Source organism: Homalodisca vitripennis, unplaced genomic scaffold (assembly GCF_021130785.1).
Source record: "Homalodisca vitripennis isolate AUS2020 unplaced genomic scaffold, UT_GWSS_2.1 ScUCBcl_1574;HRSCAF=5367, whole genome shotgun sequence".
Classification (NCBI taxonomy): Eukaryota; Metazoa; Arthropoda; class Insecta; order Hemiptera; family Cicadellidae; genus Homalodisca; species Homalodisca vitripennis.
Window position 1 is genome coordinate 12,341 of NW_025777697.1, and position 72,089 is coordinate 84,429.

Here is a 72,089-nt window from a genome sequence, read left to right on the forward strand (position 1 = left end):
ATTACACATTACATTAGAAACTGCGTTTAAATATTCTACAAATTAAGTATTTTGTCATAGCAGATAGGATTAAAATCTGCGTATAAATATCCATTATTTGATTTGGTAACGGGATATATAGAAAAAATACGTGAATTTGAATAATGGTTTTATAACTGTAATAAATTATAATACTAAAATATATTTCGTAATCAAGTTCGCTTTCAAAATGCAGGATCTCTTGGGGAATTGTAATATAGTGCATTACTAAGTATAGATGATCATTTTACACAATGGCTCGCAATTATCCAACAGAAATTTAGGTAATGGAATTTTTATTTATTCTGTTTAAAAGATTATTTAGCTTTGCCTCAAATAAGTAGGGACCTTCTCTGTCCCACTTGTACGACAAACCCTTCTTTTTGTACTTTTCTTCTGCTCTCGGCTCCCAGAACTTCCCCCTCTACGTTTTTACTTTGAACTTCGGCCTTGAAAAATGATCCTCCAAATTCCACAGAAACATTAAGGTGCACGCGGTAATCTCCTTCTTAGTTCAGATCTTCCATGTCTGACTTACTAGCTACAGCATGGATAAGTGCAGTAAGGAGAATACGGTACTCATATTTACAGTGTTACATATCTTGCCGAATGTTACGCATGGGAGACTGCTGAGACAGATGTGTTACAAAATCCTTTGACTGTATTAGTTACACAACAGATAACTCATCCAATGCTATAAATGAGGCACGGCAAAAGTAAACGCTCGGACTGCCATCTGAGAGGTGCCAGGTCAGGCAGGAGAATTTGAATGATGGCAATCAAAATTACCTCGTCCGTATGAATTATTTATCTATTACATGTTAACGTAAGTGGAACGAGTTTATCACCAATGATAGTCACAGCGGTTCCATCGCTCCTTTTCTCTCTTATTTCTATTCTTTTCCATGTTGCTTTAAATTTTGTATGGGAGATTAAATAACTGAGCCAAAGTTCATAAAAAATCGTTAAAAGAATCTTTATTTAAAATCAACATACTTTGAAGGCTATTCTTTTAAAGTATCTAAAAATACTTGTTAACTTGAGACTAATTTTTAACAGAATACTACACCGGATTCAGCTAACAGAACAGCTCTCGTAGATTGATGAATAATTTACGGGAATATTTAGACCTGTTGTACTGCATAGCACAGGTGCAGCCGCCGCTAAACCGGATTATAATAATGGGTTCACGAGGGAACTCTCAAGTGCGGCTCTAATTTAGTCATGCACTGAACTTCATTACCTCGTTGGTGAATATTGGCGGTGATATTAGTTGCTAAGAGAGAGAACTCTAACTAAGTTCACTAGTTACGTTTTCTCCTATTTTACTATCTTCAATTGAAAACAAGGATTCTACTTTTATCTATATTACCCGCCCTAACTCCGCCTCTTTAATAAAGGGGGTTTCATTCATTCATTTAACCAACAATATTCAACAATATTTTTGAACCCAAATACAAGTTAGCTGGTCTACTCCATTAAGCCGATTTTCTTAATTAATTTAAGGACAAATATTTATTTACAGTAGATCGGGAATAAATTGAGCTACCCCACTTTCAAAGCCAAAGGCCGAAAAACGAGCAATTGGAGCATTTTTTTAAACGGAAGACGGGGGTACGGGCGTACCTATCGAGTTTAAGTCTAAAAAATCATCTTGTGAAAATAAGTAGACACCATCACTAATGCGTTTGTTTATCAAAATTAAAAAATCAAAGTACTGTAAGTATGAATATAGTACATTGATTAGTATTCGTGGATACCGACCTTTAAAATTATCGTTCAAGCAGTTCTTGTAACTGTTGTTCGAAATTTAGAGAAATATAGCAGAATTTCATAAATCATTTATTTTAGTCCAAACAGATAAAATATTGCATAGTAGTACTTTAAATTACAATTCATATAGAGGAACATAAATTATCGATATATTTATGTAATGTAAATCGATTTTTTAACTGCAAGGGGTTTGACTGATGACAGAGTTGTGCTATAACTCTGTTATATAAATGAACTGAGTGTATTACCATGAATATAATGTACTGCTTCCATAATAAAGTAACTCTTTCATCGCCTTGTCTTCGGGCCTTGACTCTCCGTCAAATACAATTTGAATTTGGCCCATTTTTATAAATGAATTATATCACATGATTCCATCTAGGGCCTAGCTCAATTGTGATTAATTAAACCTAATTTCAGGTAAACTCTTGTGTTATATTTATGTCATTGCATCCCACAATTTTAAATATTTTATTACATAATGAGGCCACAGTACATTTTTTTGGAAACTGGTGCAATAATTGCTTCACAAATTTACCGATAGATTAAAATCTAATTTGCGCAACTATGTCCCTTCTGTTTCTCGAACTCCCCGAATTCTATAAGTACAAAATATGTTTTTTATTATGAGAAGGTATACTTGAATCATTTATGTCCAATTATTACCAATCGAATAAAAATTCAAATTCGTGACAAGTTCAAATTAACTTTCAATTAAACCGATTTTCTTTCCGAGTTTTGGTTATTTATATTTTGCCTAAGTTATGTTTCGTCTATAAAACCCCGAATGAATTACTCGGGAACTACGTATTACTCTCAATAATAAAATTACTTACAATCTTAATACTATTACATTTTACCTCTGACTGTATTGATTACACAGGAAAAATCATTCATACGAACGTGGTGTGCTAATGTCCGGGGGATTATTGGTTAGCTCTGAGGTCCGTCGCTGGGCTAACTGACCTCTCTCCACAGATGGTTGACAGAGCGTTCACTTTTGCCCTGCCTCAATTTATTGGATGAGTTCTCTCGTGTACCTAACACAATCAAACCTGCATCTGTGAATTAATGTCACTATCAGTGCACATAATTCTTTAATTGTATAATACTTGTTTGTTAATACTTCTGGTTGTTATTTAAAGCTCTTCCATAATGCTGCTGCTCAATAAGGATGGTGCTGTTTTCATGTTATTCGATCTCGAAAATAAAACTCAACGGAAAGTAAAAGAGTAAATTATTAATTAATTATCTATATTCACAGTTAATATATTCATAACATTTATTATACCCTTAAATTTTCCTGTCCAAAGGCATCTTACAAGGTTAAAATAAAAAGGAATCAAGTTCAGCTCAACCGCATCCTTGGCCACAACGTCCTGAGACTAGCAGTGGTCACACGACGCGAGGTTGTCCCATCACGTTCGGCTCAACCGCATCCTTAGCCACAGGTCCTGAGACTGGCAATGGTCACACCGACACGATTGTCCTATCACGTTCAGCTCAACCGCGTCCTTAGCCTCATATTAAAACTACGAGTATAATCAAACAATTCTAGAAATTATATTGCTCAGAATGAATCAATCAATCAACTGCCTCTTTAATTGAGAATTCGATTCAATTAACCCTGGAGATGCTTCGATCGCTAAAGAATTATCCTCTGCTAATTGAAAGAGAAGTTTTCCGCTGTCTCAAATTAAATTCTCATTTCTTTTACATAAAACTGCCTTTATTAAATTTTAACTGTGAGATTCCTTTTTCCTATTAATTCAGTACGATTTATAAATCTAAATAAGACAAATATACATTTTGGCCAAATAAGACATGCTGTCGTTATATTTCTTGTGTGCCTTTTACTCTTCGATTACAATTTATGTTTCAAGAGGTGTATTGTATGATCAAATTATGTTATTTCCTTAATCAAATATAGTCATCACAAACACTTCAACAATGTCTTGATAAATTACATATTGTAAAAACTATTTATTCTTTTAAAATATCAATTTACACACGATTTTTAAATTCAACCTTAATATCATATATTCAATATATGAATTTTGTAGAGCTGTACAAAATAAAATTAAGAGCATTAATTTTTTACTCAGTAGAAAGATTCTTCATTGTTGAAAATAAATGTCTTGTTCAGGACAATGACAATTAGAGATGTTTAAATCCATGTAAAGCTATTTTTCAAAGTGCGGTAGTGCAAACATGTACTTACGAAACTTATATTCGGTCATGATACATGTATATAAGAACACTAACTTTAGAATACATAAGATCTAATTTTACATCCGTGACGTCATTGTTATATAGTTAACATTAACAATTGCTTTAACTTGGTATTTGCGTTAAATTCAAAAGTTCAAAAACCACTTAAGCCTTACTTATTTGGGTCTTTGTATTTTAAGGTAATATTTTAAGACAAGCGTTAATTGAATAAATTCTTACACAGTTTGGACATATGAAGGCGGAAAAAATTTAGTGCTATGAGCTCATGTGGACAGCGAAGCCAACAGGGAGGTATCTTCACGTTCCACTTCGACTTTATTTTAAGATTGAGTTAAATCCAGGGGCGGATTTAGCATAAAGTTCTAAGAGGGGTCAGTATGGGGAGAGGCTAGAAAGCATGGATTACTCACCATAAAACGGTAGGATCCATGGTTCCTTCCGTGGAAATTGATAATGCTCCTTTTAAAACTTATATTTACTCATTTTAGAGTCAAAACTTACTGACTCTAAAAGTCGGGATCATGACCTCTTTGACTCCTCCCTTTAAATCCCTGCCCGATTAAAATTAAATTTCCTCCATTAATTGGATTTGAGGACTCATTAATTATTGATGAGTGAAGTTATTAATTTACTTTAAGTGATCAAACAATAGATTATATAATCATTCTACCTACATGCGAGTCTTATATAACGTGGATGGCAATATAAGCAAGTAATTATAAATTGCAGCAAAAAATGGGTCGTATTTATGAAGCGAGCATCCACGCTAATAATTAGTTAAACAATTCAGCCACATACAATTACATTTTACCATATTATGTTGTGTTGTATGAACACACGTATATGGTACAGCTCTCCAACATCGCACCGCCAAGCTTCTGCTGATGACAGCTCGTTTTCTGCTCACTGCGCTCGTTATTTGGTGTAGGTGTCACAAACTACTCGTTGTTTTTTGGGGCATGAAATTAAACCGATAATTTCTATCAACTGTCTAGTTTAGTTCGTACATGCCCATATCTGAAAATAAATAATATGTTATCTTACGTAGTGTAGTTAGTTAAATTCCTAGTTTTAATTCCGGTTCATTGTTGACATGATACTGAAATATCGTTCTTCAGTTCAATACCTTGCGTTTATTGAACAGCCCTGACACTTTAGGAAATAAAAACCTTTTAAAGGGAGTCCGGAAGTCCGCCTTAATCACACAATACTAAGCTTGTGGTTCATAAACTAAAACAGGTGGAGTTGAATGACAGTTAAACTAAACTGTCGAATTAATGCACGGATCTAATTCATTATTTCCAAAGCAAATAATAATAATAATCAATAAATACTGTTAAGATTTTGCACAGACGTCTTCTTTATACATTACTACCTGTTTCCCGCGGCTTTGCACGCTTTTCGTAAGTTTTTCCCGTGTATGTGAACATCTGGTTTAATTGAATTATATTTACAACGCCGATATAGAGTTTTCCTTGTTGCCACGATCAAGAAAATATGTTTATGTTTATAGCCATTGTGCACGTACATGTAATTTATTATAAAGTGGTCTAACACTCAAACTTTAAGTTCAATCAGAAATGTATCTTACCTCTTCATGCATGAACTATTAAATAATAAAAATAAAAATTTGTTTACTTGTTTTTCTTGTTAAATAGGCTTGTTTAATAACAAAAATAATTTTTTCAAATTTTTTTGAGTCTTAGTTAAAAAATGGCGGACCTGACGTCATATGACACCACCATGCAATAAGGAAACAAAAAATGAATGTTACCTTTTTTATAATTTGTTATATTTTCTGGTATATGTGCATTAAATAAGCACTATGTTTAAGTTATAAATGTATAAAAATGTATTTAATCTCTTAACATTAAATATTGTCACATTTTGTAAAATAAAAAAATGTTTATTTAAAAAAAAAATTAAATTTCAAAACTAAATTAAATTTATTTATTGAAATATCCATATAAGAACATCCTATTTACTATGGAAAGCTTCCATAAAGTGTGGACATACATGTAAACCACAAATGTTTTACAATGGAATCTGGTTTTTTTCTTGCAGTGTTCAAAACGGCATCGCTGCTTCCTGGCGTTTTCGACTTTCGATGGCCAGTGGTCAACTTTGTCGTATCTCAGTTCCGGAATTATGTTTACTGGTTACTTTTTTTTAATAGTTGGAATGTTGTTAGGAGACATTGATGAGGGCCTTCCTCTCTTCTTCGTGTCACATAACCCTTTCGCAATGAGGGTGTTGGCTACAGATGATTTGAAAGACAACAAGTCCAATTTTCCATCAACCGATTTCCTGTAGCACAACCAGGCATACACTAGGGACACATTTAAGAGGTGAAAGAATACTCTAAGGTACCACTTCTTAGACTTGATGCCATGAGGGTAATGTGCTATCATTCTGTCCACCATGTCAACTCCTCCCATGAAGGTGTACTCAGATATAGCATGAGGCCGAGTGATCGTTATAATTTCTTGGGTTTTCCTGTATTGACTGAAAATTTTGAAAATCTGTGCAAATTTCAGGAAGATCTTCTGGTATTTCAATACCTTCTGAAATATTCTGTTGGGCAACATCAACTTCAAATAGTTCATCACCTGAGAAACTACACTCCTCATCCTCTGACCCACATGGAATAATATTCTCATTATGTAATTCCAAGTATTCGGCAATATCACTATCATCCAAGACAGAAGTAGCCCTCTTTTCTTACACCTATGAAGAAGAAAAAATAAAATAAGTGAAACTATACCAATCAGTAATGGGCATCGGGATAGTTTCACTTATTGCATGGTGGCGTCATTTGCCACTCATCAATAATTTGTGGCTAATTTTTATTATATTAGCAATTTCAAAAATATATTTAGTAAATATATTAGTATATAATACCTAAAAACAGAACATAATTTTTCTTAACTGATCAAAATTCCTCATTAATCAGGAAAAAATTATGAAACTGTCAAAATAACCTCTCACTAATAACAACAATGCTGGACTGAATAAAAATGGATGGAAAATGAACTATTGCTTCCAATGTGCTGTAGGGTGGCTTTTGCTAGTACCTATGAACCCTTGAGTGAACTACATGAGATAGAGACAGTTTGGAGTACATCTTACATTATATATATATATATATATATATATATATATATATATATATATATATATATATATATATATATATTTATTTATTTATTTATTTAGTAGTGTCAAATGACATCGTCATGCAAGAAGAGGTTAAAGACAAATATACATAATAACTTAGCGCCTTCAAATAGTGTTTGGCTATGTAATATACGTAACTGTCTTGTAATTGCAGTTTGTAGTGTGCAGGCGCTTTGAAACCTTTTATCTTTTGCAGCGCCGCTTGGTGGTGAGTTACATCAATGGGCATAGCTTATAAACCTTCTCCGTGGAAAAATACATACAAATTTTCATAATTGTCTGTCTAATATTTTGCGATTCCATGAAGGACAAACACACAAACATTCATTTATATATATATATAGATAAGACAGTGTAATTCGTGATTTACACATCGTTCTGACACGTTCAGGTGGAGATGGCAATTGGGTCGCAGCGCAGTGTCTAACAGCCGGTGTTTGTGAATTATAACGACCTTAATAGTCCAGGAGAAATAGCAGTTAAAAATGGTCAAATAAATAAATGTTTTCTTACAGCAAACTAATGGCACAATTTAGTCAAATACATCATAAATAAATAAAAAAAACCATTCCGAACCAAAATCGTCTATTAGGGGGTATAGGAGGGGTGGTTTTTAGGGGTGAAAATGGTTTTTTGCAATTTGTGAGTAAACAATGCATCCTATTGAAAAAAGTCAAATGTAAAAGTTGTTGGAAATAAAAAAATCTACAACTTATGTAATAATTATTTGTATGCCCTAACCTCAAAAATTTCCCCAAAAAATTCAAAAAAACCGTTTTTTTTTTTGGTTTTTAATTTTTTTCTTTTACAAAAATGGTTCGATTGAGCTGAAAGTTTAATCAAATATACTTTGTGCTATTCTCAAAATACTGTATTTTTTTCATTAAGAAATATTCAGCCGTTATAATAAAATTTCACTTTAAAAAAATATTTTGATAATTTTCATTCACCATTTTGAAACATTTTTTTTTATCAAAAAAGGTTCTTTGACGGCTCATTACTTTCTTTTTTTTGTCTATTTTGAAGAAATGAAATAAAAAATACGTAGTTTAATTGAAAAAACTGCAGAAAAATTGAAAATAAACAAAATATTGACATTTTTCATTATACATTGTATTATTTACGTGGAAAAATTGTTATTATTTATTAAAATTATAATTTTTTTTAATGTTGAAGAATTTTCGAATATTTTGAAAAGTTTAGAAACATTGTTGAATGTGAAAGTTGGATTACAGGTATATATAGTACAGGTATATAATAGTGTCCTTGAAGTAAAAGCGCGGGGTCAATCCTATTGTTCTATTATACGGGTCTCAGTATGTTTCTAAGCATTCAATAAGCAGCTGCTTTGTCGTCAGTCAAGTTATATTGGAGTAGAGTCGTGAAATAAGCCTCGTGATTAGCAATTTACAAGATTTTTGTCCATATAAAATACAAATCGTAAGTAAAACTTTTGCGAAACAAAATTCTATTCAAATTATTCAATAAAAATTATTAAAAATAATACAGATCATAAATCTTTGTCTCTGTGCATACAATTTTACGCATGCTATTTATCTAGTAATTTTTACGTATTGTCAGTATACTAATTGTGTCGTGCTTTCTGTATTTTATAGATTCATGTAAATGGTGGAAAAGGTACCATCTTGTATCATTTGTAAAAGCCGCGATGGAGATTTGGTGAAAATAAAAAGTCGAGGGATAGATACTCTTATTTCGTCAAGTAAACAAAGCAATGATCAGCGGTACAAAACATTTCAGAAATTGACTGAAGCACACATTCATGATGGTTGTCGATCGGCATACAATAGACCTCGATCAATTGTTACAGCTTCCAAAGAACAAACAAGAAAAAAAATCTATTTGGAAGAAGATTATGAAAGAAGCATGTGATTTTGATTTTGAGCATCATTGTATTTTTTGTGAAGAACCTTATAACCAAAATAGAGCATTTCGCGGCATGCAGAAGGTTGAGACTAATGAAAAATTTTATCATCTTTAAAGGGAAGAGATGTTTCAGAATCATTTAATAAAATGTTAGTTAGTCTGTTAGTTAGACTGCATTTTCTCACAGGATCAGATGAAGTTCAAGCTTATTATCATAATAGGTGCATGTCATCTTTTTATGATGGGACAAGCTCAACATCTTGTAGACATACATCGAGTGTAGATTCTAAAGATTTCATAAGTTACTGCGTTGTATTACTTTAAAAAAATTAATCCGAGTGCCAACTTTCCCTTAACGAAATTAAAGAAGATTTTGATGCTGATTCCCAACATTAAATACATTTTTAAAAAAACATGAGTGATAGTTTTGATAACGATCTTGTGTTTCCTTCAATGAAAGGAGATACAATCACTACATTTAAAAAAAGCAGGGAAAGAATTGAGTAGAATACGGTATGAATCACGATCAGATGACGTAGAATATGAAAAAAATATATTTATATTTTTAAGTTCACTGAAAAAAACATAAATATTAAAAAAAAAACTTTTGGAAAGAGATAATGGTTTCTTGATTCACTTTCAATAAGAATTGTAAAAAATATTTTAAAGAAATAAAAAATATATTATGAAAAATACAAATTAAAAAAAAATTACTGACTCGTTTCTGTTTTTGATTTATTTAAAAATTTCCACGTAATTGTTAAATATGCATGATTCATTATTATTTTGCCTAATGCTTACAAATAGCACTGGTATAAAAAAAATTATAATTTAAAATAATAATAACAATTTTTCCACGTAAATAATACAATGTATAATGAAAAATGTCAATATTTTGTTTATTTTCAATTTTTCTGCAGTTTTTTCAATTAAACTACATATTTTTTATTTCATTTCTTCAAAATAGACAAAAAAAAGAAAATAATGAGCCGTCAAAGAACCTTTTTTGATTAAAAAAAATGTTTCAAAATGGTGAATGAAAATTATCAAAATATTTTTTTAAAGTGAAATTTTATTATAACGGCTGAATATTTCTTAATGAAAAAAATACAGTATTTTGAGAATAGCACAAAGTATATTTGATTAAACTTTCAGCTCAATCGAACCATTTTTGTAAAAGAAAAAAATTAAAAACCAAAAAAACGGTTTTTTGAATTTTTTGGGGAAATTTTTGAGGTTAGGGCAAAAATAATTATTACATAAGTTGTAGATTTTTTTATTTCCAACAACTTTTACATTTGACTTTTTTCAATAGGATGCATTGTTTACTCACAAATTGCAAAAAACCATTTACACCCCTAAAAACCACCCCTCCTATACCCCCTAATAGACGATTTTGGTTCGGAATGGTTTTTTTTATTTATTTATGATGTATTTAACTAAATTGTGCCATTAGTTTGCTGTAAGAAAACATTTATTTTTTCAATCAGGTAATACGACTGGACTATAAGTATTTTCCTATAAGAACAATGTTAAACTTCAAACATATAAACTCTTATGTTTGGTCGTAAAATAATGTTAAATGTTTCATTTTATACATGTGACTAATACAAATTCTACGATTTACTTGTAAAGTGTATATATTTAAACCTTCAAGAACAAACAATTTTAACGTTTTCTGAACAACAAATGAAAAATATGGAGAAAAAACTAAGAAGGTTTTGGATACGTACTAATCATACATACCATTATTCTTCGCCCTTATTTGTGGTCGGGCAGTTCTGGGAGATATCCCATTTTAAAGATATATACTTAATGGGCTTAATCTGTTTTTATTTATTGACTATAATTTTTTACATTTTAGTGGATTTTATTAATCCCATCAGGGCGAAACTAGTAGTGAACTGGAATAGGAATTAAAATTAACAGTGCTGAAATTTAATTTAGAATCCGATGAGCTTTAAATGCTGCTATTAAATGATGTAGTAAGTTAATCAATTTTACGTTGGATTCATTAACTAATAAATTAGTAATTCGTAGATTTATTCCAACCAGTATTTATTTAAAATATGTCACTTTGCAATGATTGTTTGGCGTTGGAATATTTTGTAGTGTGTTAAAGTCAACATACCTACTAATAGCAGAATGTAAATTTATTTTTTACATCTTGAAAGCTTTTAAATTGGAGCTTAAGTAACATAAACTGAAGAATCCCATAACCAAGGAAAATTTGCAGACGCAGGGGTAGATTCAGACGATGGGATATTTCGGACGCTCAATAATAATAGTCTAATATACTATACAGCCGCATGTGTAACTGACTCACTGACTGATATATAGATACAAATTCTAACATAGTTGTAGAAGTGCTAGAAACTTGAAATTTGGCATGCATGTACCTTTTGTAATATGACTCACAGGAAAAGTCTGAAAACCGGACATTTTTACTTTTAAACCCCTCAAAAAAATTATCAAAAAAACGTGCATTTTTTACTCTTGCAGGCCTTTCTTGTAAGCCCGATAGCGGGCGAACCGTTGGAGCTAGCTCGGATCTGACGAAAAATCGTTAGTCAGGAATGAAGTGAACTACAAAAAAGGTCAAGTGACTTTTTGCTCTATCTTCCATGGTTAAGCGACAAAACGCTCGAACATTTGAAATTCCAGAGATTTTTTCGATAAAAATAATGTTTCGAGCCCGATAGCGGCCGAACCGTTGGTCGTAGCTCAAATCTGATTGACCCATCAAATTAGCAAATTGCGCGATCTACAGAAAAGGTCCAGTGACCTTTTGCCCTATCTCCATTGGTTTGGCCGAAAAACGTGATTATGTGCAATTTTTTTGTAATATTTACGTGAAAAGTTTGTTTTTGAGGTCGATAGCGGCGAAACCATTGGTCGGAGGTCAAAATAAATCAAAGGTTGGATTTAGGAAATAATGTGATCTACAAAAAAGGTCAAGTGACATTTTACTCTATCTCTATTGGTTTGTCCACAAAACGCTAGTAAGTGAAAATATTTGGAAATTTTCGCCTACAAATTTACATTCCGGGCTTGATAGCGGCTAAACGGTTGGTCGTAGCTCAAAACATGTCATTTAATAAGTTTTAGTAAACGACGTGTTCTACAAAAAACGTCCAGTAACTTTTGGCCCTATCCTAAATGGTCTGGCCAAAAAACCTGTTTAAAAGGAAATATTTTATACTTTTTAGGTGAAAACTTTGTTTCTGGAGGCGGTAGCAACCGAACCATTGGTCATAACTTAAATCCATAACTAGACAATCTAGAGATCTAAAAAAAGGTTCAGTAGCATTCTGTCGTTTATCTATCCGTAAGCCTGATAAATGCACTAAATGACAAATTCTTTGTCATCATTTTTAGGTGTTTTAGATGTATGCAACTATAATTAGTGCGATTCATGTTGGTTAGAGATTGACCTTGTATTTCTACGTTAACGAGTGACTAAAACCCCCTTCCACATCGGCAGTTGGCTGAGCGTTAGTGAAGCTTCAATAATAGATAGGGACAGAGTGTTTTTTATTATGTTCACATACACAACACTCTCTAAAATAGGCCCACGTGTGTCATTAACCCCTTGTAACATTAACCCCCCCCCCGGGAATTTATTCATATGACCAGAAAATATCCTGACTAAATTAAACCCCCTGATATCTTAACCCCCTTTAACATTAATCTCCCCCCCCCCCGGGAATTTCCTGGCATGACAAGATAAACCTCTGAGCAAATTAAACCCCCTAAACAACTTAAAAATAATGACTCAGGGTTGGGTTTTTGTTATATTTACACTAAACAATTCACAAAAGCCCACCAGTGCAGTCCTTTCTCCACAACTCCGTACTGGCTAAACCAGACGTCGTAGCTAAAATCGGACACCAGAATCGAAAGATAAAATTAAATTTCCGACAAGAAAGGTCCAGTCACTTTTTCTCGTATCTCTAACGGTTAAGCCGCAAAACGCCCTCAAAGTCAAAAGTTTGGGTAAATCCGGAAAATTAAACTATGGTATACATACGTCCTCTGACTTTGGTTAAAACCAAATTCTTCTTGTCTCCAAATTTCACGAACACATAACTTAACTCTTCCACCACATCAATTGATTAATATCATACACCACACATCTTTTGGCTGAGCGTTAGCGAAGCATTACGACCCGTAAGATTCTCGAGAACGGATACATAAAATTTGGAAACTTCACGTCTGAATTTAACCAATCACCGAACTACGCTTATCCCCGAATTTGGCCAACACCCAAATGGGGGCCTGGGGGCGTAGCCCCCAGCGAGCCGAAGGCGAGTCAATAATAATACGATCGAACAGTTAGAAATCAACTCATTGTAAAACACTACTAGATTAGAGAAACATTTTGTTATTTTCTTCATACTATATACTGTTGTTTATGTAACAGTTTATTTATGTTTCGGTAAAGCTGTTATTCTACTTTGAAAGCATATATAAAACATAAACATGCGTGATGTTCCGTGACGCAAAACAAAAGGTTTTCCCCTTGCAAAACATACATCCATAGCCCGCCACAAGAAGTAGTCACTTCAAAAATTCAAACTTTTTTAATACTCAAACTTTGTAAACTTTAGATGGAAGAGTAAAATGCATTTATATCTTCAAAAGGAGACATCACACACAATTCTATGTTTTAAAATAAGGATGAAAACGTGTTTTACGTGTTATCATTGTTCTTATGCGATATCATGGTACGCCGATGACACCACTCTCCTTTTAATGCCTCCATCAACTGATTTTTTAGAGAAGCTGACGTTCATAAAATGTTGCATCCAACATTTTAATGAATTAAATCTTAAAATTTAAAAAAATTCCCCATGTTGAGTGGCGCATTCTATACAACATACGTGGTGTCACATTAATAAGAATCTTTGACTTTGGTTGTCTCACCACAATTGACGTGGCATGCAATATTTCTAACCGTGGAGGTCAATAAAAATTATTAAATTGATTTGAATATTTTCTCTTAACAATACACTTTCTACTTAACAAAGTTTTAATATAATTAATCAAAATCACATGGTGAGCTAAAATCCAGGCGAAATCTTTCACCAGCCATATCTCGCTAAAAAGTATTTCGGACTCATGTTTATAAATTTATAAACTTTTTCATTATTTTTACATGTAGAATGAGCTCCCAAATTTTCTTCATATCTTCGTGAATCACCCTTTATATTCAACAAGAATTTCATTTAATTATCAAGCTTTCTGATGGCTGATCAAAATCTGAATATAAAGGGATTTTAACTTTTTATTTCACATTATTTGACTCTGAAACACAAAGGAAAATATAGTTATCAACATTAATAGCATAGTTAGAACGGATGAAAATATGGATTTGTATTTTTAGTTGAGGAGTATAAAGTACAGTGACTATCCTTGTCGGATCAAACCCCAGTGGAGTTTTTTAAACTGCCATTCAGCCATAATGTTTTCATTATTGCCGGACATGGAACAGGTCGTGTAAGTGCAAATGAGAGCTTGGCAATCCATCACGTCCACCTCAATGTTATGTTTTTTACAATAACAAGGTAAACTACTTCTTTTAATTGGTAAATTGTAAATTTTTTATTTAGATTTTTTATATAATAATTGGTTTTTAAAATGTTAATATAATTGACATCATGAGAGGAATAATAGCAATTTTCATCACTAGGAGTGAAACTTTTTTGCAGTGTGAAATCGTGTTACGAGCGAGATGAAGTCGACTTTTCACATATGACTAACCATCTAGACACTTTTGCTTCATGTGGTGAATAACGATTTTTATAATAAAAAATCAAAATTAAAACTTAAATGTTTAATTTGATTTTTATTACATGAAAAATCAACATAGTAATACTGCCAAGTTTACATATCAAAAACAGCTGTTTTGTGCATTTAACTCTTTTGTAACAATAACAAAGTTTCACTGAAAAAAGTGAGTTGTGCGCCACCTTATTTCCAGATCTCTGTTATAATATAACAAATCACTTTATAAAAAAACTAAGTATAAAACTACTGTTACTTGTGCAATATGATAAAAAAGTCTACATTTATTCCTATATTATGCATAGTCTTCTAAATTTTGTTTGTGTATCGCTGTTGTTTTTTCTAATATCTTCTATTCCGTAGACCCACATTAGTTGTAATAGAACTCAAGAGCCACACACAGGATTCGTCCCATGTGACTACTAAATTCATTTATTATAATCAGTGATTTCAATATAAACAAATCGATACTATGGAGTATCGAAGGACCCGAACGAACTTAACGAAACTCTTACCAATCAGTTATAATTTGTTACCATGTCACATGGTTGTTTTTGGTTTGTTTCCAAATTTCTTTATTCTGCTATTTTCTCGTTATCATATAACTTTGGTTTTGACCCCATAATCAGTACAGAGCTTCCTAGGACCAAGAGGAATCTTTTTACCAATTTTCATTTTCTAGGACCTTTTAATCAACACTTATCACACAGACGGTTGGACAGACAAACAAGAACACAGTTTTAAAAAGGCCTTGTCAAGTTTTAAAATGTTTCTGATTTCTTTAACTCACAGATTTGACTCTTATAAGCTCACTTCAAAATATGAAAGAATTATACCGTTTAAAATATACATGTATTCTTTTTGCATTGGTCTACCAGCAAAATCATCGTTCTATTATTGTAATGCTTTGGAATTTAAGTACATTTATTGATAATGGATACTTTAAAGGAGATTTGTTACGCAAATTTGGCATTGCATCATAAGCCATTACTTAGAAAACCTAACAATAATGAAGTTCCGTGATTGGCTCAGCGTTACCGAAGCCTATCACTCAGGGTTCTGGACAAATTTATATTTGGTCTGTATGCCCGCAGAGCACCTCGAAAACCCATTGAGATATAGATTTGAAATTTAGCATTAAACTTCATACTTACATACCAATACAGTACACAATATCCAGTTTGATAACGATATATGTCACTCTAAGTATTTAGACAATGTGTCATCACTCAAGGGGGGTGGCAAAATGTCTCTTCTGTCTCGAGAACAAATTTAGCTGGACTAACTAAACACAACACTAACTATTAAAACTGAACTACAGAATACTTTGTTTTTTTATTAAGTGTGTTTTTTAGAGTTAGTGAAGTTGACACACAACATTGTGGTTGTGATTTTGACTTATGCGTGTCAGAACGCTCTGGTATGATTTGTTTATTTTAGCCTAGTTTGTAATTATGTGTTAGGTTAGTTATTTACCTGAAGAAGATATCAAATTGGAGATCATGAAACGTAGTGTTACTGAATTTTTGTTTCACTGAACAATGGAAAATGTCCGGAAAAATCCTGTTTCCTTCAGGACTCAGATATTAGTGTCTTCTGCACTAGTTAACATCACAATTACTTACATGCCATTCAGTGTAGAGCTTTATTGGATAGTAGTTGTCTTCATTCATTGCCAAGCCTCCAAAAGCAGAAAAGTCTGTTTCCGGTACTGGTTTAACCGGAAATCAAGTAAATACTCATAGTTTATTACAAGCAAGTATTAGGTCCTCAACCGCTCCACCTATTTGAAATTTCCCAAGTAGCCTCAAAAATAACTATCTTCACTACAATAGACACAGTTCACATCCAAATTTTAAAAGGTGTAATAACATCAGTTTGATAGATCCTACATACAATATACTTAGACAAATAGATATGTTGATTGGTCAATAAATAATCTGGACAACCTAATAATAAAATTTAAATCAGATTTTGTGTACATAGCATGAAGGAAAATTAAATTCAATGTGTATTAAGAAGTGCCACAACCAAAGACAAATTCAAACCTTGACGCCTTGCTGTGTTTAGTACTGAAACCAGTATACAGAATTCACTACAGTATGTGAGACATATCATTGCAAGCCTGTACGTTTGGCTTGATTGTATAATTATTAATAATATAAAGTGATCTCAATAATTTTACTTCTAGTGTTATTACAAGAAAATAATCTTCTGTACTTGCATGAAGATTGAACAATGTACCTCAGGTCTAAGTGCATTAAACAACATTTTTTGCCACAACTGAGGCAACTATATATTTTGTACTATAGTATTGTGATAAATGAAAAAAAATTGTACGCCTGGAAGTAGTATGATACTGTGAACTATGTCCAAAAGTTTTTTTTATTTCGTGTTTTTTGTTGCCACAATTCATAACTGCCTACATCAAATGGTGACATCAACTTGTTGTTAAAACTGACAACAATGTCTCTTTAATATCTGAACTTGCCCACTATCAGCTATTGACTTATTTACATTCAAACACATAAACCAATATTTAAAACTTTTATTTTTGTGAGGCCTTTCGATAGCACAATTTTGAGACGTGTCTGACGAAGATAGCCTTGCTATCGAAAGGCCTCACAAAAATAAAAGTTTTAAATATTGATTTATGTGTTTGAGTGTAAATAAGTTAACAAGAAGCCAATACAAGCTCCATCTTCAACAATCAGCTATTGGTTCTGTTACTGAGTCAGCTGAAGTCAACAGCATGTGTCTGTAAATGAAGAAAATGTGATAATCTTAAACCCAAAACTTAATTATGGGTTGTTTTTATGGAATTTGTAGTAGTAGGATCGAGCAAAAGTCAGCTACGCATTGATGATCCATTGATTCCAGGTCCATATTTTCTGAATACCATTAGTATTGTTTTGAAAGATAAGAGAAATATAGGTCTTGTTATGTATAATACCTAATTTTACAAGAATAAAGATTCTTGTCTGATATTTTAGAGCTACCTTGTCTAAATAAAATATACCACTGTTGTCTAGATTATGAATAGGGTTTACATAGATATGGCAATCCAAGTTGGGGAGAAGAAACGCCTTTCATGGAAACGCCAATCTAGCTGGATGGGGTGGATGTGTGAATGGTGCTTCACCTTGTAATTGTGAGAGACTATGAAATAACAAGCACAATATTTCAACACAAAATATAGGTCTAAGAGCTCAAGGGTATAGCTTTTGAATGAGAGACCCTGTCATTTCTCTGTATTATGGAGTATGTGATCTAGTAATTAGATGTAATGGCTTTGCAAACACATTTACAGAAAACGAAAATCATGTGAGATATGCCTATGTAACTTATTCCAACCTTCGTGTTTTAAATAAGCTTCACTGTTCTTAAACATTGCATGCTTGAATGTTAGAACTGATTTGAAAACTTGGTTATTCTAAATTTCTACTGGTTGAGTATTGGCAAGTGGGCCAATATTGGAAGTACTGATGTTGTGATGGGGAGGGGGGCTATGTGGGAATCTCTCCAAACAATAGTGAGACATATTTCCTTACAATTCGTAAACTTCTATGGATTAATAATTTTGATTGGGCTTTTATATTGTTTATATTATTATTAGTTGAGGTATCTCAATCATAGTTTATAGTTGTCTTCCTTCAATATATCTGTTCTAAATAATCTAACATATTAAAATGTGTATTTATGCAACAATTTTAAGTATTGTTTTAATACTGTTATATCAGTACATTTTCTAAAGTTGTAAATAACCTAGTGTCATGAGATTCGTTCTTAATTATGTTAATACATTTTAAGTTAAATTAACCAATAAATAACCTTGTTTCTTTTGTTATCGACATAATACGAATATCTCTGTATTAGCAAAATCGAATCTGGATGAAGAGACTAACTAAATAGAACAACATGTATTAGGCTGCCTGGTAATAAATAAGAGCTATATCTCTTGCAGTTAGAAGTTATCTTGTAAAAAGTAACAGCTGTTAATCCCAAAATGGCCTTACAGGATCCAACAGTGGGAAACTGCAAGGAAGTAATAAAACAAGAATAAGAATAAGAATAAGAAATATTTATTCCATTTGAAAATAAATACAGATATAAATCATAATTAAAAACTCGGAATTCTAGCCATCTAGACAGGTGGCGATGGCTAGCACAGTTTATCAAACAACTAAATTGGCATACAACAGTCTATATTTGACACTTAAACTGGCGGTCCACTGCAGCGCCTACTATATACATACAAAGTATCTACACAAAACTATTAAGTCAAAACTAAGAATTATAGATTATTTCTTGTTAAAATTAATACCCCAGTAAGTACATATTTTCAAATTTTACGAAACAGAAATAAAATATTATATATTCTAAACTTAATGCTACCATTTTCAATGTTTCATCCACAACATAAAATTTAATGGAAATTAAAATTACTCCCAAGATGAAGTATTACATCATTGTATAATACAATTTTAATTTACATCGAGTTTGTAATATATCACTGAATGATGCCTGTTAATTCAGTAATTTCATCCTTTTCCAGCAACCAAATTCTAATTTTTTTTTAAATAAATGTTTTTTACAAATAATTTTGATTTGGTTTGGTAGCAGGTTAAACAATTTTGGACCTAAAAATACAAATGACTTTCTAAAGAATGACTTATACACTTTTGGTCTTTTGAAAAGACCTTCTGAAGCAGCTCACGTATAATATTTAAACTGTTTATTATTGTCATCACCACTTCGCATATAAAACGTTTTTAATACTTTAAATACAAATAGATATTTTAATGGTAATGGTAGTATTTTCAACTGTCTGAACAGAGGAAGGGACGGCTCACGTTTACATTTAAATGTTATTATTCTAATAAAGTGCTTCTGTATTATCTCCAGTGGGTTTAAAGCTTTATTACTAGCTACCCCCCAAATTTCTATCCCATACATAAATCTGGAGTGAATTAGTGCAAAGTAAAGGGTGCGCATTACAGCCTCAGGTAGCAAGTTCCTCAAAAAGTAAAATTTTCTGACGTTTCTTCTTAATTGTGACTGCAGATTGTCTGTATGTGGTTTCCAGGATAATGATTCATCGATTATTATGCCAAGGTATTTGATTTGATTCACTTGCTCTATAACTGGACATTTACATTTATTGTCATTCTCGCAGTTAATATTTACGTGAAATTTCAAGTTGTTGTCGAAAGAAAAACGTTTAAGACCAAAATTTATAAATTTAGTTTTTTCGGCGTTTACTATCATGTTATTATTTTCACACCACGCTTTTAATGACCGAATGTCGAATTTCATTTCCTCTAAAATTTTAGTCCAGTGTGTATTATTATATTGAAGAGCAATGTCGTCAGCAAAAGCTGTGGCTCTTCCCTTGAAGGGAACGCATAGTAAATCATTCACGAATATTAAAAACATAGTTGCACTAAGCACAGAGCCTTGAGGGACGCCCCGGGATACAGGTTTTGAGTTACTGGTAATATTAGCTATATTCACTTTTTGAGTTCTGTTCGTTAAATAACTTTCAAACCAGTCCAGCGCAACTCCCCTTACTCCAGTAGCCTTAAGTTTTTCTAAAAGTATTCCGTGATCTACTAAATCGAAAGCCTTTGAAAAGTCTATGAAAATACCGGAAGATTTATTATTGTTATTAATACTGTGTAAAACATTTTCCATAAGAGTTGTAATTGCGGTCTCAGTACTCTTTCCTTCAGTAAATCCGAATTGATAGGGCGAGAAAAATTTTACTTTATTTAAAAAAGACAACAACCTTGCTTTCATACATCTCTCAAAACCTTAGAGAATACACATAATAGAGCGATTGGTCTGTGGTTCTGTAAAAGTTCCCTATCACCTTTCTTAAATATTGGAACCACAGTTGCTTGCTTGAATTTAGTAGGGAACTTTCCACTTAAGAAACTTAAATTCACAATAAATGCTAAAACTTTGGAGATTTCAGGTTCAATGAATTTTATTAAATGAGTAGATATATTATCACAGCCGGTTGATTTCTTATTTTTTAGGCTTTAAATGATGGAAGAGATTTCTTGATGAGTGACAGGGTTAAGGAACAGCGAGCGCGGCTGGTGCTGGCAGTACCTGAGTGTGTCGGGACGCGGGCCGGGAGGGCTGGTTATCAGCTGTTGCGCAACAGACACAAAGTAATCATTAAACAGGTTCGCTATCGCCTGCGGATTCTGTTCTATCCGTCCGTCTTCTAATCTTATCTTAGTTATTTGCACTCTATCTTTCTGGTCAGTTAAATTGTTTACAATTCTCCACTGCTCAGAAGTGTTACCAGCGTGTTTTTGGAATAATTTATGATAAAAAGCTTTTTTCGCGTTGTCAATTTCAAGGCAGAGATTTGCTTTAAATCTGTTAACATAATTTTGGAAATCTAGATCAAATGGTCTATTTTTTTGTGTTTTTAACAGTTTATTTCTTTTCTCAATTTTTTTAAGTATTGTTTCAGTAATCCACGGACTTTTTGTTTTAGCTTTGTGAAATTTGTTCGATATTGTTATATCTTCCGTATTTTGCTGAATGCAGTTATTTAAAATTGAATAAAAAGAGTGAACAGCATTGTCTACATCGTTCCAATTAAAAACACTACTCCAGTCTGTTGTCATCAACGCAGTTTTAACACCATCGTAATTTATTTTTTTAACAAAAGTTTTTTCTGTAGATCTATAGTTGGGCTTTTCATTTGATATGATAAGGGCTACTAAGCTATGATCAGTAATATTTATGTGAAAAATTCCGGGTTTGAAATTGCTTAAACATTTTGTGTCTTACAAAAATATGATCAATATTAGTAGAAGAATCCTTAGTTATTCTAGTATAATTATCAATTAAAGGAGTAAAACTATAGTTATACATGAGAGATAAATAGGCGTCTGTGTCTGTATTTGATTTGTTTATTTCAATATTTAAATCGCCCATAATTATTGAATTGGTTTTTAATCTACTAAAAATAGGTTCTAATTCAGTTAAGAAGTTGTTAACAGTAAACTCGTGTTTTCTATAAATTCCAATTAATGAAAAAGGTATATCGTTAAAACTAATTGTTAATAATAAAACATCTGCAGTTGTCATAACACAGTCTACTAAATTAGCTTTAATTCTGTTGCTAATATAAACTACTACTCCTCCTGATCTATTTAATATGTTACAATAAAAGAAAGAAGAATAGTTTGGGATTTCAAAGTAACATTTTTCTTCTTCGCAAATCCAAGTCTCGGTTAAGACTATCACATCTATGTCTCGTTTTAATGGTTGAATATAAGCTAAAAAGAAGTTAAAGTTTTTCCGGAGACTTCTAATATTTTGATGAATACATAAAACATTTTTATAATTATCGATTTCAAAAAAAGTTTTGTCTAGAGTATCAAAGACACTACATACATTTAAGCTCATAAGGGTTTGTTATAACAGCAGTAAAATAAAACAAAAAAATAATTGGCCTAGCAAATAAATAGAAAAATAGTCTAACATAACAGATAATAATTAAGTGTAAAGGTATTAGAGTTTAGCTGCTTGCAGATCTTAGCTTACTTGTAGTGTCTCTAGATCGGCTGCGCTATCACTATTACAAATAAGTAGTTTCAGTGGAAAAATAATTTTGAACATACACATAGTGTGTATAAATTTGTTTTATAATGGCATCTACTTAACACCAGCTTATTTTATGATCAAATAATTATTTAATACAGAAGGTAATTTTTTATCAAACTCAATTATTGACAATTAACATCTTTATTTATTTCATAAAACAATATACAGAACAAACAACAAAATAAGACAAATAAGATCAGTACCATTAATAAATGTAAATATACATAAAAATAATAATAATAATAATTAAACAGTGTCTCAAAAATGTACAATACCCCCTCAACAGAAAAATTCTGAATGTATTTAGAATGACACTTTGATATGTAATGTTTGTATAATGCCTAATCAAAAAATTTCTATAGTAAGTTTGATTCCTCGCAATACATATACTAATGGATGGGATTATTTTCTGATTTAGGGAGTCAATGTTGCATTTCTGAGACTTGATCAAACTTAACAATATATATATTGGAATGTTAATTTTATTAATTACTTAAATTACTTTTAGTCTATAAAAATATATCTTATAGAAACAGATTTAAACTACTTTGTACTAAATAAACAGATGAACAAATTGATAAAATTGGTTTCATTCATCATTTTAATTCTTTAAAAAGTGAATAAGTCAAGAAGCTTCATTAAGTTTGGGTTTTTTTTTTTTATTTAACACAATAGTTTGCCTTTACTAGAATCTGAAGTATTTTGGATCATACTTTGTTTGTTATTGTTTATATTTTTAATAACAAAAGTCCTACTAGTTTGAAGAAAAATACTAAAAGTAATAATTGAAGCTAAACTGATATAAAACCTGAAAAATCTTCCTAGAAAGTTTCCAGGTGTAAATTTGTATATATTCAAAATATCATACAGCAAACTTTTGTTTACATTTTTAAATGTACATTGTGCGCACACACACACATATACATATATAATTTTAGTATGTGGTAGCAATTACTGAAGAATATAAAAAAGACTTCTTATACAATTATATACATAAAGGCAAGATGTAAAAACTATGTGTATAATATAAATAGTAAACCCAACATATTTTATAAAATAGACGGTTTGAATAAAATACAAAAATATGTTATAACACATAGTACTCACATTATTTATAAAGCACTAAATTTAACTTCAGTTACAATATACAACTAGGTACCTGGAAGACACAGTTTTCACATGGAAAGACTTGAAAATAGAAACCAACAATGGAAAATGTCATGTAACAATCTTATACATTTTCGTTTAAAGGGATTGGTTATTTAGTTATTGGAAGACTACTGTATTTTTTGTACTACACACAAGTTCTATTTAAGCTTGAAGATTGTATTATTTGAGATTCACATTGCCTGCTATTTTTATATAGAACTCGATTTGGTAATATAAAATATTATAGTTTACGATCACAGATATACTGCCGATAGTTGTTCTAACCTTTCTTCAGATACTTTATTAAAGAACAAAATGAACAAATTCCTATAGTAATAATGTTTTATCAATTACACAACATTCATCTTTAAATATGAAATTCTGCTTTTTGCAGTTTATGACAGACAATGTTTATATGGATGTCAAAAAATCTCAATCATTATATTTTGTAGGTCTGTACACGTCAGAATGTACCAATATGAGAGTATTTCATCCATTATTTTCCTTCAGTAATAAAATTTGTTACTTGAAAAACATGTGACATCCATGCATATATTCATTATTTGTAATAAATACACTATCTGAAGGAGCTGGATAACTAAAAGACTAACTTCTAACTCAATACAATAATTAAGGCTGATCATAGATATTTGATATTTGAGCTATCATATTTCTAGGCACATTATATTACTTAACCACTTCAGTAACAACAAAAAATTAAGGCCAGTTGATACATTCCTAATAAAGTTGAGTACGAGAGACATATTAACATATTCATGCTGACAGAGGATTTCACAATTATTATTAAATTGGAAAGAATTTTGTAGGGATGTTTTCTTGAATCTGATTTTGTAAATAAATAATAATTTTTAAGTTGATCAAAACCATTACTATAATAATATTCAACCTATGTATAAACAATTGGTTCCATTATTTTTGTGACAATTCTACTTTCAAACAGCTCATTTTAACACAAAAATTAATTATTAAATAGTATTATGTTTCCTTATGGAAGAATGACTAATAGACTATGAAATGTCAGATAATCTCTTAAAAGATTTCATGTGCTTTTTTCCATCATTATGAAAAGTATCGTTCAATACTTGTCTCAATAGTTGTATTGCAGAGCTCGATGGCATTTTCCATGCTCGGCTTCGCCTCGAGCGTAAATGAAATTTCACCCCATAACAGATCACTTTTGAGACTATTAATGAAATGTACAATTACATAGGAATTAAATATGTTGGTAAGAATCCTATAAACCCTTCAATTTATCCATTGTAAAAATTAAACTTTAAGCAAAGTACTAAACATAGAAATAATATACATGACATCGTCTGTTTAATCTTCCTAATAAACTCATTTACCCATCATATTTCCCTACTCACACAACTGCCTTATCCATTATAATTGAAAAATATAAGCACCTTTCACTTAGAACCACTTAGTATGCCCATAAAATAAAAATATAAGGTTATAGTTAAACTTTGTACTATAGCTGCAAACGTAATGGTAAACCTAGCGAATATACTCTTATAATAAATATGGCACTAAACAACTGATCACAAACATAATCAGCTTATACGTTCTTCAGAAGTGATCTCTTAAATTATAACCTTCCATACCTTACATCAATATTAGCCATTTCATAGAACTAATATTGACCAATACATTTATTGTATTATGAATCTCTCCTTTCAGTCAAGTAGTCCTTTCAGTCAAGTAGAATACTCAATGGCCAGACCCAGTGTTGCCAACTACTGCATGACAGGCATGGCGACGGCTGCCTTACTGTGCGTCACGTCTGAGTCTCGCCACAACTGTGTTATCGTCTTTACTTGTGTGTAAAAGTGCACTCCCTGCAATCATATCAAACTTACAAAATCACTAATAGATATTTCACTTCTTCAATTATTTTGCTCCTTTTTAGCAATAGTTGCCTTTAAGGAATGAATTTTCATTCAAAAATTAGCTAAAAACTCATCTATCACTATTTAAGTATAAACATCTATTATGGATTCAGAAATTAGTTGATTGAACTGATCTCACATCTCATTTAATTAATGAATAAATGAGTATTTTATATTTAACCTAAATTAATTGTAGTTTCATAATTTTCTATTCAAACTATCCCAGTAGTAATAAAAAATCTTCAAAGTTACGCACCAATACTTATCAAGTGTTATTCTAAAGCTTTTGAAACATAAAAAAGCAACACTGTAGCCAACTTATAAAATAAACATTGAACATGGACCACAGTGAGAAAAAATTTCCTCCTTTTAATGTAACCTTTTGACAATTTTTTTGAGAAATGTTGATCATTCATAGTAAAAGTTGTTTTCCACTGAGAAACAACATTGAAGAATTATTAGTAAAACATAATTTATAATACAACACTTATTGGTCAGATATTCAACAATTCCTTTACCTGTTTTCCATAGAAATGAGCATCGCCTCTAAATGACTGCCTTGATCCGGTGAATGAGAACATTGGAAGAGGTACAGGAATTGGGACATTGACACCGACCTACAAAACAATGGGTATTGAAGTATGTAAGAAATATGATGATAATGACTGCAAAAATTAGAAACATTGGTTTCGTCTTAAAACACAATACTAATGGCTGATTTTAGTACACTATGATGCAATAAAGAGTACTAAAACAAAAGCTACAACAAAGACACTAAAACAAGCGAGGACAATGTTTTATACATGATGTTATTTTTATGATGTTTATTTTATGATGATTATTTCTTATGATATTTATTCTTTGTTCTCATTTCAAACTCTGTTCGGTAATGTAATAAAAATTTTTTAGAAGTTAATTGTAAAGTTTGGATTGTAATATTGTACATATATTTGGGAAATAAAATCAATTCATTCATTCATTCATTCATTCATAGCTTGCAATTTTAATCAGGTTCAACTACTTTCAGTCACAACTCTACAAATAGTTTGAACTACTTGTCTCAAAAGGTTTATGTTAATATACAATCTGAAAATTTGCTAAAGGTATCATTATTTCAGTTGGAGTATTGATGGAAACAGTGATTATACTGGCTATGTATACCAAATGCATCTACATTAAAAAAGTATCTTGCATGCAACTTTAACAATGGTTATCAAAATGATCTCCTGACCTAAATTTTTCCCAAACAGAGAACTGTTATATGGATATAATGATTTAAGTTGGCAAAGAATATCAAAAATAATTTAATGTTCTAAATTGAATGAATATATTTACCTGGCCACAATCAATCTCTTTGGTGAATTTGCGAGCAGTGGCTCCATTGTTGGTAAAGATGGCGGTTCCGTTGCCGTAAGGGTTGGAGTTGATGATGTTGATAGCTTCATCCAATGTGTCAACAGACAGACACACCAGCACCGGCCCGAATATCTCCTCCTTGTAACACCTCATTGTTGGCTAAAATAACAGGAAGTGAGACAAACCATCTCAGTGAAACAACAATTTCACTTTTCTTATTTATTAGGTTTTGTTTAAATGTTTTTGGAAATAATTGCTTTGCACAGTTTTATACTAATGTCATTTTGCTTAAATTGTGTAATATTACAACATCAACAGAGAGTTATGTGTGTCCAAGATGATTTTCCAGATTACCTTAACATTAGTGAGAATGGTGGGGCCAACGAAATTGCCCTTCTCGTAGCCCTTGACCACAAGAGCCCGGCCGTCCAACAGCAGGTCAGCTCCCTCGTCCACTCCTGACTGTATCAGTCCCAGGATCCTCTGCTTGGATTGGGGGGAGATCACAGGACCCAGGTCTGTGCCTGGCACATTGCCTGCAAACATACAGCTCATTAGTTTCAATGGAATTCATTTTTGAACCTGTACTGGACATTATTATTATTAAGGCTTATCTTACCAATGCAAATGTGTTATACCAGTGAATGATTTATTTGCCTTTAGGACATCCTCAGGCTGTATTCACTTATATTTTGTTATACATTTTAAGGTCTGCTTAAAACACTCATTAAGATCATACAACACACACAAATACATTTAACATATTGTTGTCATGCAATACTGGCGCAACATGCAGATGACAAAAATAGCAGACATCTGCTCGCTTGATCGCCATTGCCTCAGTGTGAGCCTAGCAGTTATCGTGGAACGTTGTACCATTTGCCGCGTGTTGTGCCTGTTTCATACGTTGTTTATTCACAAGCCATATGTGGTTCGCAATTTTCGTTCGCTGGCTGTGCTGTACTGTTTATTGTGTGTAGTGTATGGTGTAAGGTGACTGTGTATGTGTGTTTATTATTGTATTTAGGCAATATGGAGGACGACAATGAACTAGTTGAAGACTTTATGAGTGAACAGGACGATTCCGATTCAAGTTCAGAGAGTGGATGTGAGTTCAGTGCTGTACTGTTTATTGTGTGTAGTGTATGGTGTAAGGTGACTGTGTATGTGTGTTTATTATTGTATTTAGGCAATATGGAGGACGACAATGAACTAGTTGAAGACTTTATGAGTGAACAGGACGATTCCGATCCAAGTTCAGAGAGTGGATGTGAGTTCAGTTCATGTTTATGTACTGTTTTCAATTCTTTATACAAAACAATTTTTTCACTATTTGTGCAATTGACAATGTTGAGTTTAGCTCCAGTTCACCTTCTTCTTAGTGCAGCATTTGAAATCTGATGCTGTCAAGACTTGACTCCTAGAACCTGGAGTAATGTTTGTCTAAAGAGAAAAAAAACAGACTGGAACAAAGAAGATTAAACCTCTTCATCTATATTAAACTATATTTTGCAGTCTGGGTATCTGTGATGTCAAAACAATGTAAAGAGTTAATTTTGAGATTCTTCATCGCCAACTGTTGTTTTGGATCTCTTTAGATGAATACAACTCCAGATTTCAAGTCAAATCTTGACAGCCATACGTCAGATTTCAGACACTGCATTTAAGAGGAAAAGGCCTGACCATAACGGTGGCCACAGCTATGCTCTGTTTCAGGTCACTGATTTATGATTATGCACTGTCTCTTAGCCCAGTGAGCCAAACCTTGTGGCCATCGCTGTGTTCAGCTCATCAGGCCACTCACTAAATGTGGCCCACTGTATTCCACAGTTATAAAATTTAATCCTTATCCAACTGTGGCTGGAAGGGGCTGCAATCTATCAGTCAAATAAGTAACTAAATTAGTATTTCTCTATTTGCTGTAAATACCAGAATTGTAAACATAGTTCAGAACTATTTTTATCCGAGTGTCAGTGTCACTGTAGCTGCTATAGTGTATCCTATTAATGTATTAAAATACTAGTGCATTTGGTGGAGTTGAAGCTCAAAATATGGGAACAAGTTTATATTCTGTCGATACTAGAGACCTAGTTGAGATTGATCGTATTTTTACTATGCAAATAAAAATACTTTTAAAACAGATCTAACTATTACTTAAATTACATATTACTTGGTTCATTTCAAAGCAAATAATAAATAACCGATCGATAAAGTTTCAACCTTGAAGCCAATAAACTCTGTAAATTATCTGAGGATCTCATTTAAATCTTAGTAATTTAAAGAGTTGGAAGGTCAAATACTGCCATTTAAATCTGAGTAAAAGTGACCTTCATGGTTACACAAGTGCCGAGTGGTGACAAAGAACAGATTTGGTCACTATGGGTGGTCCGGCGAGTTGAGAGGACAACCATCTGAGACTACATCCGAACTGAGCAAGGTTTGACCACATTAGTGACCTCCTAATCACAAAAGTTTAATACTGGAATACACTGGTTAGGAGTGTTTTGGTCTCAGTTTCCAGTGACCTAACTACAAACCTAATTACCTATGGAGGTTGGATAGAAAGTTTGAAGCATAAATTGAAACATGAGAAATGCTTCACTTTTTCATTATGCTTTGTTATTTTTCTGTCATATTCATGAACTCTAAAATGTATGAAAGTAGTATCTGTCCCCAAAAACTTAGATTCCTCCTAAATATGAAGCAATTGGCAAATAATTGCTGGTGTAATGTGACAGACCTTTATAAGAATGCATCTGATTGTCCACTCACCTGAGTTGACTTTCAGTTTCTCTGCCCTCTCTTTGAGCTCTGGCAACCAACTGTTGGCTTCGCCCACAAACACTGCCGTGCTGAGAGCCATGCAGCGCTGACCCGCCGCACCGAATGCTGCCCCCACCAGCTGGTTAAGTGTGTGAGCCTTGTTGGCATCAGCCATCACCACCCCATGATTCTTGGCTCCCATGTTGCACTGCATCCGCTTTCCACTAGCCGCACCTCTCTTGTAGATATGCTCCCCCTATACATGACAGTTACATCAAATAATATACATTCTTATGTCATAATAAATACCATAAATTCAAAAGTGTGATACAAGAAAACTTTTTGCAAAGCCAAAATGTAGTACAATTCACCAATCATAATGACAAAAGCATATTTTGAAATTCACACAATAAAAAAAGATATTTTTTAATTTATATTCCTTTACTTTGATGGAATTGGTCGGTCCACATTATATTTTTGTACTTAAGCGCTTAATACTACCAACTTATTTAGCCCAATCATTAAGGAGCTGGGCTTTGACATACAGAGACCTTTGTAGCTATACATTTGTTGCCACTGAGGGAAGATAGCAATATTATTGCAGGTTTTTTTTAAATTTAGAACAGATATAAAAATTGAGTGTTAGCATATTAAGCTAAGGGTGTTTTGAAATCTTACAGGTTGAAACTTTGAAACTTCTGAGCTTCAATGGGAACTCTAAACATTTAAACTCAAATATATACTTACAAGTGACCAAAATTATATAAAATAAAAACAAAATCTTGTAATATCAAACAACTTACAAGTTAATTAGGCATTCCATTTGCATGAATCCTTAAAATTATTTTAAAGCTTGCTACAGCATTCAACATATCAAATATTAGAGTAACTCACAGCTTGGTCAGAGCCGACAAATGATATCGCCCGGATGGCCGGATGATCACATATGAAGTCCACAGCTTCATGAGCACCATGGATCACATTAACCACTCCCGGAGGACAGCCGGCCTCGGATAGCATCTCTACGAGCATCATACAAGCACCAGGGTCTCGCTCTGATGGCTGAAATACAATACCAGAGAGTTGAACTTTGCTCTGTGTACTCTTCTACAAATCTTACTTATAAAGATACTACACTACAAGTCCAGTGGATGCGCCAGCACATCCTGGCAAAAGCGAACAGTAAACCCAACATGGATTTAATAGGCTATAAATATTAGAGTGTATCAGATTTGGAATATTTCATGGAAAGTCATACAATTTCAAAATGTAGTTGGTTTTTTTACCATCTTCTTCTAGTCACTGTGTAGTGATTTAATGTTTTGTAGATTACAGCAGTGCAGCTGTTATTTATTTTGAAACAATATATTACATCTTTGTAAAAAATAAACTTTGGATTTATTGCATCAATACAACAGACTTATCAATACTTGGTGTATTGAATTCTAAGCTAATGATTAATGGTTAGATGTAATGGGAGAAATTGGTTTGTCAAGTGTATTAGCTGAATTCATTAATATACCAAAACTTAATTGTTTAAAAGTATGAAATTATCTAATGTATCTTGATAATGTGAGTGTTGCTGAGTGTAATAGCTAATCAATTATCCACAATATTTAGATTATGGGTATGTTAAATACAAGGGGCATTCAGTAAAAAAGAAAATAATAATTGGTCTGGAGAAAAAATTAAACAAATTTAATACTTATGGGCTTGAAGCTGGCATCACTGGAATGAGTCTTGATCAGCTTAGAGTCAACATTGTTGTGTTCATAACCTCAAAACTATCCTTCCTCAGGAGATTTTACTTCTGGCTGGTTTATACATTCCAGTTGAACCTGCACTGTGTACAGCAAAAACTGAAGAGTCATTTCAATCTGGCAACCTTATGGAAGTCCAGGAGCAGCATATCACTAACTGCAAATGTCAAGATTTTGGGGTACAAGGGTTTAGGTTTAATCTACTGTGAGAGATAACTGTGTTGGAGTTAGTGGGGGTCCTTAAGTGTTAAAGGGAGTTACAAGCCTAAACATAAGGATGTGCCACACCTTGCCTACTATGAATGGAGAGACCAGTACAGAGCTAGCCTCCATTTCTTACAAAGAGACATGACTGAGATTAATGCCAAAAATCCTTCCAGATGGATCTTGGCAGGAGACGGGTCCTACTCTCAATCTTACCCATCCAGAATATCCTGTCACTTCAGAAGTAACTCAAAGATCCTTTTAGGACTAGGACTAATTGCAATTTCCAAAATTCTTGTGCTAAAACAAAAAATAACTCAAAATTAACTTAAAAATTGCAAGTTAATTTGAAAATATCATATTATTTGATCAAAATTCTGTGATTTTGTTTTTACTTGCCAAAAATGAAAAACAGCTGATACTCCAGGATGACAAAAGTTTATGATGAAAGTTGTTGGAATCACATAAAATGTTTACATGTGGGTAAAACAGTTCAAACGTGGTCAGAGACTCAGTGACTGACAAACACCGTTCTGGTCAATCAACTGAGGTTTCAACTAAACTGGAATTCAAATTGATGTCATTATTTGTACCAACCACCATTTCACAGTGGAAACGATTGTGGAAAATTTCAAGTTAGTGTTGGTACAGGTCATAACATTATTAGTAACAAGTACAAGTACAAGAAAATGTGTGCAAGGTGGGTCCTGAGAAAATTCATATGGCTACACAAGGACACAAAACTGTGCACACAGCTAAAAGAGTGTTATTTCCTCAACAAATTATAACTTGTTCACTTTAAAAACGAGAGTCCAAAAGACACATCAGCTAACCTCTCAGGAAAAATTCAAAACACAAGCATCAATAGAAAAGTCATGTTGACTGTATTTGACACTGAAGGTGAAGTTTTTTGTGATTATATTAATAAACAGCATACAATAAACAGCCAATACTACTCATATATCCTTTGAACAAGGTAAAGCTAGCCATGAAAAAGAAAACTTTTGGTTTACAGATGAGTGGTGTGATTCTCCAGCAAGTCATGGACGTCCTAACACTGTTCATCTAACTCATGAAAGCATCAACAAAATGGTCTGGAAAGTACTTCCTCATCCCCATCACAACCCTGATTTCTTTAGTGCAATAATGTTGGTGGAGATTATGCTGATAAAAAGGGAAAATCCTGTTTTGTAAAAATAAAGTTTTTTCTTCAAGCCAATTTGTATTTTTAATTATTAAATGCCCCTCATAGATAAATTTAATTATGCATCAAAATTTCATGAAATCAATATTTCTTACGGTAATAGCTAATCAATTACTACTCTACCAACATAACATGAATCTTGCAGAGTGTAACATAATATTTAGTCATTACACCATCTTCATTACATGTATGTTAATACATAATCATCACTTATCTAGAAGGAATTGTAAATATTGCGAAGGGTAACAGCGATTATTCATCCAACCTACCTTGATGACATGAGTGTTGCCGAGAGTGATAGCTACTGGAAACATCCACAGCGGCACCATTGCAGGAAAGTTGAAGGGGGTGATGCCAGCTGTAACTCCCAGTGGTACCCTGTAGGAGACCAGATCCATGTCTTTGGCGATACCCGACAGGGTCTCACCTAGCTGTAGGCTTGGCATGCTACAGCAGTGTTCCACCACCTCTGCACAAACATTTACACTTCTTGTTCAATAGAGCTTCACTCCACCATGATTGATATATTGTAAATGTTTACCAGGCTTAATTTCGTACTTTTCGATGAACGACAACGTCTCTTGACGAAGTATTTGCAGGACTAGTATTGTTTTAAATTTAAAAACCATGCAAAATTATGTTAACATGAATTAAGGAAATTGATTCATAGGAGTTAAATGCACAGTTATAATTTAGCTCAATTTAGTTTCTTTTCAAAAAATTATATTCCCCAGACAATGCAAGTAGAGAATTTTAAATAGTCGTTCAAGCAGTATTTTTGAAAAAATTTTTAATCAGGAACATTATAAAACAAAATGTGAAGTAGCCTCTAATCTGCTTCTAACTCATCTCACACCAATTTTACTTTACTTTTTCTATAAAACTCCGCTCAACTTTTATTTTAACTGAAGAAAAATTGTATTTTTAGCCCAATATATTTTTTGATGCAAACATAACTTCATAACTATTCATTGTAAAAAAAGTGCAGATAAACAAATTGTCATTATTTAATAACTTTTTCACACTTTTTGAGACTATATTGTAAAATACAAATATGTAGAAAAATTATTTACATAAAAAATACTAAAAGAAATTTTGTATGTAAATAATTTTGCACTTTTTTACAATGAATAGTTATGAAACAATTTAGAAGAAACATGTTGTAACAGGTCAAATTACGACATTTAAAAAATATTTCTTACTTTATGAAGGACCATATGTAATCGCAGACATTAAAAGAGAAAATACATATGCATTAACCAGACTAGACAATAATGAATTCTTTGGGATCCGTAATGTAAGGGAACTAAAGAGGTTCATAGAATAAGAGTATGAAAACTCTTCAAGTGTGAATGACCATACTGATGCTGAATGAGACCATTTTATTTAAGAAATTTTTAAAACATGGTCTATAAACTGGCTTGTGTAGATGGATGAGTGTACAGAGAAGCACATAGAAAACAATACATGCTTATGAAATAAAACTTGTGACCTTCTCTTTAATGAAATGTGCCAATAAAAGAATAACCCCTCTAATTATATAAATATTTTTTTTTTACCTGTCAAAATTTAACCTTGAGGGGAATAAGCCAGTTTTTCTTTTAAAATATTGTAGGCTCCCATGTAGTCAGCCTATGCCCCGTCATAATAATGACAAATAAACCTTTTCTAAAAACGGGCTTACATAAAAATATCTGACCTTAACGGTCAGATAAAACAATAAAAAATATCAAATTCATTTGAACCAAAAAACTGACAATAATAGTCAGATTAGTATAGGGTTGTATAAATATTTAGAATAAGATGTGACAAGGATAATGTAATATAGTATATAGCGTATGTAATATGTTTCCAGTAGGAGATGACAATATAAGGATATTACAATATTGTTTATCAGTAAGAATATATTTAGGATTTTTACAAGGTATTTGTGTATTATTATAACTTGTGAGTGTATAATCTAATAGAGTTAACTTGTATTGAACATTATGTTATGTGAAATGGACACGTTAAACATTATATTCAAAACGTATAGAGGTTACATGTATTCAATTTAAAAATATTTAAAACTTTAGTACTGTTCTTATATATATATTCATTGATATTTGTATTAATTGTAATTTGTGTAATTGATTTATATGTACACTGTAATTTGTGTAATCATTTAATATTAATTGTAATTTGTGTAGCTGATTTATATATTCATTGATATTTGTATTAATTGTAATTTGTGTAATTGATTTATATGTACACTGTAATTTGTGTTAACATTTAATACATTGTAATTTGTGTAATATGATTGTAAGCATTTGCTTTGATATTTTACTTTCTTTTAAATGAATACTTTTAAACAAAATTATCAAGAAATTTAAATAATAGCTTAATTGGACAAAAATTTAAAAGATTTAATTGGAGGAGAAATATAACTTGATAACAAATATGTGATCAATTTATATTTCACAGGGTTGTGTAACAGGTCAAATTACGACATTTGAATATTCGCGGGGAATTGGCAGACTGTGACGTCAATGAATCGGCAGACTGTAACGTCAGTGAATCACATGTTGTCGGAATTGAAGTTTATTTAACTAAAAACGAAGAAATTTATTGAACTTTATACGGGAAAAGATTTGATCAATTAAAATGAAGTAAACATAACCAAAATTCGTGTTTTACAAAAACACTAAATAGAATTACGCAGAAAAGCCAATTGTGGGATGAATGACTTGTATATTGATGACGTCATAAAGCACATGTTGCTAAAAATTTAAATAAAAAGCTTTGAAAAAATAATAAAAAGAAAATAGAAAGACTTAAATTGATTAATTATAGTAAATGTGATAAATTTCGACAATTATAAGAAAAGAATCAAATTATATTTATTTGTGAAGACGCTGATTTGAACGAGAGAGGGGATGAGTATTGTTTTGAGTCGGTATCCGTAGTTTTTTACGGAGATTCGGTCTTCTCTCACCAGACTTGAAGCAAGGAGGTTGTGTTGATTCTCCTGGGATAGTAGTGATCTGTTGTATAGTGTATTGAAATTTTAATGAAGGATGGGATATTATTTTAGTCTTTTAAATTATCAAAGCATTGCAAGGTGAGTGAAATTATAATATGTATTGAGAGTGTGACATGGAATACATTAATCTCATGGTCACTTGGTTTGACTTTTCTTTGAATATCCCCTTTATAAGAAGTGTGATGAAGTGATATTAAATTTTTTAATCACTACTTAACATATTTTAAAACCTGAGATACACACAGACTTGTTGTTGGTGATAACACCACAGACATTCAAATTTAATAAGTTTTAAGCAGTACCAAGGGAATGCAGCTAGCATTGGGCAAGATGGCGACCAATACCATGATGAGCAACATGGTACAACAACGTGCCACTGGTGACAAAAAGGCGTACAACTACATGGTGAGTCAACAACACTAAAGAACCGACTCACAATAAATTGACACAACCACGTGGAGGGGATCCGCAGCAAATTGACGCAGTCAAGGTAAAGGGCTTTCAGCAAATTACAGCAGTCAACGTCGGGGTGACACACATCAAATTGGCGCCACAACCTGGGACACTCATCAAATTGGCACCAGAACGTGGGACACACAGCAAATTGGCGCTGCAACGCGGGGCTCTCAACAAAATGGCACCGCGACCTGGGGCTCGCAGCAAAATGGCGCACCAACTGGAGGGCTCCTACTTCCACAACTAATTTAAGTAGGTTAGTGGTAGCATATTTTAGACTAAGTGAAAATCACTGTTTTTTATATAATTGTATTTTCAGGTGTGTGTCTAGAAGAAGTATGACAAATTATTGTTAGTCTATAAATTTGATAACTTTGAACAACCTAGTTATAATATAAATTGGTAAAATTTTCCTGGTAGGCTAGTAAAACAAATATTAGGCCTAAAATTAATAATAGAAATTTTCAAATTAAACATAAGCTACAAAATGGAAGGCGAACAAAATAATGAAGGGCCCGCACCAATATTTAGACCAGTAGAAATAGATCTTCATAGCTCAGGAGATACAGGGTTTTTAGGTTGGTCATCCCCTAATACAGTAGAACAGGAGGTGTCGACAACAGATGACAGAAATTCATTAGAGAATGAGGTTAGCAGAGTCAGTAGTCCAGTAGGAGTTGATAGGGATGAAGGTCTTATTGCATTCATGAGGACTATGATGAATAGCTTGAATGAAAAGATGGATAAAAATAATGAGGAGTTGAAGAAAAATAACGAGGAGTTAAAGAAAAATAATGAGGAATTAAGGAAGGACTTAAATGAAAAGATGGATAAAAATAATGAGGAGTTAAAGAAAAATAATGAGGAATTAAGGGATCTGAATTATAAAATAGATCAGAATAATAAGGAACTAAAAACAGAAATTCAAAGAAGTAATGAGCAGTTAAAACGAGACATGGAACAGATGAGAGGTGAGTTAAACAATAAAATAGTAGAGATTACGGAGGCTATGAGAGTAGAGATAAATAAAGACTTAAAGAACTTGGAGGAGGGGGTCAGACTTGAAATAAGCGAACAAGCTGAGAAAAACAAAGGTGAGAGGAGTAAACTTAAAAGTCAGGTTAGAGGAGAGGTTACAACGGAGATAAAGAAATTAAAAGATAAAAGAGAAGAAGATATGAGGGAAATTGAGAAAAGGTTTGTACACATTGAGGATGATAAAAAGAAAATAGATCAAAGATTAGAAAAGATAAATAAGAGATTTAAAACAAGATTAGATGAATTAAATGGTAGGGTAGATAGGGACAGAGCTAACTTAGAACTTGACCAGGATACAGAAAATGGTAAGGCGAGTAGGGATGTAGAAAACAAGTCAGTAACGGGCAGTAGTTTACAGGAAATAGAGGACATGGGAAATAGAGTAGAAAAATCCCTGAATAAGAGATTGGATGAAACTTTAGGGAAATTAGAAAACAAACAAACACAACTAGAAAATATGATGAGAAATCAAAGCATGGTGGGTATGAGGATAAGCCAACCAGCAAACACAGAAATATTCTTATTGGAATTTGATCCAATAAAAAGTAATGTACATCCTATGGAATTTTTGGAAGCTTGTAAAAAATATATAGAGAAAAATGGAGAAGGATGGGACTTCCAGGTATTGATAATTTTAAAATATATGAAAAATGAAGCAGGAAAGTGGGGACGACAGCATATAAATAATTGGAAAAACTTTGAACAGTTTCATAGGAGTTTTAAAGGGAAATATTGGTCCATAGGAGAACAGAAAAAATTTGAAAAAGAACTAATGGGTACATATAGGGTTGGATTTGATAATCTAGTAACCTATGTATTGGAATTTTATAATAAAAGCCAGTATTTAGAAACTAGAATTGACATGGGAACATTCCTAGCATATATAAGCAAACATGTTCCTAGAACCATAAGTAGTGCAATTGCTGCAGCCCAAAATGTTGAAAGATCAGAAGATCTAGAAAACCTGTTGAATCAACTTAATATACTGAATAGTGACACATATAGAAGTTATGACAGATCATTTGATATGAGAAATGAGACAACACTCAATAAAAATGTAAATCAATACAAGAATTTAGGACATAGAGATACACCATATAGAGGGACACAAGTTAGAGGGAATATTAGAGGAAATAATTTGACTAGAGTAGGCTCATACTACAATAGGGACATATATAATAGGGAGAGAGTAGAGTTTGAGAATGATAGGAGAAGACAAAGTAATAATAGGGGTAGAGATACAAATGATTATGGAAAGGAGAAAGAAAGGTATGAAAACAACGAAGCGAGGCATCAGAGAGATCAATATGAATATACAAGGGGAAGAGGAAGTATGAGAGGTAATAGATGACTAGAGGAAAACAGGATGGAAAACAAATGGGTAGGACAGGCTAGAATGAAGGAAACGATTGAGAAAAAGGAACCTAATTTTGAGGGATACCAAATGATAGGAGATTCTCAACTTAGGAGATTTGGGGAGAAAATAATGAATTTAAGAGGTGAATATAGAGAGAAAGGAGGAAAGAGAATTAACTTATGCATAGGAGGTCAGACAATTGAACAGTTGACCAGAGAGCTAATAGTAATGATAGGTACAAATGATTTAAGGGATAAAGAAGCAAAAAGCATTTGTAATGATTATGATAAACTAGTAGAGGTTTTATTGGAGAAAGCTGATAAAATAATCTTGGTAACAATTCCACCCATACCAAAGTTAGGTGAGAATGACAGATATAATTTAAATCAACTTGAGAGAATAAATGAACATATAAAAAGTAAAGAAAATAATGAAAAAGTTACAGTTTTAGAAGTGGCAGAGAAGTATTATGATAACTATGATAGTACAGACTGTAATGTGAAATTATATGAAAAGGAAATATTTTATAAAGGAAAATGGTGTGAAGATTTAATACATCTGAATAAAGAGGGTCTAACAATTCTAGCAAAGAAGGTAGTTTAAAAGAAGGAGGAATAACAGTCAAATTAAAAAAAATCACAATTTTTAAGAAAAGAGATAAATTATTTAGGATACATTATTTCAGCTGAAGGAATTAAAATGGATAAAAATAAAATTGAACAGATAGTGAATTTTAAACGACCTACAAACATAAAAGAACTACAAATGTTTAATGGATTATGTTTGTATTATGCAAAGTTTCAAAGACATTATGGCTATTTAATAGGACAGTTAAATCATTTATTGAGTAATAAAATAGAATGGAAGTGGACAGAAAAAGAAGAAAAGGCATTTGGACAAATTAAAACAGAATTTTTAAATGCAGTCATTTTAAAACATCCAGATTTTAACAAACCATTTTATTTAAATACAGATGCAAGTGACCTTAACATTAGTGGAATATTATATCAGTTAGATGAAATCAATGAGGAACAGGTGATATCATTTTATAGCAAGGCTTTAACACAAGCGCAAAAATTTTACACGATCACAGAAAAGGAACTGTTAGCTGTAGTATTAACTTGCAAAAAATTTAGATCATATTTAATAGGACATCCCAGAGTGATAGTGAGAACAGATCATAAAGCATTGACATTCTTTAAAAGTTGTAAATTAACAAATGGTAGATTGTTGAGATGGGCTTTAGCATTACAAGAGTTTAATCTTGAAATAGAATTTGTTAAAGGGAAAAAGAACATTCCAGTAGACATACTGTTAAGGATTACACAAAAGGATAGTCAGAATTCAGTAGAAAAATACAGTATCAAGGTTTTGTACAACAAAATTGATTTAGGTTTTAAAGATAGTGAGATAAAGGAAATATTAAAGAATCTAGATAAAAAACAAGAACAGGATGAGTATTTGAGAGATATAAAAAATATCTTAAATGACAGCGAAGGAGTTCATTATGGAAAAATAAATAAAATATTTATGGAGTATAGAGGGATAATTTTTAAGAGAAAGGATGAAAATAGTGATGTATGGAAAGTATGTATTCCAGAAGGTATTAAAAAGGATTTAGTTAATTTTACACATTTAAAATATGGACATTTAGGAGGTCATAAAATATTTAATATACTTAAAGAGTATTGTATTTTTAAGAATATGGAAAGAAGTGTAAAGAAACAGTTAAAAAAGTGTATATTGTGCCAAAAGAGTAAACATGGGAATGTAAGACAAGAAGGTAGACAAATGAATATAATATCTCAGAATGTGCTAGACTTGGTGTCAATAGATTTGATAGGTCCATTACCAAAGGGAAGAGGAAATGTACAATACATATTAACAATGGTAGATGTTTTTTCAAAATTTGTGAAATTATATGCGATAAAGAAACCAAACAGTAGAAGTGTATTAAGTAAAGTAACTAAAGAGTTTATACCTCAAGTAGGAAAAATGAAAGCAATAGTCAGCGACAATGGTCCATGTTTTAATTCAAATTTGTGGAACACAACTCTTAATAACTTAGATATTAAAGTTTATCACAGTACACCTTATCACCCACAAAGTTCAATAATGGAAAGGACAAATAAAGAAGTAAATAAAATTTGTAGGATATATTGTCATAAAAGACACACTCAATGGCCTGACATTCTGTTATTTGCTGAACATGTGTTAAACAATTCAGTACAGGACACCATTGAAGCAATACCATATGAAGTAATGTTTGGAAGAAGATCTGATAATTTTCTAAGTAAAATAATTAAGTTCCCAATTGAATGTAAATTTGATCATTTGAATAAAATTAGAATGGTAAGGGAAAATTTAATAAGTAAGGCAGAAAAAAGGAATAAAAGACATGATGAGAAATTAAATCCAATTAAGTATAGAATAGGTGACAAAGTATTAGTAAAAAACCATATTTTATCAAATGCATTAGATAAGAAGATTAAAAAATATTTCTTACTTTATGAAGGACCATATGTAATCGCAGACATTAAAAGAGAAAATACATATGCATTAACCAGACTAGACAATAATGAATTCTTTGGGATCCGTAATGTAAGGGAACTAAAGAGGTTCATAGAATAAGAGTATGAAAACTCTTCAAGTGTGAATGACCATACTGATGCTGAATGAGACCATTTTATTTAAGAAATTTTTAAAACATGGTCTATAAACTGGCTTGTGTAGATGGATGAGTGTACAGAGAAGCACATAGAAAACAATACATGCTTATGAAATAAAACTTGTGACCTTCTCTTTAATGAAATGTGCCAATAAAAGAATAACCCCTCTAATTATATAAATATTTTTTTTTTACCTGTCAAAATTTAACCTTGAGGGGAATAAGCCAGTTTTTCTTTTAAAATATTGTAGGCTCCCATGTAGTCAGCCTATGCCCCGTCATAATAATGACAAATAAACCTTTTCTAAAAACGGGCTTACATAAAAATATCTGACCTTAACGGTCAGATAAAACAATAAAAAATATCAAATTCATTTGAACCAAAAAACTGACAATAATAGTCAGATTAGTATAGGGTTGTATAAATATTTAGAATAAGATGTGACAAGGATAATGTAATATAGTATATAGCGTATGTAATATGTTTCCAGTAGGAGATGACAATATAAGGATATTACAATATTGTTTATCAGTAAGAATATATTTAGGATTTTTACAAGGTATTTGTGTATTATTATAACTTGTGAGTGTATAATCTAATAGAGTTAACTTGTATTGAACATTATGTTATGTGAAATGGACACGTTAAACATTATATTCAAAACGTATAGAGGTTACATGTATTCAATTTAAAAATATTTAAAACTTTAGTACTGTTCTTATATATATATTCATTGATATTTGTATTAATTGTAATTTGTGTAATTGATTTATATGTACACTGTAATTTGTGTAATCATTTAATATTAATTGTAATTTGTGTAGCTGATTTATATATTCATTGATATTTGTATTAATTGTAATTTGTGTAATTGATTTATATGTACACTGTAATTTGTGTTAACATTTAATACATTGTAATTTGTGTAATATGATTGTAAGCATTTGCTTTGATATTTTACTTTCTTTTAAATGAATACTTTTAAACAAAATTATCAAGAAATTTAAATAATAGCTTAATTGGACAAAAATTTAAAAGATTTAATTGGAGGAGAAATATAACTTGATAACAAATATGTGATCAATTTATATTTCACAGGGTTGTGTAACAGGTCAAATTACGACATTTGAATATTCGCGGGGAATTGGCAGACTGTGACGTCAATGAATCGGCAGACTGTAACGTCAGTGAATCACATGTTGTCGGAATTGAAGTTTATTTAACTAAAAACGAAGAAATTTATTGAACTTTATACGGGAAAAGATTTGATCAATTAAAATGAAGTAAACATAACCAAAATTCGTGTTTTACAAAAACACTAAATAGAATTACGCAGAAAAGCCAATTGTGGGATGAATGACTTGTATATTGATGACGTCATAAAGCACATGTTGCTAAAAATTTAAATAAAAAGCTTTGAAAAAATAATAAAAAGAAAATAGAAAGACTTAAATTGATTAATTATAGTAAATGTGATAAATTTCGACAATTATAAGAAAAGAATCAAATTATATTTATTTGTGAAGACGCTGATTTGAACGAGAGAGGGGATGAGTATTGTTTTGAGTCGGTATCCGTAGTTTTTTACGGAGATTCGGTCTTCTCTCACCAGACTTGAAGCAAGGAGGTTGTGTTGATTCTCCTGGGATAGTAGTGATCTGTTGTATAGTGTATTGAAATTTTAATGAAGGATGGGATATTATTTTAGTCTTTTAAATTATCAAAGCATTGCAAGGTGAGTGAAATTATAATATGTATTGAGAGTGTGACATGGAATACATTAATCTCATGGTCACTTGGTTTGACTTTTCTTTGAATATCCCCTTTATAAGAAGTGTGATGAAGTGATATTAAATTTTTTAATCACTACTTAACATATTTTAAAACCTGAGATACACACAGACTTGTTGTTGGTGATAACACCACAGACATTCAAATTTAATAAGTTTTAAGCAGTACCAAGGGAATGCAGCTAGCATTGGGCAAGATGGCGACCAATACCATGATGAGCAACATGGTACAACAACGTGCCACTGGTGACAAAAAGGCGTACAACTACATGGTGAGTCAACAACACTAAAGAACCGACTCACAATAAATTGACACAACCACGTGGAGGGGATCCGCAGCAAATTGACGCAGTCAAGGTAAAGGGCTTTCAGCAAATTACAGCAGTCAACGTGGGGGTGACACACATCAAATTGGCGCTACAACCTGGGACATTCATCAATGTAACATAACATGGCTATGCGTACATAGTCAATGGTTGACACATAAGTTCCATATATGTGTAACAAATAGTTTTCAAACTATGATAAAAAGATATATTCAGTTCTGAATTTAAAAGCTGTCAAATTTACTCTGGATTCTTTTAAGTGCCTTTTAAGCTTCCAAGAGGGTTAAAATTGGTTTTTAAACATCTTCAGAAACAATATGTTATCGTAGTGCTTCCCAACAATAGAAACAAATACTTACGTAGTCCTCGTAGCACATCACCTTCTGCATCAATTAGAGTCTTGCCTTGCTCTAAGGTGATGTTGGCTGCCAATTCTTTCTGCAAAACATAAAAATTATGTATAATCGAAATTACAATAATTTATTACTTTAACATTGAGGTTAATTTTAAAACATGTAACATGATAACATTCTGTTGGTGCTGAAGTATAAAAGGAATAACAATGAATTAATTATGCTATCGGTTAAAAACAGTAAATATTTCAAATTGACATTTATTGCTAATGTTAATGAAGACAGGGAAATTTATATCAATATATTATTTTTACGTACTTTCTTCGAGATATCCAATAAAAATACTTTACTCCCTTATAGAATAGAAGAATAAATACTCAATAAACATAAGCTATTTTAATTCTCAGATATTAATATAAAAATATTAATTCTCTTTCCTGGTCCTGATCTGTTATTTTTCGGCATACATAAATAATCAGTCGGTAATCTTAATACAGATAATCCAGATTTATGTCAGGAAAGTATTAGAAATAAAAGGCATCTGCAAATTAACTATCAGGAATCAGTATTCGATGTGCCTCCAGGTTAGAAACTATTCGCAACTGAAGAAAGATTGTCCTACAAGCCACCCAACCAGTCGTCCATATGACAAATTAAGATTATTCATTTATTTTAATTTTATGACTAGAATTAATTGTGAAATTCACATAAATATAAACATTAAAAATTATATACTTCTTATCGATAAGGTTGATTGACCTTAAGGGAAAATTACATTTGCTGGTAATAATACAACTATTACAGAGCACTTGCTTCATAATGAAAACACCCTCTCTTGATAATGTTCTAATCATTAAAGTGTGTCATTAAATTTGAAAAAAGTTTGGGCAAGTTGTAGCTTAATACAATCAATACGAATAGTTGACTGACGTAACAATGTTTAATATTAACGTGGTAATGATAAGTTGTGCCACAAGTGGATGATGACTCTAGTTTACTTCATTGCCAATAGATGGAGTGCAACAGCACAGTTTTTAAACTGAAGACAAGTTATAGAGATAGAATTGCTTGGTAAAAGTAAAACTCAAATACATTAGTTCCCCATGTCACATGACATAAAATGGAGAAAAATTTAAATGGTTTTATAAAACCTATTTCAAAACTTAATCTGGGACTTTTGAGTGTGCCAAGAAATTTTTCAGGACACCAAATGTAACGATGAATAAAACTGGAACAATAATTGTAGTTTTCAATGATGTTCGGTCAGCCTCACTGATACCAACCATATTAGCCTTGATGATGTTCTGGAACTTGAACATGATCTGTTGTCTAGTGAGTGGAGATGTGTTGGACCAACTCTTGAATGCAGCTTTAGCCGACTCCACTGCTGCCTCCATCTCTGCTTTGGTGGACTTGGGAACTCTGGTAACAACCTACCAGAACACACATCAGCTAGGTACATTAACAACATATGGACCTACATTTGATAGAAAAATTTAAAGGTAGTATAATCCACTTCATTACAAATACATGTATGTATGTAACAGTAAAAGAGAACAGTAACATCAAAAGGACCATTTCTGCAAAGGCAATTGTGTTTTATTTTTGAATAATTATATATCTAATTACACAATTAAAAACTACACTCATTTCCAAATGATTGCAAGAAACAAAAATACCTCCATAGTCTCATAATATATTGTTAAAGTTATAGGATATGTAATACATATTAACCCATTAAGAATACCATTGCAATTACACACAAATGCAAAAGTTAACCCTATAAGTGCTACGAGTTGTGATCATGATAACTAAGTGATTGCTGCTAAAGCAAAATCGTAAGTGAGTTATCTGCACCTGGTACAGTTAGGATATCTAACTGGCATAGCGTGGTCTAAGACACTACTCTCGGATACAAGAATTGGCTTTGGAGTTGTGGGTTTGATACCTGCACCTGGCATTGGGGATTTATGCATTCTAGTCTACACTTATATGAAGGTCACTGGTCTGTGGTAAAAGTTATGCCCACCAAAAATTAATGGTGGTTAGCTTGGGTGGAGGATAACGGGATCAATGTATTTTAGTATAAATGTACAAAACACCCATTTTTTGTCTCAATTTAAAGACAAAAAGACCACACAATTTAAGAAAAACTTATTTTCATAATCAAGGTTTTAGGAAAAATTACTAGTAGTTAAAGAGGGTTTAAACTTCTTAAAACAGTTAATAAAAACTACATAACAAATTTTTTATGAAAGAGGGTTTATTATAATGCCTATTAAAATAGTTGGGTGCAGTAATAAATTCTTAATATCCAAACATCGCCTGTGGGGCAAGTCCTTCTAACCTAAGTTAAATCAAATAAAAACCTCCTGTTAAATCCTACCAACCTTGTTATGTTCAAAAATATGTCACGTTTTCTATAATAAAATTGTGACATACGAAAAGAAATGGTGAATTCTTTATGGCCCAGAAAAATAGTCTGTTACATGCCTCAAAAGAAGGCATTTATAAATCTGAAAAGCAAACACAGTCCTTTTGTCAGAATCAACTTGCAATACTTATTAGAAGTAACAGAAACAAGCAACCGAGGGCTCTGCACTTCCAACAGTGCTGCCAAAAAGGAATTTACAATGAAGCGCTTTTTGAATATATGTGACAATTCCAGGTTTTTTTCTACCTAGTATATTAAACTTTTGAGTGCAATACAGCCCTCTCTGGACCCCACTGGATTATGCCAGAAATGCCAGTTCTTTGAATGTTATGCATTACAATGTTAATTTAAATGTTTCTGGCCGAAATTTTATAGAGCAAATGTTACACATTTTATCCATGTAGCTGTAGATTTAATCACTGAAACTTGTTGAACAGAAACTGAGCTACAACTACAATATTATCAGAAGGAATTAAATTAATACTTTGAGTTGGTCTTCTTATCTTAAATGTTAATGATACTTGAAAATATAAATGTACCAAGCTTTACAAAATGAACTTTGTAATGCCGAAAGAGATAAAAAAACGTGAGCAATCTTTTCAACTCAAGAGGAGAATAATTTTTTACCAATGTGAATAACATTTTACAAATAAAGGAGTTGACGACAAGCTGTATAAAAATCAAGTTCGTTTATTGCCATCTAAACAAACTGATAATGAACTTATCAGAGACTTGAACTTATGTGGCACAAAGCAAGGTTATCATAAAACACGATAAAATGATAACAGGTTTAATATACCACTCGCTTGGCTGTATTCCAGTAATTTTAGTGTAATAATTAGAAAATGATAAACTTGACTTATTATTGTGTTAAGATTATCAGAATTATTTTTTCTTTTTATCTTAGGTTTTGATAATAATATCTACAGCTAATAAAAGCCTACACAATACACTGAATTAACTTTCAATTGGTCTGGCTTAAAATTTAACAGAGCATTTTGATAAATTGACTGTTTGTATGCCACATATACTGTCCAATAACTTTTGTCACAGCTATACAATCAAAAAATGAAAATACATTCATATTGACTGATCCTGATATAAAGGGGTTTATTCATGAAGATATGCAGAAACTGTGGGAACTGATTCTAGATATAAAAGTAATGAAGAGATTTTATAATATAAACACTTGAAATGCTTTGTTAGTGAATTCTGGTAAGGTGGATTAAGAAGCAAATTCAATCGTTCCTTATGGTTTTTGACCTGATAAATTGAATAAAACAGGTCCCAGAACTGTAAGTTAAGTTTTTTTTTTATAAAACAAGTGCCAAATAAAAATGTAGTGAAAACCATTTTTTCATCTTTGGGCAACAATAACTTTGTTATTTTACCAAGAAACAGATCAAAAGTGTCTTTTTTTTTTAATTGTTGTTTACATGTTTTAGTTTGTATTGTGTGATTCTCCCAGTGGTAATTTCTTTATTAATAAATAAAGTTATTAATAAAGAACTAAAACAAATAAACAGCTGATTTAAATTTATTAACATTTTTGAGAGGTTGTCTTTTTAGCTGCTTAACTAGTGAAACATAAAATGATGTAGTAATGTTTTTGATCATTGATTTTTTCATGTTACCATGATAATTTATCGTTATACCATTTTCATTCATTACTATATTAAATGAAATAGAATTGTATACAACATATTTTAAAACTTTTTAAAATTTTGCAATCTTATAGTTTTTAGTTTAGGCAAATAATTTGTAACAAATGTAGCACTTTCCACTTTTTAAAATTAATCAAAACCAAATATAGATTATTTTAATATTCCTTCAAATATTTATATATCTTTTTTAATACTGCATGTCAGTGTGAAGTTGTGTGAAAATACTATAGGGTGCGACAGTAGTTCAGATGCTGATGCACTAAAAGTGTCAGATATATGATAATTAGATAAGTGGTTAAACAATTATAAAAATCAATAGTTGAGTAATCTTTTCTTGATATAATTCAAGAGAAAACTTTTTAATAAAAATAAAACTATTTGGATAGCATAAACAATTGTAATAATATTCTGGATGTCTTATTGATACAAAATCCAACATCACATATACAATACAGGTGTATAACACCTAAACACTGACCTCATTGGTTGCTGGATTGTGTAGATCAATCCATTCATTTGTTTTAGACTCAACTGATTTTCCATCAATGAATAGTTTCGTGTTGCTCAGAGCTCTGATAACTTGAACTTGTACATGATTCACCTGAAAATACAACACAGGTATTTAGGTATTTGATTTGTTAGGTTTGTTGAAACCTAACAAACCATATTGCTAGTTTCTGAAAAACCTTACTATCCAAATTTTAAATGTTACTAAATTATACCAAATGTTACTCCCTTTGTAAACAACAAAAAGAGATTTAAATACATTTCAACTATTTAATCATGTATTGTCTCTGCAATAGGGAAAGCCTTCTCTCTCTATCCATCAAAACAATATATTCTATCATTCTGTTACTCAGTTTGTACACCTAAAACACACAACTTACGGTATACATACCCAAGACCTACATGCACTAAGAGAGCTTGTAGTAATACTTCTTTCACTATTGTTAATTCTATTATTTGTGCTAATAACAAAAAAATATTATTATTATTTTTACTTTGCTCTGTTATTATAGATTATAAATTATCCATCATTACACGTTACTTTTTGCACTGATGATACTGTAATTACTTAATTTATTGTTAGTTGCATTATTACATAGAGTAATTATTTATTGTTAATAAAATTATTTATTAATTATTTATGAATCATTAACTAAATCATATTATGATGTGAATGCTGTTGTTGTAAAGTTATTAATTGAATCCAATTTTTAAGTTAATACTGTCATTACTTTTTGACAAGAACTTGTTACGCAATAATTTATTATTACTACTACGATTTAGTGATTGTAATGTAATTAATTAATATTATATAGTATAATTATATGATACTATGTAATTATATTATAATCATTGTAATAGATTTATTGTATTGATTGTCACCTAGGATGTCTTGTTATATTTAAAATGCAAAAATAGTAAATAAGAAAATAGTAATGTAAAAAATTATGCCTGCATCACCAGCTGTGCTAAAAGAACATCTCCATCAACAATTCAGTTCCTTCTCAACTCCATGACGCCCTCTACATTTGGCCAGGCAGGTCTTCTGACTATCCTGCCAGAATAAGGCATTCAGTAACTCTACCAAATCACATGCTGCCGCAACCTCAAAATTCGATAACCAAATTTGCAAACCAACACAAATGTAGCACAGGAAGATATTAGACATCTGCCACTTTGTTCCCACCTAACCAGCCAAAACCTTCCCATACAGCCTAGTTCATCACAATCAGTAAATTTTCAAAACACCTCTAATCGAGTCAAAACACTATCTCAGCGAGGGTGAAGAATATAATAAGATTGTAGTGTTGGCTGAAATGCATAGGCCACACGACAACAAAATAAACACTGCAAGAAACTTCATGAAAAGTCCTAAAAAACTTGATACTTTCAAGTCTGTCATGGAGGTGGACATTAGTCCTCTTCATCAAGGACTGACAGGCACATGGACTAGAAGAGTTTTTAATGATAAGCCTAAAGAAGACTGCCAAATGGAAAACAGACCAACTAAACTCCAGAGTGTTCCATAAACTCAGCTGTAAATAAAACATTAATTTTCCACCAAATGTTGACCGCCTCAATAACAAGTTTGAGAGACTAAATCACTTTCTGGCTGTAGCATATGCATTGTTGGAAATCTTATAATATAAATGGCTTAGAAAACTCTAACAAAACTGATAATACTACAATTAGGAAAATTTTGACAACCTACAACATTAATAGACTTGCTCTTCAACCTACTAATCACCAAGATCTCCAGAAAATCAATTGATATTGTGTGTACTAATCTCAGCCACCATATATATTGCTGTGATATGCAATGGGACCTCTGATTTCCACTCCAAAATAACATAAATTCCTCATCTTATAGATGTAACTTCAGCACACAGAATCTGATGTACTCATGAGTCTTCTAGCTGAGCAAGACTGGCTGAAAGTTTACAACTTAGCATATAATAGTTTCATTGACACATTATGGCTCTAAACACGACTTGACCCTACAAGCTCATCAGAAGAAGACAAATTAGCCGAGGTATTACAGACCCAAAGGGGGAAGAACTGACTAAATCATTTATAAGTGCCCAAGAAAGGTTTATTATCAGTAGCTTTCAAACAGACAAAATGGACGCTTCCCAGAAGAAAAAAGATTATGACCTGAAGCTAAAAAACACATCAGACAAGAAGCTAATGAAGATTTTATATCAAATGCTACAGACAAGAGTTAAGCAATATGGAGCATCATTAATAGTAAAAGAGCTTCAGCAGGAACATTGAGTGGGAGTTAGAGATAATGGAAAAAACACAGGACATCAACAAAGTAGCAGAACATTTCAATGATTTCTTCAGTAACATTTCAGATGCTACATTCAGAAATGCTAGCTTGTAGTTAAGACCATTCAGGCTCTAAAGCCAAAACTTTCTGCGGGGTTTGATTATATCTCCTCTTAAGATATTAAAGATAGTTGAAGAGGAAATCTGCCTGTCACTAACATAATAATATAAATGTCTTTCCCAAGGAATTTTCCCCTAAAATCTTACAAGTGTATCCTCTCCTTAAAAAGGGAATTAAAAAGGAATTATAAAACTTAAGGCCAATATAACTTGTCCCCGCTGTATCCAAAATTATTGTGAAAGTGGTGCTATCCAGACTATTAAACCACCTGCAGCATAACTCTCTTACTCCCAAATAACCAACAAAGTTTCATTGTTGGAAAGTCAACAACTGCCCTGGGGGCTACAGTTAATGCACTGTTGAATATTTAGAAGCTGAAAATATTGTAGCCAATGTATTTATAGATCCTAGCCAAGGTCTTTGTCTCAACTGTGAGAAAACTGAGATCATTGGGAATCATAGACGTAGCCTTAAACTGGTTTGAAGACTATCTACATGATTGTATGCAGACAGTAGAGCTGAACAATTTCAAACATATTATCAGTTATTGTGTAATTATAGATCACGACCGCTTAAAAATTCTTTCTGGAAATGAAAACATACTTTAAGAAATTGATAAAAATGGTCTGAGATCATTATAGCTGATGTGGTTAATGTAACTTGGATTCCAGCTTAAGCAAGCCTGGAGGGGGAAAAATAACTAGTATGCTAAAGGTTGAAGTTAATACATATAAAATTGTATCAAACTTTCAATAATATAATACTTTAACACAATAGGTTTTCTTTGAGTAACCATAGCAACCCTCTAGGGACAAATTTTCAGGTAAGTTGGTAACCCTGCAATAAATAGCAAACAGATGATTTAGTTATTGGAATTGTTACAACAGATAATTTGAAGCCTGTACTGTCCGCAAATACTACAATTAAAGATAAATATACCAATATTTTGCTAACAAAATTTATTAATAAAGTTTATATCCATTTTGGGATGAATTTATGCAAACCTATTTTTGGGTCCATACATTTAATATGTACACCTGCTTTTCACTAATATGTATTATAAAGAATATTTGTTATAAAGTAATAATAATAATAATCTTTATTGTGTCAACAATTACAAGATTGTTGCAGGTACATTCATCATTATTTGTATTGATTCTATCACAGTTACACCAATTTCAATTGTATAACAGAACTGGGATTTTTATTTTATTCTTGTTTTTAATAATTTTCATCCCAGCAACTCAACATGAACTCTTCAACGGAGTAAAACACCTTTGACACCAGGAGGAGGTAGTTCTGTTATTCGATATATAAAGTATCGATGATCGTAATAAGCAGTATAAAAACTGGGTCCACTTATTGTACTCTGCCTGTAATATGTATAAAGTGTTATTTCTAGGCCTATGTTTAGTAGTCCTTAGTTTAATTTTACTTGTTTAGACTAACTAAGCCATTGCTTACAATATCCAATACTTGCATTTTTAACAACTTAGTACAATATATTTAGAGTGTTAAAATTTGTTTCCTATTCTAAAAGTTATTGTAACAAAACACGAATTTTTACTACATTTTTATAATAAAATAAAACTTCAAAAACACTCCCTGTTGTTATTTTATGACTTGTTAAATATTATTTAATAAAACTTGTAGGCTAATTACATCAACTACATAATACTCATTACATTTCAATGCAACACCCTTTATTTTAAAGTTTTCACTTTAACAGAATTTGAAGAATGTCATATGAGGTTTGAAAAAAAAGAGGTTAAAAAAGAGGGTGGTGAGGTGTGGTATGAGGTTTGTATCTATGTCCGATTTCAGGGGTAGACTTTAATACGTGGCCTACACTTGTTATTCGGTTGTTTTTAACGAATTATTCGATATTTTTATCCAAAGGCCTAATTCAATATTATAATTTATTTAACTTAGCATATGATTTCACCTTAGGAATAACTTATAGTAGTTTTAATGTAAACAATAAACAGCAAAAAGTAACTAATATTTTGAGACAGAAAATGGCGATGAATATGTGGAAAATATGTGAGATATTTCTCACAAGTGACACTTAAGATTAGTTAAGTGGCTTCAACATGTACGTTTGGCTCCTGATAGCCCATGGGGAGAATTCTTTCCTCCTTTTCACAAATGCTGTTACTCACTGCTATCACCTGGACAAGTTATGGGTAGGGTACGATAAGTGGACCCGGTTTTTTATATCAAAATTGGCAAACGATATTACTTAATCATAACCATTGATACAAATAATCTATACTGATTAATTATTTTTAACGATTAATTAAATAATCTATATCAATAGCTGTAAACAATAATTTCAAATAATACTCTTAATGTAATATTTCAATTTTATATAAGTAACATTTGATTATTAAAAATAACAGTCAATTTTAGAAAACTACACGACATTGCTTTGAAAGATGATAAGACATGTTTTTCATGACTTCAACATGTTGGACTCGTGCGGAAAAAAATTATGTGAAATTTGTGGGAAAGAAACAACTGTAACTGTGAGAGGAGCAAATATGGTCGTCTTCAGTTTTCCTAATTTTGATTATTTAATTTGTTTAATCACTGTAAATATTATATACATATTTTAATTTAAAACATATGATTGTTATTGAGAACTGTAGATACTTTATATCAATTGATAGTCTAGGATTTGAGATGCGAATATTAGGTATCGATGATTACATTTTTCGATATAAAAAAACCGAGTCTGCTTATCGTACCCTAACTTACCCCAAGTTATAAATATTGTAAGGTTTCTTTGATGTGTTAGTCTAGGCCTTAGTTGGTTTTGTTGTTTTGTAATGTTAGTGTTAAATTTATGTTTTTTAAAATTGTAATGAACGAGATTCTTCTTGTTATGGTAATTTATTAAAACTCTTATTGTGTATGAATTTTTTATATCGAAGTTGGATAATATATCGAACAATTCAACAAAAACCGAATAACGAGTGCAGGCCGCTTATTAAAATCTCCCCGATTTCAGTACCAGCGTCACACACCATTTTTGTGTATTTAAGAGTAGGCTAATTACCACTGGATTTTGTAATATTTTTGTCAAAAATTATTCAAATATTATTAATTTTTTGTGTCATGAGTGATATATCAGAGTGAACTTCTTAAATTATATATTTATACAGTCTGAAATGTCTCAATCAAAAATATAGATGATTCCATTGCGGTAATTGCCATTACTATACTCAACAGAAACATTACTTTCCATTGCATTATCATTACCATTTTTATTTTTATGGTGTGGTTAAGATCTAGGTATCTACTAATGATTTTCAATTTTTAGGTTGGATCTTACTAATTTTAATTTATTAATTAGGTCTAAATACATTTAGGATGAACTTAATTTATCTACATGTAAAATGTATTATAAATTTACTCTTACCTTGTTATAACAAAGCCGAGGAACCAGTATCATTTTAAAGAGAATTATTTTTCTTACAAATAATCAATTAATTGAGTATAAAAAGAATTACAAGTCACTCTAACTTACTACAATAATCCAAAACGCAGAAAGACTTTATTAGGCCTAGTTGTAAATTATAACATAAATTATTTTGTAGCAATAACCTATAGTAATTCTCTAGGTAAATTAAAAAAATCTTAATCAAAAATATAGATGATTCCATTGCGGTAATTGCCATTACTATACTCAACAGAAACATTACTTTCCATTGCATTATCATTACCATTTTTATTTTTATGGTGTGGTTAAGATCTAGGTATCTACTAATGATTTTCAATTTTTAGGTTGGATCTTACTAATTTTAATTTATTAATTAGGTCTAAATACATTTAGGATGAACTTAATTTATCTACATGTAAAATGTATTATAAATTTACTCTTACCTTGTTATAACAAAGCCGAGGAACCAGTATCATTTTAAAGAGAATTATTTTTCTTACAAATAATCAATTAATTGAGTATAAAAAGAATTACAAGTCACTCTAACTTACTACAATAATCCAAAACGCAGAAAGACTTTATTAGGCCTAGTTGTAAATTATAACATAAATTATTTTGTAGCAATAACCTATAGTAATTCTCTAGGTAAATTAAAAAAATGTAAGCCGTTAATAAAATGTTAGCTAATTAAAGAAAATAAACAATAGCCTCTCTCCTTCAAGTATCAAGACAGGACGTCTAGGCTAGTGTAGAGTAGTGTGTGTAGGCTAATCACACTTATTATTCTGAAGTGACTGACAAAAGTGAACTTGTGTTTGTGTAGTGAAGTGACACTAATTAATTTTGTGAAGTTACTATTTTAGTCTAGTCAACTCAACAACAAACATCTAGCATCTACAGACCAGTGTTGCCAATCCACTTTTGGAAAATTCCCACCAGTACCTGAAAAAAATACCACCTATGAGCCCAAATTACCACCTTGCTTTAAAAGTATATTTAGGCTACTAAAGTGTGTTATCGACATCGTATGACAGTCTATATTTTGTAAATGCAGGGTGTCTACCAAACTGAACATATAAAATTCCCTGACTTTTCCAGGTTTTCTAGGTTAGACACTCTTAAATGGCTTAACGAGCAGGATTTTTTATTGCATTGAATATGGTTGATTTTAGAGCATAATATCATAACTTATATTGTAAAAAAATTAACTTTTTACTTTTTTACAGAGACAATTTGCAATGAAAAAGTTTAGTTTTCAGAAAAACAAATTTAACTTTCAATGAGCTTGGATCCATGCCAAAGTTTTTAAAAATAGAAACTTGTAAACTGATAAAGCAGACATTAATCATGCAATCCTGCTGTGATTCAAAGAAGGAGTAAAGGAATATAATATGTAAATGACTTCTAAAATCTCACTGTCAACCAGCTAAGCACAGGCTTTAGGTTTGAACATACTATTAGGCCTACAAAGTATTATTTTAGAGGAAAGGGCCTACCAAAACCAAACATGCAAGGTTAAGCAAAAATACTTACAACACTCTTTCATGATATCCTACCTCCAAAATAGGTTGTTTACTGATGTACAGTTTAATAAATTTGTATGATAAATCACATGAACTGTTATGTGTTGTTCTAAAAAATTCCACTTTTTTCCTTTAACTCAACTTGTAGCTTTATGGAAAAAAATTACACTAGATCACTGTTTTTTAAATGTGTTAACCACAATTTTTTAATGTCAGGCAAAGTGCTAGGCACACATAGTCTTGAAAATTAAAAACCTTAGAAGGCTAGCATTACCATGATGTGTTTAGCCTACTCTATAACTCAGGTTCAAATATTTATTTATATATAAATATATATATATATAATATACACACAAAAATTTATTTCACAATATATCACTTGATGACCAAAATATGAATCACAATATATTTGGCTATATTAACACAGTTTTAGTTTTTTTAAAAGCCAAATAATAATAATAAGGCCTAATTTCTTATTGCCATATATTTCTTGTGAGCATTTCCTTGGTAGGTTCAAATTTAACACATCCACCGCTATTTCGGATTCCTTCCCTTGTACCCATCAATGAAAACGACTGTTTCTGTTTTCAATTTGTTTCTGTCATTGGTTTTGCAATGCTTTCAGTTCACTGAATATTCGTTCGACAGATGAATTTGAAAATGGCAGTATAAAAAGTAAGTTAAACACTTTTTGTATTTCTGTAAACATAGCATCTCCAGCGACTGTCTTTAGACTGAATACAGCCTTCCAATATTGCATAGCAGACTCATTTGCATCAAGTTTATGCTCTTTGAAGTCTAGCAAAGCATGACTTTTCCACTGATTGTCGAGTTTTTGGACATCAACAACTTTCTTCAGAAACGGGAAATCTGTTAATGACATGAGCCCAAAGACCTTACTTTGAAGGTTTGGGCACTTTTTTGGCTCCAAGACACTGAGGACATCAAAAACTTCATCAGAAAAAAATCAAATCTAGATTTGATTTGTGTGACCAATTCCACATAGAAGCTTAAAATACTTTTTAAGAAAAACTTCAATATCTTTCTTTTCTGCATTTTTCTTTAATTCATTAAATGTTTCTGTTGCCTGAATGCCTAAATATATTTGTTCTAATTGCAGGAAATGACGGGGGTTTGAATGCTCAATGGACATGATGGGTGTATTTTTAATTGTAGTTTAAGTCCATGTAGTTTGTACACAGATCTTGAAGCATCTTGTGAACCTCTGGTCGCAATCTATGGAGAAGTGGTGTTTCGGATTGGAACATTACATTAAAATCTGTTAGCATACCCAAGAACATAAGACATAAACTCCAAGTATAAGTAGATAAATTGGTTGTTCATAGCAGCTAACATGCTATCCACTGTGTTTGACGGGTCTTCGACAGAAGCGGTCAGCAGGTAGGCCTTCAACGGTTGAAATTGTTCAATCACTCTGGTCAACGCAAGATTTTAATGACAGCCATCTTGTTACTGCTGGTGATAGTATTTTGTGGATTTCCTCTTGAAAAAACTCTTGGAACTGTACAAAGGCAGACTGTCTCCCAAAACTTCTGCTGAAGTGAGCCCCAAGATTTCGGAGCAAATCCTCCACTGTCTTTGGTAACTTCATACATGCTTTACTTGCCGCCAGGTGGATCAATGTGGCAAGAAACACCTTGGGACACATGCAATGTGAGGGATTTCTATTTTCAAAAGTGAAAAAACCGAATGATGCTGCCCCACCATCACATTACATGTGTCAGAACTAAATCCCACTAAGTTTTCAATGGGTATATTTTTTGATTTCAGCGAGTTCATCATACCAGTGAATAATTCATCAGCAGTGCTAGATTTGACTTCAAACATGTCAAATAAATTAGTTTTTGGCGTTCCAGTTACATCATCAATATAGATAACTGTGAGGGCACATTGATTAACCGATGCCTGATCCGTTGTCTCATCCATGATCAAGGAGAAAAACGATCCTGGTGCCCTTAGTTTTTGGTAAATCAATTCCATGAATGCGGGACCTAAGGCTTTTTTAATCACAGTTGTTGTTTTAGTGCGTTTCATACACAGTTTAGCAGCAATTTCTGAGTCCGGAAAGACCGATTTGCACAGCGGAATCAATGTATCCATCAGCGAAAAGGGCAGGTTGTTGTTGCAATTAGGCCGGCTAATTTTAATTCTGCTCGTTTGACACTTTTATCTGTTGTAGTTATTCTGTTGAACAATTTTTTTTTAAGTCTTTGTTAGTGGCTATCTCCTTGATTAATTTTAGGTTGCTTGAGGGACTTTCCATGACGCACAATCTCTGTTTTATGCGCCCCCCATGACTGCATCACAGACACTACAATATGCCATGTCTTGTCCGGTTCTTTCTTTGACTTTTTTTTTTTTGTAGCCAGTTTTTGAACTGGGGTCATTCAACCAGTTTGAATTGAATTTTCTTTCTTTTTTACTAGGCCTAATGGTGGCAGTATGGGTAAACCTAGACACAATTTTAGGCCTAGCAGCAGTTTTTGGTTGGGTGGTATTTGAAGTTGAGTGTACGGCTAGGTCTGTATCAAGCTCAGTTTCCTTGCTACTAGCAGCAATATTAACCTGGTCCTCCTCACTAGAGCTTTGACCTAATGGTTCTGGATCATCTGGATCTATTCCTAAGTCTTCGTACTCCATTGGGATTGCAAGAGACATTGAACTAGGCCAAATAGATTTTTTGCTCGATTCACCATGTGAGCTTTCTACAAACGACTTGCTCTGTCTACTTTCATCATCTTTGTCTTTTTTCTCATCTTCATCTTTCTTAGGCTTAGGCCTACCTTTAATAATAAACTTATCCATCTTAGTAACTTAAGTTAGTCCAATTAGAGATTCATGTCAATAAAGCTAGTTCAAAGTTAGATGGATTGTAAATGGAAAATGTAAATTAGTTAGGCCAACACTAACTATAGTTAGGTGATGTTTAGTTAAGCTTAGGGAAAACAATTATGAAGCAGAGCAGATAGGCTAGTAGTAGGTATTACAAAGCATAAATAGGACTAGGTCGTTACCTAGCTATAGGCCCCTAATCATATTTACAAAACAAATGATTTGTATGAACTTAAAGCAGCAAAGCTAGCTCTCAAAAGTGGTCATCTACACTCTAAAAAATAATAGTCCAAGAAGAAAAATAGCATTGCAAAAAAGAGATCTACGTTCTTAAGTTATATTGCACTATAAAATAATGGTCCAAGGGGAAAAGATTGGCCAAGCACTACTAACAGTTTATGACATGAACACAATAAAAATAATGGGCTAGTCCGAGAAGAAAAAATATTGCTACATTTTTGTAGCCTATACCTTGGCCACAGTCTACACAATTTCACTACATACTTTACTATTCTAGGTCCACGGATTAAAATGCACGATAAAGAAAACTTGAAATCTTACGTATCTTGGAAAAAAACGTACTTAACTAAAGCCAACTCACACGGCTATGAAATCTTATCATCCATTAAACTGATCAACTTATCTCAACTGAATAACTTCACTAGAAGAAATAAGAAAATAGAAACCAAAATTCAAGAGAAGAAGAACACTAACACTATTACTAACAGCATAGACTAAATATCCCTGGTGTTGTTGTTATCATAGACTAACTATGCCAACCGTCAAATTTCTATCTTAGCATAGAGTATTAAAAACAACAACAATCTGAATACATATTGTAATATTATATCGATTGAATGTGTTGAATGGGAAATCAATCAGGTTACCTGAAAGCGGAATTCTCAGTGTTCGTTGTTTTCCCTAATTAATTTAAAGTTACCACCAATTTACCACCGGGGCAAAATTACCACCTGAAATACCACCGAGACCTTAAATTACCACAAAATGTGTGGTAATTACCACCCGATTGGCAACGCTGCTACAGACAGAGTAGGGGTAGAAGTCTAACCGCTCACAATACAGTCAGCGGAGTGGCATGTGGCAACGCCGGTAAGAAAAAGGAATACCTTTCAAGTATTACTGCTGTTAGTAATTGTTTTTAATTCTCTTTTTTAAGCATTAGCATTTAGCTATGCCGGTTCGATGTACACTGCATTCATGTCTCTGACGACAATATGTCTTCCTAGGGGTTTGATATAGCCCAACGCTGCAGTCTGTCGGGAAATAATACGATATTCTCCTCTCTTCTCTTCTATTGAAGATTTCCGATGTCATGACCATCTCACCCACCACAAGGCCTTTTCCCTAATTGGTCTCCTATGAACTGGAGGGTTTGGTGATAGCGAATTTGAAATTGAATTCAATTGCTAATTGTTTTGTAAAACAAACAATTTATGTGCAATGTACTTGACTTTGAGTGGCTGTTTGACGAAATAAACTTTGGATGTGTTGCTGTTGAGGTTGAAACCCCTAGAGTCATCGTTGTTAGCATATACCATTCTCCAGCAGGTGATGAAAATATATTTTTGAACAATTTAAAGCTGCTATTGACAAATCTCAGCCGATTGAAACCCACATCCTGATTGGTGATGATGTTAACTCTAAGTTCGATGTTACACGAGATAAACCCAGTGTGAGAACATTATTAAACCTTCTCAGGCAGTTTGATTGTAAATATCTTAATAATAAGCCTTCTCCTTTTAATACCTGCCTCGATAGCATTTTACCAACATTCCACTCGAGCTGAGTAGTACCTGTGTAGTTCCTGTTGATATCAGTAATCACAGTGGCCTGGAGACAAGTCTGCAAATACCATCTGTTCCTGACTTTAATAACTAGAACAATAATTGTGTATTCCGTAACTTTTCTTCTCGTTGCCTGGACAATTTTTCTGAACTTTTAGGTAGTGTGGATTAGATGAAACTACTCGGGGAAAACCATTTGCCTGCTGAAGACAAGTTTGCTTTATTTTTTTACCAAATTCTTAGAGTTGTTCAACCAAGCTTGCCCTTTGAAAATGTTGACAAAGAAGAATAAACAGAGGTTAGTAAAACAAAATCGACATAAAATTGGTACACTCCGGAACTAAAGAAAATCAAAGATAATGTTAGTCTATCGCAGAGTTGACTTGTGCATTAACAGTCAAGAGTCACATATGGCCTACAAACATCTCAGAAATCTATATAAACAAGAGGTAAATAAATTTAAACTGAATGCAAATGTGAAATTTATTGAACTCTCAGCTAACAAATGTCAGGCTGCCTGGACCTTGGTCGGGAAGGTGTCAACTCAGGGACGGCAGGTTCCAGATGGTTTAATTAGCGGGGAGGACTTCAACAGCTTCTTCATCGATCGGTCAGCGAGGCAAGAAACAACATACCGCCACCATCAACCTCTTCTGAGGATTTGCTACAAAGAGCCAAGCAACCCACCTCACTCTTCGAGTGAGAAAGTGTGACCAGTGATAATGTGATAATAGTGTTGTGTCGAAAATGAAAGCTTCTAAAAGCAAAGATATGTATAGTCTTTCAGCTAATATTATAAGGTATGTCGTTAATGCAATCTTATTACCACTTGTAATTTGTATTAACTCCTGTCTGCTAGAAGGTGTATTCCCCAGATCTCAAACAATCTCAAGAATTGTCCCTGTCTTAAAAAAAAGGGAAAAGGTGCCAGGTTAAAATACCATCCAATTTATCTAGTGCCTGTTTTAGGTAAGATCATTGAAGCAGTTGTAAAAACTCAGATATGCAGTTTTTTAGAATACGGTACCAAAAACTTTTGTCAGGATGCCAGTTTGGCTTCCGCAAAGGAATGTTTACCACAGATGCCATAGAGCGTTTGGTCTCTGGAATTCTCTCAGCTTTTAAGGGCGAAGGTCTTGCCCGGATTACTGCTTGTGATCTGAGCAGGACTTTCGATTGTATGGATCGCGGTATACTTTTGGGTAAGTTGGAGTACTATGGTATCTGTGGCGTCCACCTTATTTTTTTCAAATTTTATCTGAAAGGCAGAACTCAGTTTGTTGATGCAGGTGGTAACAAATAAAATTGTTCCAAGGTCATTTTTAAGGTGCCTCAAGGGTCTGTGTTAGGGCCTCTCTTTTTATAGTTGTTATTAATGACTTGGAAACTAATATCATTGTCTCATCAACCATCATGTTTGCAGATGACACTACTTTTTTAAGTATGCATTCAGATGAAAGCCTCTTAAAATTAGAATTTGGCGACACTCTTGAAAGGGCCTGCTCCTGATTTAGTGCAAACAGCCTTCTTTTGAATAACAATAAAACCCAGAACCTACTTTGTAGCCTTAAAAACACTAATCATAGTTTAATAGAAAATAGTAATAAAAAAATCCTGGTTGTACTTCTTGATCATTAATTTTCTTGGGTATCAGATGTAAAATCTGTTTGTATTAGATTGTCTAGAGATATATTTTTGTTAAGATCCCTTATGAGCATTGGTCCTGAGAATTATGTAAGAACAGCTTATTTTGGCTACTTTCAGTTGGGGTAACTATGGCATAATTCTATGGGGAAATAGCTGTCATGTTAATAGGATATTAGTGTTAAAGAAAAAAGCTTTAAGAATAACGAATAAGGCACCTTCAAAGAACATTGTAAACGATTATTTATTAAATGTAAGATTTTGACTGTAACAAATTTGTATATTTATGTATGTGTATTGCATATGAAGAAGAATTTTAATTTAGGCTTAGTTGTACATAGATCTGATGTACATAATCACAATACCAGAAATTAACCGGTTAAATGTGCCATACAGTAGGTTAAGTAAATGTCAAAATAGCTTTTATATTGTAAGTCTGAAAATATTGAACAAGTTGCACAATGGAAGTAAACTCATATTCCAAACTATTTAAGTTAAAATGTTACAATTGGTTAAGCTTAAATCCTTTTTATGGTTTAAATGAATTTTTAGCCTTAGATCTGTACATTTGTACATTTTATCCTTGTTAACATTGTGAATTTTAAAATCTTTATAACTTTTTGTAAGTGATTCAATTTTGAATCAAAATACTTTACTATGTTGATGACTATTGACGTTGTCTATTGCATGTATGTGTTTTGCTTACAGGCAATAAAGATTTATGATTATGATTAATAAAACTATCCTTCTCCACAAACGCCTCAAGCAATCCTCAACTGCTTTAAACTATCTCACATTCGCTAATGCTAGAGCTTGATTCAAGATTGAAGTTGGAAGGGACTTAAACAATTCTGATGGAATACTTGAAGGTTTGTCCAAAAGCTCGGGTTTTTCTGGAGTCAAATAAATCCAGTGCCAGATTTACCATTAGCCGCGGGCTGAGAATGTAGGAGTGTATGGAATTTGAATATCATTATTTACCACGCAGCATGTCATAGTTTGTTTTTCGGCTTAAAATATTTAACAAGAAATGTTTTTCAGTGAAAATTCGATGGTCTCGTAGCTAAAGTGGGCTCAGGGCACTTTCAACTGCCCTGGCCAACCACTTTTCATTCAATAAGATTTATTTTAGGTTAATCAGTCACCTCAAGTAAATTACATACTTAAATAATAATAATTTTAACTCAGATAACTCAAGGGGGAGAGCCTAAAATTGAAAAATTAGACCTAGGTCTACAAAATCTGTAAATTCGACACTGTATAAATCACTCGGGAAAAATCGTCCAAGATCGGATAGAATATTTTATGACGACATGTAGCATTTTAACGCCCTGAAATGTTTGAACTATTATTCAAACAGTTCTTTTCTTCAGCACTCAACAAACCTAATTAAATGTTCAGTTCCAGCAGGCTACGACATCACCCTGCTTAAATGTTATTTAAACTACCACACATAAAAACAAGTAAAACTGAAAGAAGCACTTTTTTACTGATTTCCTAGATAAGGTAAAAAAACGTGCTTCACACTCTTTACTTTTAATTTAAAATTTTTAATGTTTTAGTAAAACGATATATTGTATTTTATTGTTTTAGTCAAAATTTAGTTATGTTCTGTACTCTACATTTGTTTTACTAACTGTAGTAAAAATTATTATCTACGGATTTTATAAAAGTAAAATAATGATTAAAAGATTAAATTTAACATGTAGATAATATACATATTATAATTAAAAAACCGTTGAAATCTTTTTATATATAAAAACGATTGCTGAATGTGCTGCTAACTAATCTCGAAAACGGCTGGGCAATTTGGCTAATTCATTTTGTAAAATATTCGTTGACGTCCGAGGAAGGTTCAAATGAAGAGAAAGTTGGGAATAGTTAGTATTTGGGGAACTTGACCGCGTCAATGTGCTGAATAAACACCATCCTCCAGTCGTGACGTCAGAGCCCAGGGGGTGCTAAGGCAATGCCCCCTGTTTATGTCTGTAACAAGAACAGTACCTCTAATAAACCTGCACACCTGCATATGAATACATTACATTCGTCTTCTTCAAAACTATAACAAATACTTCGCACGAATAATCAAGTAAATTCGCCAAAATTTCACAATACAGTACTAACTGATTAAAAACTAGTCGTTTGCCAGTTTACACACGTTTATTATTTACGTGTCTGATGGTTGGTTTTTATTGTGTAAAACTAAACAAGGTTAAAAGCTTACCACACTTCATGTTCTTTGAGATGAAGACGTGTGACTTGATGTATTATGTACTGTAAACTAATAAATATGTTTAAGTTCTGAGTAATAACAAAATTTGTGTTTTTTTCTCAGCAAAATAAAACGTATTTAAAAACTTTAAAGTTTATTTTTTTTACCGGTGTAGGACAATCTAGGCAGAATAACATTACTGTTAGAGTAAAAATATACATTACTGTTGGCAACACTGTTCTAAAAATGAAAATGTTTATACAGTAGTGACTAGGGAGGGAGAGACTGGACTGGTTGACTTTTATTTTTATTTTACGATTGGTGACTGGTGAGTGGTGAGTGGAGCTGAAAGTAAGGTATGTTTTGTGGTTGAAATTGAGATTTCTAGACTGTGAGTGTGAATTTAGAAAAGTAATGTTTGGAAAGTGAGTTACTCTATACTGTTTAGTTTTTACAAATTATGTAGTGATCTCAACAACAAATTTGTTTGTGTATTATTCTTATCTCTTGACAGTTAAAAGTGCGTAATAGCAACATCCAAATTGGCTTGGATTTTGTTTACTAGTTTTAACCTGGTGTAGCTAACCGTAATATTTTATTTAGAATAGTCTGAGATCAGTTTATTTCTATTAATACAAGATTAATTTGGTAGAGACCTAGTTATTTAAAGACAAGTAAGCCTAGTTCTATATTTATAATTTAGCCTACCAAATAGTAGACCTGAATCTTCATTATTTGCAAACTATAAAATAAACCACTCTGATCATCAATAATATGCTAGGATCTAACATAAATCTTTTGGTGCTAACAAGCCTATTTTAGATACAGGCTATCTTAGATAAGCTTGTTTGAAACTTAGTGCTTGGGTAACTTATCTGAAATTTAACCCTTTTAACCCCGGCCATTAAATCAAGTGATGTGCCAGAAATCCCAAGCCATTTTCAGACAAAATGTAAGGGTTTTGTAAAAAATTCATAACTCAGTTATTTTTTAAGATATTTAGGTAATTCTTTTTTTGTTTTACTTCTTTATACATGTAGCTTACAGAAATATACAAATAAAATTATTATTTTGAAATTAATTTTTTTTAAATGCATATACATATATAAAAAATAAATAAAAATGAAAAAATTTCAAGTTTGATCATGGAAACCATATAGATAAAAAATATTTGACACAAAAATACCCATTTACTTTATGATATATTTAATCCTTAATAAAAGGAAACAAAAATTATAGGCCTACCTTATTTACAAGTGGAGTAACATCAATTTTTGTAAAGCCGTGTAAATTTTTCTTTTTGCCATTTCTGGGCAAGGCAATGTAACAAGACCTTTGAAATTCACAGTACTTAAAATAAACATAAAACCAAAGTTATTTCTGAAAAAATAACTAAAACTGTTCATAATCTAAATTTTAAAAAAGTTTTAAAACAATATTTACATCACTACAAAATGTAAATTTTCAAGATATCCATCACTCAAATCGTCGTCACTAATCACATCCACACCATTTGCAACTAGGTTACTAATTATTGTATTTTCACTTACGGGAGACTTTGAACGATGTCTTTTACTCATTTTGAAATAAAACAAATAATAAACTAAACTTTAACTGCCGTACTTTATACTGCTTTAACCTAAAACTGTGAAGAAAACGGAATATTCACAACCATGTGATATACAGCTGTCTGCAACAAGCGTGAGCAGTCAGTCGAGACGAACTGCAATTGCTCAGTCACAGACTGACAAAATACGAAGTCAAACCATTACAAACTAATATATTTCGATGCAAAATATCTTTGTGCACAAGTCTGTGAAATTTCAAAGCATTTGGTGAAATAGGTGGCCAGTAAAGTAATAAAAAGTGCACGTCCGCACTATACGGACGTCGGGAGTTGACGCCATTTTTACGACGTCCGTATAGTACGGACGTCGGGGTTAAAAGGGTTAAACACAGCCTTTTTGTTGAACCTAGGCTAATTGAACTCTATAATAATTTCGAGAGATAATGCTTACTTTAACTGCCTCAACCTTGATATTTTTCATACAACTGTTATATTGTATAGGTTTTGTTGGTTACCCCTGAGCTCTGGGGATAAGCACATTATTTCTCATGATCTTTTTTTGTCTCAGTCATGTTCCTACAGTCAGTAGTAAATATACAACATACATTTTACCCTCAAACTTCCCCCTTACACAAGGGTTCCATGATTATGGGTTTTCTTAAAAGTAGTCATTAAATACATATGTTTTAGAGCCAGTTATATGAATATGAAAATTTTTTTAATAAACTACTCTTAAAGATAACCCCCAAAAAGGGCTCGGGTAGGGTAACGATAAGCGGACCCGGTTTTTGAAATTGGCAAACGATATTACTTAATCATAAACATTGATATAATCAATCGATTCTAATTAATTATTTTGAACAATTAACTTAAAAATAATCTGTATCAACAGCTGTAAACAATTTCAAATAATACTCTTAATGTAATATTTCAATTTCATATAAGTAACATTTGATGGTACTTTGGGATCATACCGACCACACCCAGACATGAATCGTTATTTCACATTTCGTTTCTACTGATTACTAGATTAGCGTAGAACAATATTTCGTCAATATAAAACAGGAATTGTCTTATCGCAAACACCTCCCCATCCTCAGACAGAGGTCAAAGTCGAGCGTCTAGTAGATAACGTGATTGCAGAGTCTCGCCGCCCGTTCAGCTGGTGCATCGCTTTGTTGTACTTCCGTGTTTTACCTCTACATTTCTCCAAACACAAAAATTCAACAAAAACAAACATTTACCAAACTAAACTTTTTATTAAAAAAACACTCAAAACTTGTTTTTATTCTTGATCACATTCCGCCACCCAAAATGCGAGTGCCTCCGGCCATCAGCGCGGGCTTCGACAGCACCTTCGGTGCTGCCCCGCGCTGATGTCGACGAAAGAAAAACATCCCTCGAGATAGTACCTATCAGTAAAATATCAAATTCTAGAGGGGCTAATCAGAAATATAAATTGAATTGTAATGGAAAGGCAATGATGTACCGTGCAAATCACGTGATGCCGCGCGGCCTGCCGTAATCAGGATTCTCGAGAAAGATAAGATAACAGCGACAACAATACCGATCACAATACCTGGAAATGCTTGTAAGTTTGTAATTTTGTAATTGAAGAGTTTGTTTTTTTTCGTTCTATCATGTTTGTTTCTATAAATTTCTATTTTTGTGTTCTTCATACTGGTGTGGTCGGTATAATCCCAAAGTACCCATTTGATTATTTAAAATAACAGTCAATTTTACAAAACTACACAACATTGTTTTGAAAGATGATTTATGACATTTTTTTCATTGGACTTCAACATGTTGGACTCGTACCGAAAAAAACCCATTATGTAAAATTTGTTTGAAAGAAACAACTGTTATTGTGAGAGGAGCAAATATGGTCATCTTCATTTTTCCTAATTTTGGCTATAATAATTTGTTTGATCACAGTAAATATTAAATTCATAAAATTTTGATAGTCTAGGATTTGAGAGCGAATATTAGGTATCGATGATTACATTCTTCGATATAAAAAACCGGGTCCGCTTATCGTATCCTACCCAAGGGCTCTTTAGGATGTAGTAAATATGCACATTTAATGACCTCTTCCTTGCTTATGCTATACCTTTGTACAGTTTTGATTATGTGCAACTAGTACAGGTCCTTGTACCCCCACACCCCTTGTCATGTCTTGTCACAGGGTTTTTAAGCCCCCCCATAGTAAGGTGGAGAGTAAAGTTTTGTGGTTGATTTCCTGAAAATAGATATTGAAATACATGTTATAGAAAAAACTGGTCAATCAGACAAGTTTTGTCCAACAAGTCCCCATTTTGGGAGTTCCATGTTCCCCCTTTTATTAAAGCCGGGAATAAACCAGAATTTTGTAAAAAGGTTTGGAGTGGCCATATCTTTTGGTAGTAATTTTTATTGTATCTTTGATAATTTTCCATGTCATTGCAGACTATGTTAAGGACCAGTTAAGGTAATTTTTGTTTAAGCATACACTTGTCATAATCCCACTTTTTCACAGGACTTACTTAAAATTTTAAAATTCATTTTGTAATAACTCTTGTGGTTTTTTTAAAGTAATGAGTCCAATTAAAAATTTTATGAAACCTCATAGAAAGTTGAACTACCTATCATGTATGTAACTTGCAGAGGGAGATAATGCCCTGCCTTTGTGAAAATTTACCATTCCTACTTCTGGGATTAAGTATTTTTGTTCTAGGTCTCACCTAACAATGTTAAATGATTATAAGCATTCCTGTATTTTTTTTAGAATCATAACATTATATCCAAGATGTAATAACATTTTACATTTTAAATATCAGTGTTTGTATCCAAATAATTATATTTTTAACCAATAATTACAGACTCCTTTAAAGTTTTGAGAAACAATTGGATCCAGTATTTGTATTTGTCCTAAAGCATTGTAGAACAAGAATGTAAATTATGTGTTATCCTAGTAATAGTAACCTGTTTTTACAGGAATCTCTGAAACAATGAAAGAAGAGAGAGATGACAGTGATGGAGAGGAAATGGAGCACGAGTCTGGGGACTCGGACAAATCTACATCTTCCTGCGACAGTAGTGACACTGATACCGATGACAGTTCTGGTATGTAGTTTTTAATTTAACATTATAAATATTATAGTATGGTAAGGTTTATTTTTACCATTATAAGAAGTTCTATAATGGCTTAAACCTAGGTAAGAACGCCTTAAAGAAACTTCCAAGACAGTACATATGGCCAGATAGGCACACTTTACAAAGAAAAAAAATACTATCCAAGGAGTAGCAACTTTTATTGCTTGAAGTTGGCTGCTTAGCAATATAAAAACATGCTCTCCAGTGAACAATCTAGATTTTATTTCTTTAAATTCCAAATCCAAGCTGAGCAATAACTCTCCCTGTAATTGTCCACAGTTAATCTCTTTATAGGTAATGTTTAATTTTAACAGTACATTTTTTAGTGTAAAATCTGAAGAATTCTTTGGTATGAAACTTTTTACTGAAAGCAATTGTAAGGCTATTTTCCTTACCTATTACAAGTACACGGAAATTAGAAAGAACAAAAAAACTAAAATCTTTAACCCATCTGCTGCCAATAATGTATATTGCCTGACATCAGTTAGCATCAGCATAATAACTGATGACGGGCACTGCCCATCATGCTAAGTTCGTAATTTTGGAGTAGAAAAATAATTGTGACATTGATTATTTTGGCATTTGTCTATACTATTATATCAATGGTTTGTTGAAATATAGGCTAACATATTCGATTTTGAAACTGGCAGATTCTCTCGAAATCGATTGTTGTTTACTGTTTAATCAGTTATTTGTTTTGATTGTTGGCATTTGAAATTGCGTCACAGCAAAATCACGATCTTTTTAGAGAGTTTTATTAACTTTGTGAGAACATACTCGATGAAAGTTAAAATGAAGTGAGTGATGGTAACTTTGATGACATTTTAAGTGAAAGTGATAATGAAGAAATTCAAGAAAATTATGTGACAAGGCCTACCTAACCTTCCAACTTGGGAGTGGACAAGGCAAGCAAATGATCCACATAGATTTATTTTTAGTTGTAGATCTGGTATAAATCCAATTGTTGCTAGGCAACTAAATGATTAAAACATAAAGTAATAAAATACGATTTTAACGTGTTATATGGTAGTTTAATATTTTAAATTGATCTTAAACCCTGAAACAACAATTTCCATTGTAAAATAAAAAATTAATTCGCTAGCTGAGAGTAAAAATATTTTAATTTTAATTGGTAGTCAATGGGTTAAGTGATATTTGCAGTACATTGAATCACTTGGCTCAAAACAATAGTGTCCTCACATTATTTTTATATAAGATCTCCAGTGAGAAGTATAATCATTTGTTGTACATAATTATAATTAAATCTAAAATAACATCCTGTGTCTATAGCAAAACATGTGTGACTAACTTCAAATTTTATTTTTTTTGCTAAGCCTTTATCTGCTGAGAAACCAGTCAGACTGGATTGAAAAATAGTTTATAGAATATAAATTATGAATCCTAGTAGGTTTATTATAGAAAGGTGTTTCAAGTAAAATCCTCTGAGATAGACTTACTATAATAATTTTATGAATTAAGTAACCCTATTTCAAGTAAAAGGTTATTTTCCACTAAGTTTACAAAAAAATGTTTCAATAGAGGGAACCTTTTCCCGTTAACAATAAACCTAAGCACTCAGGGTAGAGACGCTCAGGTGGAGAGTGTACTAGTACACCCTATTCATTGTGCTGAGTCAAAGCGCACATTATAAGGTGCATCTACTTTAATTAATAATTATTATTCTGATTTGATTACTTGTAAATTTAATACATTATTCAATTATAAAAGTAATGTTTTAATAGTAATATTACTTTTCTGGTTTAATTACTAAACCATTGAGGTTGAACTTGAATATAATGCCAGACAATCTCATGTAGAATTGCAAGTTCATTGATTTCTGATTCAGTTTCTGCTACTTCCAAGTGATGTAAACATTTCTAAGTACTCAGATATTCACTAGATACATCTCTACACCACTAAATTCTATTTCAATCTCACTGTGAATGATTGTCTGATCATGTTTTTTTATTCCATTAATGAGTGTATATTAGGGTGGGCTGAAAAAAAAATTATTTTTTTTTTCAAGTGCTATACCGCGGAAAACTTGCATATATACTTCATAAATAAAATGCAACTGGGAAAAAAATTATTTTTTCAATATCACGGTAGCGCAATGCAATTAAAATAGTTCGTTTTTTGAAAAAAAACTTGGATTTTTATAATTTTTTCTCCGGTGTAAAAACTTTAAATAATCAATCGCTATAGTGAAAAAACTGTATAATTTGACTTAGAAAACAGAAATACACAATGAACCAGTTAAAAAAACAATGTTTACGGTAGCGCAAACAGCTTTAAATAACGGATAATTACGCTAAAAGGCGCAGTTTACAACACTGCCGTCCTGCGACAGTTTACTCACAATGGCTTTTAATAAAAAGTTTTGTTTTAATTTATTTGTTGTTTAAAGTGTGGGGACTGCAAATTAATAATTCAAATTCCTTTTAACATAGTTTATTAGCATCAACTTAATCATAGCATTACACATTTTTCATGAAAATTGTTATTGAAAATTCAAAAAGGAATTTTGATTTGTAGGATATATTTCATCACAAGTCCATAATCATTCTTGTTTAGGAAGTTTGAAGGCTGATTTGCTTTCAAAGCATGGCATAGCTGCTCTTGACTGTAGTGTAGTTCGGATGAGCCCATCTCTTGCTTCAAAACCAACTACTTTTTGTGAAGCGATGGTTACAAGTTTGATGCATCGTTCAACCGCTTGCGTATGACAAGGAAATTTGTCGAATCTCCATTCAGCTGCGGTGTCCCCAGTCAAGATTTTTGCACGAATTTCTTCGTTGCTGATTCTTCTTAGTAATGGTGGTGGTGACAATGTGGTGGCAATCCAGTCAATCAGTTCACTGTACTCTGTGGCTTGAAAATTTAATTTGGGTGGATGGAAAGCTCTAATTGACTTTCTTTTGGGTGCTGATGTCCTGGCCTTTATGATTCGTCTTAAACCCTATTCTCTTATGTGAGTTCTTTTATCTACTATCATACTCAACATCAAGTTTTCTGGGTGGGCAAAGTAAGCGTTCCTTTCAATAACGG

The 72,089-nt window shown here is 32.1% G+C and overlaps 1 protein-coding gene and 1 long non-coding RNA gene across 3 annotated transcripts; both read right to left on the reverse strand.

Annotated features, from left to right (window-relative positions):
- Nucleotides 1–23,402: 23,402 nt before the first annotated feature.
- Nucleotides 23,403–55,169, reverse strand: LOC124371537 (probable methylmalonate-semialdehyde dehydrogenase [acylating], mitochondrial). 2 transcript variants are annotated; one of them, XM_046829889.1, is made up of 11 exons: nucleotides 54,749–55,169; nucleotides 48,440–48,562; nucleotides 45,147–45,296; nucleotides 43,870–43,948; nucleotides 33,122–33,321; nucleotides 30,579–30,746; nucleotides 29,694–29,940; nucleotides 27,276–27,457; nucleotides 26,901–27,080; nucleotides 26,084–26,182; nucleotides 23,403–25,514 (listed from the first exon to the last, which is right to left on the reverse strand). In XM_046829889.1, the coding sequence occupies exons 1-11, from the start codon at nucleotides 54,779–54,781 to the stop codon at nucleotides 25,413–25,415; spliced, it is 1,563 nt and encodes a 520-aa protein (XP_046685845.1). In that variant the 5' UTR covers nucleotides 54,782–55,169; the 3' UTR covers nucleotides 23,403–25,412. The 2 variants fall into 2 exon arrangements, with proteins under 2 accessions (XP_046685845.1, XP_046685844.1); XM_046829888.1 differs by lacking the exon at nucleotides 54,749–55,169 and adding an exon at nucleotides 54,285–54,440 and having other exon boundaries at nucleotides 23,404–25,514.
- A 37-nt stretch (nucleotides 55,170–55,206) lies between these two features.
- On the reverse strand, nucleotides 55,207–56,050 carry LOC124371538. The gene is made up of 2 exons (XR_006923249.1): nucleotides 55,839–56,050; nucleotides 55,207–55,247 (listed from the first exon to the last, which is right to left on the reverse strand). It is a non-coding gene; the product is annotated as an uncharacterized LOC124371538 (long non-coding RNA).
- Between the last annotated feature and the right edge of the window lie 16,039 nt (nucleotides 56,051–72,089).

What these genes read in the sequence shown, in the direction of transcription:
- LOC124371537 (XM_046829889.1), bottom strand. Translation starts at nt 54,781, where the DNA reads ATGATACTGGTTCCTCGGCTTTGTTATAACAAG. An exon ending in ACATCATCAAGGCTAATATG is followed by an intron (nt 43,949 to 45,146) that starts GTTGGTATCAGT and finishes TATGTTTTGCAG; the next exon opens with AAAGAATTGGCAGCCAACAT. An exon ending in TGATGTGCTACGAGGACTAC is followed by an intron (nt 33,322 to 43,869) that starts GTAAGTATTTGT and finishes ATGTTTGTGCAG; the next exon opens with AGGTGGTGGAACACTGCTGT.